Source organism: Euphorbia lathyris, chromosome 5 (genome assembly GCF_963576675.1).
Source record: "Euphorbia lathyris chromosome 5, ddEupLath1.1, whole genome shotgun sequence".
Taxonomy (NCBI): domain Eukaryota; kingdom Viridiplantae; phylum Streptophyta; class Magnoliopsida; order Malpighiales; family Euphorbiaceae; genus Euphorbia; species Euphorbia lathyris.
The window spans coordinates 46,985,116-47,057,204 of NC_088914.1; the positions used below are offsets into that span (position 1 = coordinate 46,985,116).

Sequence of the window (72,089 nt, forward strand, 5' to 3'; positions counted from 1 at the left end):
ATTTAAACCATTTACTCAACCTACTACATATCTAGACTGATTTTGTGTGACTTTCCCATAATACCCTCAATATTTACGCGCGTTTGTCTCCATCCCGTCTGACTTCGCATATTCGACCATATGCGAAGCCTGCGAAGCTAATGTTTGGATTTACTTAATGAATTTAGTTCGCATATGCGAAGCCTGCGAAGCTGAAATTTGTTTTGCTTGATGAATTTAGTTCGCATATGCGAATGCTGGATATGTTTTGAAGCTAATTCGCGAAGTGGTATATAACAAAAAATGGCAAACAACAACGAATTCTAACATTATCAAAATTTACAACAAGATTGCCACAATAACAACATTCAAATCATAACATTATCAAAATTTATAACAAGATTGCCACAATGAACTCTACTAACTAATCATTTCAAAGTGAACCTAACTAATCCGGTACCAATCTTGAAACGAATGAGTAATCTTGGTGTGCACCATGTGACACATCCATCCCAAAAGGTCTGGACTTCCATTTCTCATCCAAGAAGGTCTGGACTTCCAGACCTTTTGGGATGGACGTGTCCCACGGTGCACACCAAGATTACTCATCCGATTTAAAATTGGTACCGGATTAGTTAGGTTCACTTTGAAGATTGGCACCATGGGATGGACGTGTCCCATGGTGCACCCCAAGATTGACACAACCTCTCCTAACGAACCACTTTAGGAGTGAATGTGTCAATCTTGGGGAAGTTCATCCCTATACAGGAAGGAAAATCATCTCCCCTGCAGCCCAGTACGCCGCCTTCCAAAAAGGGATGTTACGTATTCAACCATCTACAAAAAAAATTAATCGTGTTAGGTAGGGAAAAAGACGATTTTGGCTTCACGAAATGAAGATTAGCGAAGCATGCGAATGTAAATGTGCAGGGAAAGAGGTGATTTTACTTCGAATATCGATGCTTTCGCGAAGTCTGCGAGGTCTGAAACGTGAGGATCTATTCGCAGACTTCGCGGACTAATCGATTCGCGAGGTAGATCCATACGTTTCAGACTCTTTCTCTTCGCATATCTTCGCGAAATCATCGATTAACGAAGTAGATCGTTACTTTTCAGGCTCTTTCTCTTCGCAAAGCTTCGCGAAACCATCGATTGCGTAGTGAATTCATGAAAAACGCAGAAAAAAACAGATACTTACATTTTTCGCCCCTTTCACCCCCAAAAGCGACAATAACAATATGATAACATGGGAAGAACGAATGAAATAACGTAGAAAAACCATTTCTTTGATGGTAACAAGAAGAAAGAAACCAAGCAACGAACAGGAAGATGAAAAACCATGGCTTCGTTTTCTAGGGTTGGGAAGTTGCAGAATCAAGAGATGAAGAGAGGAAAAAGAGAAATTCATTGTGATTTTGACTAAATGGTGCAGATTTCGTGCAGTTTAAAGGAAGAAAGGAAGATCAAAAGTCTTGAAATCATTAATGCAGGAGCAACTTTTCGCATAACCAAGGAGATAGGGGGAGTGGCGGTTCGCGAGTGGTGGAAGTGGGAATGTTAGGGGTATTATGGGAAAGTCACACAAAATCAGTCTAGATATGTAGTAAGATGAGTAAATGGGTTAAATATGTAAATGCGTCTCCCATTTGATCCAGTTTTATAATTTTCTCTATCCACAATACCCAATTAATCGAACTGTCTTAAAACGATACTAATATAACCTAAGTTTCAGGGTATAATAGTGAAAAAATCAAGAATACGGACGTGATATAACGTTTTTGAGGAATTACAGGTTTATCTTTAAATGGAATTGTGAAATTTTACCCAACAAAAATTTGAATGGACTGATTTACTCTTATTCGACTACTATTACATTAGATGTTAAGCATAACATTGCATAATTCCATGCATTAATGTTAAATCCACCATTTCTAAAAGAAAAAAAAACAAAAGGTTAGCGACGAATTTTCACCTTATCCCTGAAATTAATCAAACAGCATTACTGTGTTTGAAAGTGTAGTGCAGAAGTGAGGAGGCAGCAGCAAGGAGCGGATAATATAACAAAACCAGGAGCCGAGCCTCAGCAAATATGGAGGCGCTCAAAGTCTGCACTCTTTCTTCTAAGCCATTTAGGCACCTTCTCCAATGGGCTTCTTCTTCCTCCGCCACCAAAACAACCCGTTCTGCTCTGTCCCTACGCTGCTCCTCCTTCTCCGCCACCTCAAGGATCGCTGGCCGCAATCGTAGGTCTTCTTCTCCTCCTTCTTCATCCACCTCTGACCGTGATGCTATTCGCGCTATTCGGGTTAAAAAGGTTTCAACATTCTTATACTTGTAATTTTTTGATCAAATTTTGTTCTCACTCAATTACTTTTATTACTTCAACTCTGAACTTAATATGAAGTTTAGGGTAAAGAAAACTAGTTTCTCATTTATGCTTCTTGGAATAACTCTTCAATGGCGTCTCTAGTCAGTCTCTATTTGGTTACCGAGAAATTGAGGAACAAAAATGAAAGCTCCGTTTTTTGCTTAGCAACGGCGTGTATGCCTGCGAGTGTTTTCTTATTTTCTTTTATATATCAAATTCACTTAATTCCTGTTGGACTACTACTTGTTTTTGAGGGTTTAGTGCATTATAGGCGTAAATAAGGAATGTGCCTTGAAACTTAAATTTACCTGTATTGGAGAAGCAGAGTCTTTTTTTTTTTTTTTGATAAATTTGGGGCATTTTGCAACTTCTGGAGATTCTCCCACCTCCTTGTTGGAGTGTGGTAGCCACCAAGGCAAATGCCTTGCTGGCTGCGAAGCAGAGTCATTTGTGGTTGGTATAAGTATTTGTAATTTATGCTTAATTTGGTTGCTGAAATAAACAATAAATGGAATTATTTTTAATTTCAAAAAAATCTCCTTGTTTCGGACTGAAGCCTATGAGTTTGGTCTCCCAAACTGTGGTTTTGCTAACTTTTATATTACGTTATTCTTATTCTTATTGTTCTTCTTCTCATTATTATTATTATTATTATTCTGTGTGTGTGTGTCTCTATGTATAGGTTGAAGAACTGAGGAGCAAAGGGCTGGAGCCCTATGCGTATAAGTGGGAAAGGACACATACTGCTAATCAGTTACAAGAGATATACAAGGGTCTAGACAATGGTGAAGAGTCAAAAGATCAGGGAGATTACGTGTCAATAGCTGGAAGAATTGTTGCTCGCAGAGCATTTGGAAAGCTTGCCTTTCTGACGTTGAGAGATGATTCAGGGACGATTCAGGTTTTTCTCTTATGCAGAATATCTGCAATTTGAATTTATGGATTTTATCATCTTGAGGTGCCTTAATTTTGTAGAGTGTGGTTAATGTTCTTTGTAGAGGTGTGGCTAATGTTCATGTTAAGGGGTGTATTTGCAGATAGTCTAAGTTGGTTTTTCTTGTACATATATTGAAATTTTATTTTGGTTTCTGGACTTTTAACTTTTGACTTGCTTTGCAGTTTATTTGTTTGCATGTATATCCATAAATATTGAGAAATTCTTAAATAAGAAAAGCGCATGAAAACATAATAATTTCATCAGGAAATAGTTTATAGTAACGAAGATGAAGCATGAAAGTAATAGACTCTCTTTTAGTTTTAGATTCCTACATAGTATGCTTGTGTTGTTGCAAAAGAATGAGAAGTTCTTTTACTTAAAGGCTACATTATGGAACAAAGACTATTATTATCTTAATGGAAACAATTAAGCATCTGAAGAAGAAGCAATATGGCGGAAAGTAAAAGTACGTCTCTTCTCATGTAAAGCAACTTTTTTTGTTCTGTTACTTAACAGCTTAGTGTTGGATTAGTTTGTTCTATTATCAGCTAGTTCTCTACTCTATATTGTTACCATATTTTTTTTATACGATGGAGAAAAGTCATATTCAATAGTGAATATATGTTAAGGCTGTTTGCAAGTAAAGACAACTTGAGTTTGATAGGTACTAATTCTTTGTTTATCTTCCTTTATTCTTCCAGTTCTGCTACCAGAATGGATTAATATGTTCATGGTGTTAAACTTAAACCATATTCTGAACTACTGACTGCTTGTAGTTTCCTTTGGTTTGCTGAGCATCTTCTTTGATCTTCATATTTCTTTTTATGAACTCTAGTGTTTTTACAAACATAACATTTTTCTTATTTTTAATTTATGTTTCTTGCAGCTCTACTGCGAGAAGGAACGGCTTTTAAATGATGAGTTTGAGAAGTTGAAGACACTAGTTGATATTGGTGATATATTGGGAGCTACTGGTTCGATGAAACGCACAGAGAAAGGTAAATTCCCAACATATAATTAATTTGTGGGGCTGATAGATCTTTCTATTATAATAGTAAGATCTGCCCATCTCATATATAAATGATGTGTTTCCTTGGGGTTTTCTGGCTTGGAGGAAGTGGCAAGTTAGTAATTCTTCTAGAAACTATCATTACCTACTTGGAATGTGGGGTCAAACATCAATCTTTTTCTTGTTTATTCTTCAGGCGAGCTTTCAGTTTGTGTGAATTCTTTCAGTATTCTTACAAAATCTCTTCTTCCTCTACCGGACAAATATCATGGTTTAACTGATGTAGATAAGCGTTACCGCCAACGGTGAGTTAGTTTCATATTATTTAGTTCTATTAAATGCTGATCTGTTTGTACGGTAATATAGTGACACGGTGAAAGTGTCATCTATCAATGGGTAAAATTCTTTGACGATATATTTCACATGGTAATATAGACCAATGATGAAAACCTCAAACGTGGCTCACCCAAAAACAACAAATAAACACACAGACGTAGTAGACTTGTATTGATGAACTAGAAAGTAGTGGAAAACATAAATCTATGCCAAAGCACAGCCCAGAGAATGATCCTTTTCTCCTAGCGGAAACCTAAGAGACCCAAAATACCCAAAATGAAATATCCAAAAAGCTCGCTCTCTCCTTTCATAAAGCAACTATATATACTTTCTCACCCAATACTCACACACTAATTCCTAATATCTTTTATTCCTTTACTGCCCTTAATTCCCATGAAGTATTATCTGTCACATTCTCTATCATAATATATACAACAACAACAACAACAAAGCCTTAGTCCCGAAATGATTCGGGGTCGGCTAACATGAACCATCATATAAAACCGTGAAATCAAGTCGTGTCAGCAACACAAATTCGCTCCCTCCACTCCGTCCTATCCACTACCATATTTTCCTCAATTCCCAGTAAACTCATATCACTCTCGATCACCCTCCTCCAAGTTTGCTTAGGTCTTTCCCTACCCCTCACCACTACATCCCTTTGCCACTCTTCGGTCCTCCTAACCGGCGCATCAAGCGCTCTACGTCTCATATGGCCAAACCACCTTAGTCGGTTTTCTCTCATTTTATTCTCAATAGATGTAACCCCTCTATCATAATATATATATATATAATTTTTTTAATTCATCTAATGTAGTTAGACCTTAGCTTTGAACACAGAAACCTATTTGATATTCTGAAAGACTTTGATTTAATTGTTCTTATCTTCTGGAGTGGTTATTGTAATATGTAGGTATGTTGATATGATTGCAAATCCTGAAGTAGCTGATGTGTTTCGTAAAAGAGCCAAGGTGGATTGTCTTCACTGCTGCATAATCTTAAGCTGTATTCTTTTGTCTTCTCAATTTGCATTTTTTGTTGCACTTAAAGCTATTTAACTTTCAGTTTTCAGTATTTATCTGTTCAGTTAATTCTTTTGTTTTGATTTCTTGATCACCATATTGAGCTTTATTCTCTGTTGAAGATTTTTATGACGAGTTTCGATGAATTTATTAGGATATGGTGAATTTACCTTTATGAAAATGTAGCACTAAACTGTTTAAAGGAAAGATCCATCTCCAATTTAAATGGGATTGAATCTTTGATTAGTTCAGTTCATCATATTGAGTTGTTTCTACAGTGAAAAGTTTTTGGACACGTTCTTTACATTACAGTGTTGTATCAGTTATGATCTACAGAAACCAGGACTATTATGAGATAAAAACTGTGGTCAGTTTTAAATCTCAGGCTCTTTTGCAAAGAAGCCTCAAACGTCCAAAGGTTCCTGCCTCTTGAAAAACCTTGAAAGGTCTTGATTTTGAGCAACTTTGTTGTATGTTTTAGATTATTATAGCCTCATGAATTGCTGTCAATATGTTTATCCTGTTGTTTGTGATGGTTTAGCTACATGAACTGACAATTACCTTTGGCAGATCATTTCAGAGATTCGCAAGACAGTGGAATCATTAGGTTTTCTTGAAGTAGATACCCCAGTTCTACAGGTTTTTTACTTTGTTCACATTGCTTTTATGCTTTCATATCTTTCCTTGTATCTGTTATCATATGGAAGTACACAAAAAGTATCTGTCATTTATTTTGTAGATTTGAAGTTTGATGCTGTTTATAGTTGACACATTTGATTTGAGTGATAACTGTGGAATGAATGAAAGTTTTTCATTAGGAGGTCTTTTCAATTGTATTTGCTAATATCCTATAATCCGGTTATTTAAACTGGAGTAGCTGGAAATGTTAGTTAACAGCTTGACTAGACATTTGGAAGAATAAAGTTGGTTTTGAGCTTATAGGCTGCATAATTAGAATTCAAATTAGAATGGAAATGAAATAGAAATATAAAATATACATAGAATTCTATAATATATAATAAAACAAAAGAATACTAGACTTCTTTCACACTTCCCCCAAAGAGATAGTTCGCGATAGACAATGGGATAAGTAATTTGAGTCATTCAAATCCAGATCATGAATGTTGGAATGAATAGGATACTATCCTAATCAAAATCCATACATTTGTCTCATACACTGGGTTTTATATTTCTAATTTTTGTGTTTCTAATTTTTCTTTTACATTTCATTTCTATTTACTATTTAAAATTTTGGGTTTCAAATTCATTTATTTATATTAATATTAATATTAATATTTCTATTTAATATTTGTTTTTTTTTCTAATCCAAAAGTCAGAAGCTTTAATATATATATATGTTATATGTTAATTACTTTTTAAACAACTTCATGGTTTCGCTTGCTATTTTAGTTGGTCATGATGTCATTTTTGAGTGAAAGAGTTTTTTGGATAGTTGAACTATTTTCTGCTTTTTTCCCCCATACATGATGATGCACTTGTGCTAATGATGCATTTGTGTTAATGAACAAGTCCAAATGATAGGTTATTTAATCGAAGATGAGATATGCTCTCTATTTCTTTGCGAGAAACAATTTGTAGATGTTTCAGTCTCTATAAACGAAGTTGATTGTATTTTGTAATTTTCGTAAATTATCATGCTTTTTAGTTGGATTGTACTGAATGACAATAACGTCTTGTATTATCTAGACATCAAAATTTTCTCTCTTTCGATTGTATTTTGTAATTTTCGTGAACTCTCATGCTTTTTTGTTGGATTATACTGAAGGACAATAACATCTTGTATTATCTAGACATCAAATTTTCTTTGTTTTAGCTTTTCCAAATCAATCTTTGCACTACCTAGATATCATACTCTATGAAGCACATATATATTGTGTATGTCAAACACACAACTTTTAATTGATTTTATTTTCTAGGGAGCAGCTGGTGGAGCAGAAGCTAGGCCATTTGTGACGTATCATAATTCACTTGGAAGAAATCTGTATCTAAGAATTGCCACAGAGCTTCACTTAAAGAGAATGCTGGTGAGGTTTTAATTTTAGTTTCTTTCTCCCATCTTTCTTCTTTACCAGAAAATGTTACTTGACAAGGTGCTAACTGTACTTTTTTTGGTTTTTGAGCATTAATATTTTAGGTAGATTTTTTAAGTTTTAACTGAAATTTATAGTGTAAACTCCATCCTTCATGTCCCTTTATTATGTTTTGCATTATGCACTTTGTGCTATTCTTCCAAGATCCAATTTAGAACAAGTTTATTCAACTTAGACAAGTTACAACAAATAATATCAGCTAATATCCCTGTAGTGCCTGGATCATACTGGAAAAATGGCCAGCAGATGCTGGACATTATGAGACAGGATGAAGAGTGTCAAAATCTCAGTGTCTTAGCTTGTGACAGCGTGTTTTGTCCATTACGGATGATACACTGCTTTTCCGATGTGTTAAAGCAGCATCACACTGCAGAATTGCAGACAATAAAAGAAAGAAGATGATAATGATAACAGGAACAAAGGGAAAACAGGGGATAAACATATGCAGGCTGGGCTATATCGTTATTTAATTTAGTCTAATGGGACTTCTTTTAACTTCTTATTTGATTATAGGTGTACAATAAATTTCATATTTTTAACATATAAAATCAATCTGAAGCTTATTAATTTGATTTTAATAATGAACATTGAGCACTTTGTGGTCTTCTATTAATTCTTCTGGCTCTTAGCCATATATAAACTAACAAATCCTTTAATTGACTTATTTAAATCAATTTTAATGTTTTAGATTTGTAAGATAGTTAAGCACAATTTTAATTCTATGAACTGTTGTTACAATGCTACCTTAGAAAACATTACTACAACAACAACAACAACAAAGCCTTAGTCCCGAAATGATTCGGGGTCGGCTAACATGAACCATCATATAAAACTGTGAAATCAAGTCGTGTCAGCGACACAAATTCGCTCCCTCCACTCCGTCCTATCCACTACCATATTTTCCTCAATTCCCAATAAACTCATATCACTCTCGATCACCCTCCAAGTTTGCTTAGGTCTTCCCCTACCCCTCACCACTACATCCCTTTGCCACTCTTCGGTTCTCCTAACCAGCGCATCAAGCGCTCTACGTCTCACATGGCCAAACCACCTTAGTTGGTTTTCTCTCATTTTATTCTCAATAGATGTGACCCCTACTTTTGTCCTAATTATTTCATTACTCACCCGATCCTTTCTCGTATGACCACAGATCCATCTCAACATACGCATCTCCGCCACTGACATCTTATGGATGTGGCAGTGTTTCACTGCCCAACACTCCATACCATATAACAATGCTGGTCTAATTGCCGTCCGGTAGAATTTCCCCTTCAATCTATTAGGCATGCCGGGGTCACAAAGGAAACCCGTAGCACTCTTCCACTTCGACCAACCAGCTTTAATCCTATGAGCAACATCCCCATCTACTTCTCCATCCGTTTGGATAATAGATCCTAAATACCGGAAGCAATCTGAGGCCTGAACAACTCTCCCATCTAGGGTGATTGTCCCTGCCTCCCTACTCCTATGGCCGCTAAACTTACACTCCAAATATTCTGTCTTACTTCGGCTCAACTTAAAGCCTCTAGATTCTAGAGTTTGTCTCCATAGTTCCAACTTACTCTCCACTCCTACTTTCGTCTCATCCACCAACACAATATCATCTGCAAACAGCATGCACCATGGTATACCATCTTGAAGTGAACTTGTTAGTTCATCCATAACGATGGCAAAAAGAAATGGGCTTAGTGCGGAACCTTGATGCACTCCAATCGTAATAGGAAACTCTTCAGTCTTCCCAACACTAGTACGTACACTCGTGCATGCTCCCTCATACATGTCCTTTATGATGTCAATATATTTCCGCGAAATTCCTTTCCTTATCAAGGCCCACCAAAGTACTTCCCTTGGTACCTTATCATATGCTTTCTCCAAGTCAATGAAAACCATATGCAAGTCTTTCTTCTTATTTCGATAGTGCTCCATTAATTGTCTCATTAGATGGATGTCTTCCATAGTTGATCTTCCCGGCATAAAGCCAAACTGGTTTTCCGAGATCTTCACCGTCCTCCTTAGCCTTTGTTCGATCACTCGCTCCCAAAGTTTCATAGTGTGACTCATTAATTTGATTCCCCGATAGTTGGCACAATCTTGGACATCGCCTTTGTTCTTATACAAAGGGATTAAAATACTTTTCCTCCATTCTGATGGCATCTTATTGTTTCTCCAAATTTTGTTGAAGAACGTCGTCAACCATTCGATTCCTCTTTCTCCCAAACATCTCCAAATCTCAATAGGGATGCCATCAGGTCCTACTGCTTTCTCCAACTTCATCTTACTTAATGCCATTTTGACTTCACCCTTTTGAATTCTCCGTAGGCATTCATGATTTATCATATCGTGATGGATACTTATATCTCCAACATCTTGTCTGCGATCTCCATTGAATAAGTCATCAAAATAGGACCTCCATCGTTCCTTGATATCCTTATCTCCAACTAGGACTTTCTGGTCCACATCCTTCACACATTTAACTTTTCCGAGATCTCGCGTCTTCCTATCTCTCATCCGAGCAATTCTATATATGTCTCTTTCCCCTTCTTTCGTATCCAATCTGGTATACAGCCCGATTCACCTTTGCTCTAGCATCTCGTATGACCTTCTTTACTTCCCTTTTAGCCTCTTTGTATTTTTCGTAGTTCTCGTCACTCCTACATTTCCCCAATATTTTATAGGATTCTCGCTTACTCTTTACTGCTTGTCGTACCTCTTCTGTCCACCAAGATGTGTCCTTACCCGGTGGCATGCTACCTTTAGATTCCCCTAGAACTTCCTTCGCTACTTCCCTTATACTATGCTCCATCTTAGTCCATATCGAATCTATATCTAAATCCATATTACAAGTCCAAACATCTTTTTTGGTCATCTCATCCACAAATTTTTGTTGATTCTCTCCTTGCAATTTCCACCACTTAATCTTAGTCTCTACTTGTGGTGTTTGTTTTCTTATACATTTCCTACTTCGAAAATCAAGCACCACTACTCTATGTTGGGTTGTCGTACTCTCACCAGGGATCACCTTACAATCAATATAACTCTTTCTCCAAGCACTCCTTACTAAGAAGAAGTCAATTTGGCTCGCATTACCACCACTCCGATAAGTCACTAAGTGGGATGTTCTCTTCATAAACCATGTGTTCATGATACTCAAGTCATAGGCTGATGCGAATTCCAAAATATCATTTCCTGCTTCATTCTTATCTCCAAAACCATACCCTCCATGAACACTCTCAAACCCATCTCGCCTGGAACCCACGTGTCCATTGAGATCACCCCAGTACCATTTTTTCATCCCTAGGAACCTGTTGCACCACTTCCTCTAAGTCCTCCCAAAAAGCTTGTCTTATAGAGACATCTAATCCTATTTGTGGCGCATATGCACTAATGACATTCACAACCTCATCCCCTATCACTAGCTTGACACTCATAATTCTATCGCTCTTCCTAGACACCGCTACTACATCATCAATATACTCCCTATCAATAAGAATACCTACTCCATTTCTACCCTTATCCTTTCCTGAGTATCAAAGCTTATAACCCCAAGGAGCTATCTCTCTAGCCTTGGCTCCAACCCACTTGGTTTCTTGTAGGTACATTATATTTATTCTCCTCCTCTTCATAACTTCTACAATTTCAGCTAATCTTCCTGTCAAAGAACCTATGTTCCATGTCCCAAAGCGTAACCTACTACCCTTACCCCTACCCCTACCATTACCGTGGACTAGCTTATTTACCCGCAACCCTTGCATAGTTGACACCACCCCCGGGTCCTGGGGTGGCGCGCCGCTTCGGGGCGACGACCTAGCAACCCTTGCACATTTATCACTTACACCCGGGTCTAGGAAGTGCAGCGCGTCGCTGAGTAGGGAATGCCCCAACGGTATTTATAGTATGGTTCATGTCATAAGATGTGGCACATTGAACTTGGTAAAATGAAATGGTTGAATAATTGAAAAATGAGATTATTCAGGAATACAAATTGAATAGTTTTACGCTGGCCGCCACAAACCTACCACAACCCTCCTCCTTTGTCCGGGCTTGGGACCGGCTGTAAAGGCCACCAAGTGACCCTCACAGGCGGAGTTTACCTTAGAAAACATTATGATGATAAATTCATACAATAATATAGCTATAAGATCATAAATTATTGCTAAAAAGTTAATTCATACAATGTTTTGTATTTTGTCAAAGGGCAAAGAACAAAAATAAACCTTGCGCTTTTACGCATTTGCAAGGACGTCCTTGTGGTTTAAAAGTTTATAAACACAGGTCTAAGGTTTCGTCCATTTACAAAGACTTCTTCACTAAAACCATCCAAATTTGCCTACGTGACAAAGGTTCAAAACAAAAATTCCAGCGATATTTCAATTTCATTGCACCCCTTGTAACATGTAAGAACATTAGAAAGTAGAAAAAAAGTATTAAATGACTTAAATTCCTTTTGTTTACTTACCTTTTTAGTGAAAAAGTCTATCTTTGCAAATGGAGGAAATCCTAACCCGCTTTTACAAACTTTTAAACCATAGGGGCGTCTGTAAAGCCACAAGGTTTATTTTTGTACTTATCCTTTTTTCAAATCTAGCTGATTTCTTAGTTTTTTTTAAACAAATTCATGTTGTTTTGATGGTAGAGTCTTATATGATGGCGTTGATACCAAAACAATTACCAACACTTGAATTTGCAAACAAAAAGTTGTAAACTTGAGGCTCTGGAGTCTAGGGCAGCCCTTCATGCAGAAATTATTTGCAAGTGTTTCCATTCTTGCGAGGACCTTGCTCTGGTTTGGTATTGGTATCATGTAATTCAATTTTTGAAGAGTCAAACCATTTGAAGACATAGAACAGAAAAAAAGTACTGTTCTTTTTCCAACCTTAATATTTTTAACTCTGATGTGATCAAAATACTTTAACCAGTTCATAATATGTTTTGCTTTCTCATATGTTATTTATTAGTGAACAAGGTATTCTCTATACAACTCTTCTCATGTAGTTACTATCTTTTGTTTTGCTCTTTTAGTTTGCCCTCTACAATATGTGCATTATCTTATGATAGGTTGGGGGTTTTGAGAAAGTATACGAAATTGGAAGAATATTCAGAAATGAAGGCATTTCAACTCGTCATAATCCAGAATTTACTACTATAGAGGTAATACCTTAGTACGCTTGTTCATGTTAGTCTGGTATTAGACTTAATATTCAAGATATTTCCTTTTGTTTTATTTAGATGGGCCCTAGTTAATATTGTTATCGTTTTCTTAGATTTATGAAGCATATTCAGACTACCAAAGCATGATGAACATGGCCGAGGAAATTGTCACTCGCTGTGCTCTGTCTATTCATGGGAAGCTTTCCATTGATTACCAGGTAAATGTTTATCATCCCTTCGAGTCTATCGATGTTTCAAAAGTATAAAGATGATCTCTTTTCTGCTCTTTGTATCTCTAAGAGCAACATGTTATTTATATCTGTTAAAGGATTTTGTAATACGAAAATGCAGGGGGTACAGATTTGTCTAGAGAGCCCCTGGAGGAGGGAAACCATGCATAATCTTGTCAGAGAGGCCACTGGGATTTCTTTCAGCGAGCTGAATAATGATCTTAACCTTGCTAAGGATGTTACTTTGAAGACACTTGGGCAGGTGCTCGAGGTAAAGGACAAGTTCACTATTCAAGCATGTCCTTCTGTTGGTCACCTCCTGAATGAGGTAAGGAGGTAGTCTATTATCAGTCATAATATATACTTGAATGTTAGTTTCTCTTGGAGGTTTTCTGTTTTCTGTATTGTTGATACTGTAGGCTAGTTTATTGATGCTTGCACATTTGTAAAACCTATAATATAGTCTAAATTCTCCAGGTTTTTGAAATTTTCGTAGAACCAAAGCTTTTGCAACCGACATTTGTTTTGGACTATCCAGTTGAAATCTCTCCACTTGCCAAACCACACCGGAGGTAGAACAATCCAACCAAAAAAATTTATTTTGTTTTTCAACTGCTGAAATACATCAGAGTCCTTTTGCTCATCTTTAACATTTGATACTACTGTTTTTGGTACCCTGTTGCAAGTTTTGTCTCCGTTCATAATTTTCTTCCCTGTGCTTTTCAATTCTCCGTTGTGTTCTTGATGTGGAGACAATGAGAATGGAGATGTATGAACATGCAGTGCTCGTTTTCATTTCATTCCCATGCTTGATAACACAAACGCTGTGCCTGCAGGTTCTGTTTTACCAACACAGAGAGTTACCTTTATAATTCAAATGCCATGTTTTTGTTTTGGTATAAAAGTAAATTTGACATTGGTAAAATCTATTTGAAGATAAGATGTTGAGATGGAATTAGAAATGATTAATTTGCATCTCTGCAGAGCAGTGCAATCATGTTGTCTCCTTTGATGAGTTTCTTTTCTAACTTTTGTTTAAAACAGAAAGGCAGGCTTGACAGAGAGATTTGAACTCTTCATCTGTGGTCGAGAATTAGCCAATGCATTTTCTGAATTGACTGATCCTATGGATCAGGTAAGTTCCTACGTCATTTTTGGATATGCTTGTTTATGCAAATTTCTAAATTTAGTGCAACAATTATGTGTGCCGTTTTAACGACTACCAAATGGTAAGGCTTTTTTTTTTTGTTTTTTTTTTTTTAAAAATGATGAAACTATGGTGAACTTATTTTAATTTTGTTTCATAACTAATCCTATAAAATGGTACTGAACTTCATAATATTTTGAAATGCTCTGTCCTGAATAATAAAAGTGAGAAATCAACTTATCCTAATATTTATTATTCAAGCCATGGTGCTGTTGCTGGTGTGGAAGGTGGAGCATTGCTCCAAACTTACTTTCCAACGAACGGAGTAGAAGAGTTACAGAATGACTAGTTTGCGAGACAGTTGACTCAAGCATAATGGCTTGAAATTCTTCTGCTTTCTTCCAAACGATGACGATGACGACAACAATAAATAATAATAAATAAATAAATAAAGAAAGAAAGAAAACACTCTTCAAGAAGGGAAGGGCACCTCTGACTTGGTTGACAGTTTTTAAAAAGCACCTCAATGTGCTAAAGCTCTAAAAGATCGTACTTTTAACAGGGCTGATTGTGTTAGGAACCTTGGCGTAGGATCTAGTCAAATGTCTAGACTCAAAAGAATTCATCTTCAAATCTATATTGAATTGACAAAGGCAGACTCATCCTTGACAACCCCTTTGTAATTCTGAATTTGAGAGAATGAAAATTGATATATTATTGAATAGAAAGCTGTTATATAGGCTGCAGATACAAGAGAATTCTAGATCCTAAATTATAGGAATAATTATATCACCCCCTAAATTATATGAATCAAGACTAACAATTAAAGGAAACAAAATAATGTTTGAAATAACAAAAGGAAATAAATTTAAATTCTGGAATAGGAAAGTATTTAACAGGAAAGTAATTAGGCCGAAGATTTCTTCTTTCTTTGATAATCCCTTCCAATAAAAGCGTCCATATCATCACTCCCTAACTCGATTTTGAGCTTGTCCTCAAGCTCAAACCCTGGATACGCTTCTTGAAAGTGTTCTAATGGCTCCCATGTTGCATCTTCAGGATTCTCCTGCCCATTGTACGAGCAGCTCGCTTTGACCTCGATTGAGCACTTGCTGCGGAGGATAGAATGTGGGGCTGGCAAAGCTTTTCCATCACAAGTAGGTGGTAGGTTCCCCACAATAGTTGGCGGAGGCCTTTTATATGCCTTGAGCAAAGACACGTGAAACACATCGTGAAGTTCAAGCTTGTAAGCAACCGACCCCACTTTGGCTAGGATTCTAAAAGGCCAAAATATTTTGGAAGAAGCTTATGATACTTTTGTCTTGATATCGTTAGCTGGCGGTAAGGTTGAAGCCGCAACCGGACCCAATCCCCAATTGCAAAAGTCGCAACCAGACTCAATTGAATGAAATGTGTACATGATCAATTTCTCCCTCTACCTTCGCGTGAAAAACTGTGTAAACTGTTTTTATTATTTTAAAAACAAAAATAAAAATTAAATTATAAAAGAAATAAATATAAAGACAAAAATACCCCTTTGACCATTGACTTTGATGGCCATTTTGACTTTTTTTTTAACACTGTTAATCAATTTAGAATGTCTTTGCTAATAGAATTAACCTCAAGGTGCCTGTTTGTCAACTTTTAAACCACATATGTATTTGAAAATAACCCAGGGTTTATTTTTGTACTTTTCGACCCAGCGGTAAAAGGATCCACTTGATGGAAAGGAAGAAGTCCTGAAGTCCTAGCCAATAATGATTGGAATTGTCGTTGATACTCTTCGACTGAACCAAACTGCTTGAAGTTGGTTTGTTCTCCCAAGGGATTATTACTCATAGCTAACCCAAATCTCACGTGACAACACTCCTTAAATCGCCCCCAATTTAGTTCTACCTCCTCTTGCTCAATTTGATCAAACCATAGTTGGGCCTCACCCAATAGATGGAATGCAGCTAGGCCCACCTTATCTCCTTCAGCAGTTTTTGGATTGATGAAAAATTTCTCGTACCTTTTCAGTCACCCTAAAGGGTCATGAGTGGCGTCATAGGTCGGAAATTCCATCTTGAAATAACGGGCTACCATAGATCCTCGCGTCTGTGGTTCAGGTCTGCCACCTAAACCCGAGTTTCTGCTGCTGCCAGGAATTCCATTGTTTTGTCCATCTATATTATTGCCGGCGGATCCCTTCTCTTTTTCACGAACTGAAACTGATAATTATGCAATTTGTTCCTCTAGTGCACGTTGACGAGACGACATTTGTTCCATAAAAGCATCCAGCTTCGACGCCAAATTTTGCGTGTCACCCGTGACGCCAAGCTCTGATACCAAGTTGTTATGAACCTTGGTGTAGGATCCAGTCATAGGTCTAGACATAAAAGAATTCTTTTTCGAATCTATATTGAATTGACAAAGGCAGACTCGTCCTTGACGGAGCCCCTTTTGAGAGAATGAAAATTGATATATTATTGAATAGAAAAGCCTTTATATATAGGCTGCAGATACAAGAGAATTCTAGATCCTAAATTATAGTGATAATCATATCACCCCCTAAATTATAGGAATCAAGACTAACAATTAAAGGAAACAAAATAATGTCTGAAATAACAAAAGGAAATAAATTTAAATTCTGGAATAGGAAAGTAATTAGGCTGAAGATTTCTTTTTTCTTTGGTAATGCCTTCCAATAAAGGCGTCCGTGTCAGATTGATGAACATATCCTTGTAGCCAACCCAACGAATTGGTATTAAGACTAGGTTTTTGCAGTAAAAATATTTTATTTTTACTAAATTATTATTAAAGTGATGCATCCACATGTTGTTTAGTTAAAGTATTTGATGCTCTTTTAGTCTTCTTCAGTAACCAGAAAAGGGTGCCTAACAGAAAAGCATGTTTATTGCATGGTCTTGATGTGTCTTGTAGTTCTCTTTTACAAACTTGGACATGCATTTTATCAAAGATTGTGGTTGCTTTTCCTTAAATATTTATGTTGGCGTGCTGCTTGTCACCCATATTTGAAGCATGTACTTGTGGTTTTTGCATGTTCTTCTCGATTTTTTTTTCTTGCGGATATATCACAAGCATGAAATTATGTTTTAAAAGTGTCCACAATTTAATATGTTGGTAGAGAGGACGCTTGGAAGAACAAGTGAGGCAGCACAATGAGAAAAAGCTAGCTATATCAGATACTGATGGTGCAGACGAGAAAAATGATGAACAAGAGGATGATTCATATGAAGTGAAACTTGATGATGACTTTTTAACAGCTCTGGAATATGGAATGCCTCCTGCTTCAGGAATGGTAATCATCCTCTTTGCAAAATTTTTTCCCCTTGGACCGAAGTTTTTGCTGTCCAACTAAAATGCTGCCGCATGAGGATTGACAACGTTATCCCTTAATGTATCTAAAAAATGTGAGAAATAGTAAATTTATTAGGTGAATTACACGGGTCCTCTTGGAGTTGGTTGAGTAGCTTTTACATTGTTATAGTGTTGACCCTGAACTTCAAAAACTATTTTAAATTAAAAATATCAAAAATTCATCTCATTAACTCATCTGAGTATTATGATTCTTATTTATTATTTATGTTGCACAAGTTTGTAGTGTGATCATGCACAAAATCTATATAAAGAATTAGTGTCCTTTAGCTTAAGTTCCTTGATTTTCAATAGCCTATAATTCACCTTATTTTCTGGCCGTATCCTTTGATTGATCAATGTTTTTGGGCATGAAACATAATGGAAAGGAGCTGTCTTGTGTTGTGTAGGGACTTGGAATTGACAGGCTAGTGATGCTATTGACGAACTCTGCTAGCATCCGAGATGTTATTGCTTTTCCTGTACTCAAGATTCAGCAGCAGTAGGTTTGCATTGCAACAAACTGCTAGGCTTTCTGTGTCATACATACGTTTTGATAATAATATTTCAAAGATTATTAGTACCTCTCCCTCCAATGTGGGACTCAGGTAGGCAGCATTAGATCCGGTATGCTTGAAATTCTTGTACCAAGAAATCTTTTGGCCTCAGTTTGGCATTTTCTATACATTGTACTTCTTAGTGATTCAGCTCTCCATGTTTTATTTATATTTTTTATCTGGTGGACTTTTTCCCCCCTTGAATCAAGCACAGAAACAATTGTGTATTTTACTGTACAATACAGCATTACGCATTTCTGAATTTTCTTTTATAATAATTGAAAAGCAGCTCAACATTTTTTTTTGGGGGAAATTACACATTTTGCCACTTTTAGAGGTGGTATTTCAATCCGTAATTTCACTTTGTTTCTATGCATGTCGTATTTTTTTAGTTTCAGAGCCAACAGCCCAACCCTTGGAACATACTACAGCCCCAAGTGGCGAAGAGCCGACATCAAGGTGCCAAACCTTCCGGCGAGAGTACACCCGACCCCAAGTCTCAGAGGTCGTCAGCACAGTGAACCAGATGATGGTTAGAAGACATGTTGGAATCGAAGTGGACCTTCAGGGTAAACATCTAATGGCCTGATATTTATCTAGACGAGAACAGCTGCACCGGCTAACTGCAACTTCATTCCCTCTTGCCCGGAAGTGAAAACTAGTAACTTCCACAAGCTTCTTTCCTCTCCCCGGTCTTTAGAGAAGCTTCAAAAGAGCCAGTAACAAGCAGAACAAAGACGCGCCGCTACGCGGGCGGGCAGAGCTAAGGGAAGAGAACAGCTACTACAGTTGGGAATCGTCCTAACCTTAGCGAAAGCACTTGATTTCGCCCTTCCTGAGCTTTTGGGGAAGATCAGCCTGTTATCCCTAGAGTAACTTTTATCCGTTGAGCGACGGCCCTTCCACTCGGCACCGTCGGATCACTAAGGCCGACTTTCGTCCCTGCTCGATGGGTGGGGTGTTGTTATATCTAGCCTCAAATTCCCACCACTAGCCCCGTGAAATGACGAAAATGCCATTTCATGGGTTTTGGATGGAAAAAGGCAATTTTTTTCCTTCCCGACACTCGGGCGTGTGGCTATCACGCCCGACCACACGGTGTGGCGTGATAGCCACACGCCCGCATGTCGGGAATAAAAAAAATTAGTATGTTATCCCATTAAACCCGTAAATACCTGTTACCTGTTCAAACTACACAATTTTACTTAAAACCTATAATTACCATACAATTTTAACTAAAATCAGTAACAATAATATAAGTTCATGAATAAATATTATTAATAAAAACACATAAACTAATATACATCAGTCAATGTTATCTAGTCCAAGCCGCTCTCCTTTCAGCATATATATTGTCCAAGTGACGGACACTCGGATCACGAAATGTATGCCATTGGGTGGTAATGGGAGACACTGGAAATCCAGGTCTTAAATAAAGACGTATGTAGTGTTCATAACTCCCCAAATGACAAATGACAATCTCTTGCTCCGGTGGTCTTCCATCGACCGAACGCATCGGAAGTATAGTACAACATCCTAACTGTGGCGCAGTAAAAAGGAATATCACTGCATTCAACACAGATGCATCAGCATATAAGTCATCCGTGTTGGTCCCTTATAACGTGACAAGTTAGTTCCAAGGGGGGGGATATGAACTATTTAAAATTTTGTCCGTTAAGGCTGACTTCTTTTCTTATGAAAAGGTTTACACATCGTGACTAAGCAGTTTGAAGATACAACTTAGTCAATTTGTGACTAAGTCTATTTCTTTCCTTGAGTCAGGAAATAGCACTTAGAGTCTATTCCTGAACTCAGCTTCTTAGTATACTTAACTCAGCGTGAGTTCATTACTTAGTCAGTTTTATAGCAAGCAATATGTAAAGGAGTTTAAGGGTTAGAAAGATATTACTCAGCAGACTTATCCTGGTTCGGCCTCTCCGCCTACGTCCAGTCCCCGGAACTCATTCTGAGCTTTTCGAATTCTCTACTGAGCTCTTTAAAGGTAGAGCACGAAACATTTTACAATAGAAGCTGAGTATACAAGAGTTCCTTCCTCTATACCTCTACTCACTCCTATATCTACCGCTGAGTACTATAACCGAGTACTCAGCCTCTCCTTTCTATTCTTCTAGAAATGATAAAGTGTTTGTCCTAAACAACAATTGCTAAGACACTTTAGATGATTGAAATCACTCTAGACTTTTACACAATAATATGGAAATTGGTGTAAGGTTTTTGCTTTGCTTTGTTCACAGAACTTCGTGTATGAATTTGGACAGCGTTTCGGCTAATTGAAGATCTGCATCGAATGAAGCAAATGAGAGACCTTTATATAGTGACACTTGAGGCACCGGTCATTTCGAATTTCGAAATAACCGTTGGAGGGAAACGGCTTCCTGTCGTTGTCACTCAGTACACGCTCAGTGTCGTTGGCCAATGAGATTCTTGCATCTTCTGTCCATGGCAGTGCTCGGCAGCTTTTCTTCCGGTAAACAGAATGTTTCGACATTTTTGGCAAAGTCTTCCAGACAGGTTCCTGCGCCTTCTGAACTTTACCCAAAGTAGAAATACTTTGTCTAGAAGTTGATTCTTGTCTGCCGCTGTCCAGACTGCTTGTCGCTTAACTCAGCAGCTTCCTCTTGAAGCTTTTGCTAGAAGGCTTCTCGATCCTTCTTCATGCTGAGCCGTCGTTTTGCTTGAAACGGCTACGTTTCATCTTCTTGGGTCGTGAGGTCTTGATTATGTTGACTTGGGCTTGACTTCCACTCATGGGCTTTTTAGACTTTATATCTTAATGTCTTATAGATAAATAAACTCAACATTGAACAAACACATTAGTATAAATAAATCAAAGCATTTAAATTTAATGTGTTAGAATATTTTTTATCAATTACTTAAATAATTTTGTCAAAACAAAATCATGTGGAAATGTGTTTCAACAAACTCCCCCATTTTGATGTTGACAAAAATATTCAGTCAAGAACTCAGTGTTGAGCTCCCCCATGATAGTTGACCTTATATTACTCAGTATACTCCCCCGTAAAGGTCGAGCGGCTGACTTAGATTTACTTTAAACATTTCAAGGTTTAATCAGGTAAGTCTAAGGTCAGTTTTCAGAATTAGGTCAGCTCATGGAACATATTCTATTTAACTCAGTTTATGCGGAAGATTTAGATATCAGAGAGCGCTGAGTATTTCTTTGTTCAATGTGTTTAAGAAGACATGTAAAAGCGGTCAACATATTGATCAACACAGCATACATTCATAAAGCAATGTAGATAAATAACACAGTTGATTTAGTGAAGATGCGTTTAACTTTTCAATACAAAACATAAGTAAGCATCACACAAGATTGGTCAAATTTTGGAAAAGATAGATGCATGCGTAGTTTTGTATTCAGGTGATCAACACAACAAAAATGCATAAGGGAAAGACTACAAGTTTTAACAAAATGAAATCTAGTCAATCCTAGTCAAGCTATTTCTTCTTGTAGTTGAGTTGGGCTTCATGCTCTTTAGCTTTACCCTTTCCCTTTTGTTTTTGCTGACTACCTGAAGCTTCTTTTGAATGTTGGGTTCTTTGAGCTTGTACTTTCTCCCCCGTTTTGCCACCATCAGCAGGAGGAGAAATGAAAGTGTCTTCAATGGCAGCTAGAGTTAGGCGTTTAGAGAATGCCTTTAGCTTTCGTGTGCTGGTATTTATGTCGTAAAAAATGGGAACACCATCATCCAAAATAGCTCGTGGAATCCTGACATCTGCAGCACTCAGCATACTCAGAACATATGCTTGAGACTTTCCAACCCAGTGTATGCTGTCAGTGAGCATTGCAAAAGCTTGATGAAACATCTTTAGCAAAGACGAATCAAAATACCGACGCTGAGCGTTGGTGTGTCGCACGTGGTTGAAAGTAACTCGAGTGTACTTCAGTATTTCGTTTGTTTTGAGCTGGTCAGTTTCCATCTCTTCCTTGCTTAAGTTTAGCAGACGCACAACCTCACTAATTTGCTCAATGGAGCATTGGGAGGAGGAAGAGAGTTGGTGATTGGTTTTCTCTTGCTCAGTATGAAGCTGGTTGAATAGTTGATGAACTTCGGCAGAAGTTGCATACGTTGTGTTCGCAGCTGACAATTGATGAAGTTGACCCTGTAGAGAGTTCATGTGATCAACCATGGTCAGCTGGAGTTCGGCCAGCTTTGTTATAGAGTCCTGTTTGGGCTGTTGAGATTGTAATGAAGTCATGACACTCAGAAGATCCTTCAGACCTTTGATCTCAGTAAGAAGCTGAGTGACAGACGAAAGCTGAGTTGGCTCAACATTAATAGACCCAGCGGCATCGGCGTTTGTTTGATGAAGGTTCTGGAGAAGGGCTTGAGCTGAGTCAATGATTCTTCGACCAGACTCATAGGCAGTAAGATAACTGAAGGATCCATCATTTGTTGGCCCAAATGCCGGAGGAGGAGTAGAACCGAATAGAGGCGGTGTTTGGTTCTGCCCAACATTAGAAGTTCCAGCATGATCAGCGGCTGGTCTTGAATTAAGATTTCTAGTAGAAGCTGACTGGATTAGATTCTGCACTTGGATTTGTGGAAGAGGAGGATCGGCAGAATGTATTACTTGCTTAGAGTCGGGCTGAAGCTGACTAGGTGTTGGAAGTTGAGGAAGTTCAGTGTTCACCTGAGCAGGTAATTCCTTAGCTTGCTCAACATGTTGAGGAGCATGATCTTCGAGCACTTGTTCGGCATGATTTTGGCTGGGGGAAGTAGTTAAGTCGGCATGTTCCTTCGGCTGAGAAACAGAGGCTTGATTTTCTTGTTTCTCTAGTTGAGGCTCAGGAGGATTAGAGAAGAACTTAAGGTGTACTTCTGTTAGGCCAGTGATCTCATCCCTTAGCGGTGAGTCACCCATGAGGTCAATGACGGGGGCTCGATATGCCTTCTTCTTCTTAAGTCTTCTTAGTCTCTTTAGCTTTGGAGGAGTAGGATCAGCAGGAATGGACTCAATGGAGTCAGTGGATGAAGTTTCCCTTTGAACAGCGGGATGATTTGTCGTTGGCTCATCGTCTTCTTCTTCAACCAGCTCAGTGTTGATTGGTTCAAATTTCTCATCATCAGCTGTCTCCTCAGAGTCAACCTGACCACCCAGTTCTTCTTCTTCTTCAAACTGACCACCCAATTGGTCTTGTTCTTCCTCTTCTTCTTCTGACTATTGTTCAGTGTCAATGTCTTGACTTTGTACATAATGTGAGTTGGGAGGAATGACGACGTCAGTTGGAAGGGCATCGATGGGTCTTAACTCAAAAGAGAGTTTCTTTTTCTTCCTCAGAGGTTGCTCATCATTGTCCTCTCTTTCTTCTACCTCAGGCTCAGCTTGCCTTGGTCTTTTCTCAGCTGACCTAGGTCCATCCTGACCTTGCTGAATTTAAGGCTTAGTTCCTCTGGACACAAATTTCAGCTTCTTTGGTGGAGAAGCAACTTCTTTAGAGGTGCTTTGAACAACTTTCCTCTTTCTTTGCGTCCTTCCCTTTCAAGTCACCATTACCTCAGTTTCCTGGTCAGCGGCTGCTTTCCCTTTCTTGGGCACTATTGGTTGATCGTAGAATAGACCAAACAGTGCCGCAGCTGTGATCTCTGTCCCTATTGTGTGGATTTCTTCAACTAAGCTCACCCTGTGATCCTTAAGGATTTTGGTGATGATGGACCCCAGCCTAAGGGTTCCAGTGCTCCTTTGAAACCCACCGATTAAGAAGACAGACATGTTTATCGGTGTATAGGTCAGCATGTGCCAGATGAAGCACTGTTCGAAGTTTGTCGCTGAGTTGGTGCAGTTGATTTTGGGGAAGATGAAATTGGTCAGTATGTAGTGGGCCATCTTCTGATTCCGACCCATGGAGGTACTTGAAATTTCCCCTACATGACCAGGAGGTTTGCAGAACTCAACGACGTAGTTGGTTTTGTCTTGGTCACCAGATTTACGAAGAATCGCTCCTTCATTTTTCAGTTGGAGTAGTGAGGCAAGATAAATAGGGTTGATGAAGATGTCCTTCCCTTTAACCTTGGTAACCATGTAGTCCCGATCATCATCTGCGACCTTTAGGTTAGCATAAAATTCCTTAACTAACTCTGGGTAGGTATCTTCACGAACTGAGAATAGCTCGGTCCAGCTGTTGTTCTTGATCCAGTCACAAAAGGGTTGCTCAGCTTCCACAAAACCCCTTGAGAACCATCCGGAATGGTCTACCTTATACCCCCTCACACTCTCGTAAACTTGAGTGTAGGTGCGTTCCACATGCTTCTTTGCCTTATCCTTCTGTTGTTTGCCTTTTGAGGAGGCAGCTTGGTCAGCTTTGGTTTGCTTGCTCGACGTAGTGACCTTTGAGTGGTCACACTGGGCAGGGGATGCAGGATTTTCATCGGAGCGATTAACGGCACCGGAGACATTCTGAGAATCTTTCGTCATGATTCTTAGAGAAGTTTGGGAGATTTTAGAGAGAATATGAGAATACTAGAAATTTCTAAGCGTAAAGAGATAAAAGTGGGAAATCATCCACTATTTATAGAGGTGTCGAATTGATCCTAAGCGTTGAGGTGGCCGTTTGACCTCGAGATACTCAATCGACAAATATTCTGGCATTTATGACACATTCGGCGCATGAGTTTTCTAAGCATCGCGCTTACGTCATCCTAGGTGGCTATTTAATTCGCATGTTGTGCATTAAAGTTTGCAACGGATCTTTACTCAGTGTTTAAGAATTTCAAACGTTTAAAGTACTGAGTAGTCAGTGTTACGCAAAGGAATAATTCTCATGCTTAGTTGCTCAGCTTAAGATAAACACTCAGCATGTGAAAGTTATTGATTTAGCATAAATCATTCAGCATGGTAATTCACTCAGGATGCATACATTCTATACTTGGAATTTATTGAAGAGGATTAAACATACCAATGGCTTCTCTAAGTATGTTGAATTGCTCACGAGCCAGTGGCTTTGTGAAGATATCAGCAAGCTGCTCATCCGTTGGGACATAGATCAACTTGATCTCTCCCTTGAGTACATGATCTCTAATGAAGTGATGTCTTATTCTGACATGCTTCATCCTGCTGTGCTGGATTGGGTTCTTTGATAAGTCAATGGCACTCTTGTTGTCACATTTGACTTTAATTGTTTTAGTCCGAACGCCATAATCTTCAAGCTGTTGCTTAATCCATAGGACTTGAGCAACACAGCTTCCAGCAGCAACGTACTCAGCTTCAGTGGTTGATAGGGCTACTGACGCCTGCTTCTTACTGAACCAAGACACAAGACAGCTCCCAAGGAAGTGGCATCCTCTTGAGGTGCTTTTTCGTTCAAGCTTGTCTCGTCCGTAGTCAGCGTCAGTGTATCCAATGAGTGTGAAATCATGAGTATTGGGATACCACAAACCTGCATTCACTGAGCCTTGCAAATATTTAAGGATTCTTTTTACAGCTATGTAATGAGATTCCTTAGGATTAGATTGATATCTAGCACAATAACATACCGAGAACTGAATGTCCGGCCTACTAGCAGTTAAGTAGAGTAGAGAACCAATCATACCTCGGTACAATCTGCTGTCTACTGACTTACCATTTTCATCAGCGCAGAGGATAGTGTCAGTGCCCATTGGGGTAGATATTGACTTACAATTCTCAAGTTCATACTTCTTCAATATCTCCTTAGCATACTTAGTTTGACTGATGAAGATGCCATTTTTCCCTTGTTTGATTTGAAGTCCAAGGAAGAAATTGAGTTCTCCCATCATTGACATTTCAAACTCAGTCTGCATCTGCTTACTAAATTTCTTGCACATTGACTCGTTAGTTGCACCAAAAATAATGTCATCAACATATATTTGAGCCAGCAGGGTATCTTTACCCTTCCTCTTAATGAATAAGGTTGTATCAGCTTTACCTCTAACATAATTTTTAGTCAGCAGGAAACTGGTCAGCCTCTCATACCAAGCACGTGGTGCTTGCTTGAGACCATACAGAGCCTTTTTGAGCTTATAAACGTGGTTTGGGAATTTAGGATCCTCAAACCCTGGAGGCTGATTAACATAAACTTCCTCGTTTATAACTCCATTAAGGAATGCACTCTTAACATCCATTTGAAACAATTTAAAGTTCATATAACTTGCATATGCACACAAAATTCTAATAGCCTCTAGCCTTGCCACTGGGGCAAAGGTCTCACCGTAGTCAATACCTTCTTGCTGACTGTAGCCTTGAGCTACAAGTCTTGTTTTGTTTCTGACCACGTTCCCTTGTTCATCCAGCTTGTTGCGGAAGACCCATCTTGTTCCTATGGTCTTCTGGCTTCTTGGTTTTGGCACTAAGTCTCATACTTCATTTCTTCTGAACTGATCAAGTTCTTCTTGCATTGCATTCATCCAGAATTCATCATACTCAGCTTCAGTGAAATTCTTTGGTTCCTGGACTGAGACGAATGCTACGTTGCTGAGGTATCTCCTGAGTTGATTTCTCGTCATCAGGGTGTTCTCAACGGCATCAAGAATGGCACTCTCTGAGTGTCCTCTTGGTATTCTGATCTCTTTTGGTAGATTGATGTCTTGTGCTAGTTGTGTTTCAACAATCTCTGCAGGAGTAGATTGGTCAGTGAAAATAATTTGAGTTTCACTTTTACCTTTGGTCAGCCCTTGAGGCAATGACTCAGCGGCTGTTTCTTGGTCAGCGGGAGCTGAGTGTGGATCATCCTCAGTCAGCTGCATGTCTCTTCCTGCAGGGTTAGTTTCATCGAACTCAACGTGTACTGACTCTTCTAAGACCTGAGTTCGTTTATTGAAAACTCTGTATGCTTTGCTGTTTGTTGAGTAGCCTAAAAAGATAGCTTCATCAGCTTTTGAGTCAAACTTAGCTAGACTGTCTTTGGTATTCAAGATAAAACATTTACAACCAAAGGCACGAAAGTATCCAATGTTGGGCTTTTGTCCTTTCCAAAGTTCATAGGGGGTCTTCTTTAATATAGGTCTAACTAGAGCCCTATTAAGAATGTAGCACGCTGTGTTAACAGCTTCTCCCCAAAAGTACTTTGGAAGCATATGCTTACTCATCATTGTCCTGGCTATTTCAACCAAGGTTCTGTTTTTCCTTTCAACAACCCCATTTTTTTGAGGCGTTCAGGAGCAGAAAAATTATGGTCAATGCTGTTGGCTTCACAGAATTCAACAAACTGTTGGTTCTTGAATTCTCCACCATTATCACTACGGATGTGAGCTAACTTAAGGTCTTTATCATTTTCAAGTTTTCTTACTAAATTTGAAAACGTCTCAAAGGTTTCATCCTTGCTACTCAGCAAGATGATCCAAGTGTACCGAGAAAAGTCATCTACAATGACCAAAGAAAATCTTCTTCCACCCAAGCTCAGCGGCTGGACTGGACCGAAGAGATCCAAGTGTAGCAACTCTAATGGACGCTTAGTTGAGACAATTTTTTTACTATGAAAAGATTGTTTGGTTTGTTTTCCAGCTTGACAAGCGTGGCATAATTGATCTTTTTCAAACTTAAGTTCTGGCAGTCACTCAACCAATTGCTTTCTTGCTAATTTGGCCAGGAGGTCCATGCTTACATGACCAAGTCTCCTGTGCCATAGCCAGGAATTTTCTTCCTTTGACACTAAGCATACAGTTTTTGAAAACTTCTTTTCTAAGTTCAACATAAAGACATTATCAATACGAGGGGCAGTTAAAATTAACTCATTTGTTTTACCCTCGAATATTTTACATCCAATGTCATCAAATATAACTTTTCTCCCATTGTCACATAGCTGAGCTACGCCGAGTAAGTTATATTTGAGTCCGCTGACTAGGGAGACAGACTCAATAGTAGGATTACCACCAATGGTTCCTGACCCTACTATCTTACCCTTTTTGTTGTCTCCAAAACTTACACTTCCTCCTCGTTTACGCACAAATGTGATGAACTGAGTTTCATCACCAGTCATATGCCTCGAGCATGCGATGTCAATGTACCACATCTTTGACTTCTCAGCACACATCAGGCTTACCTGCAATATAGCTAGTTGCTTTTAGGTACCCAATTCTTTTTGGGTCCTGGTTTGTTAGGTTCAACAGGTAAAGCATCATATTTCATTTTATGACGACATACTTGGACAGTGTGTCCATTCTTTCCACAGAAGTCACAGCTGACCTTCCGTTTAGGATGTCTCACTTACTGGTCAGCACCCCAGTGCTGAGCGTGCCAGCACACCTTTGTGGTGTGTCCTTTCTTGCCACAGAAGTCACACTGGACATTCCGCTGAGGATTCCATCTCTGCTGACTGGTACTTCGATACTGAGTGTTCAGAGGAATATTTCTTTTATTCGGAACCTTAAGTTGGTTCTGAATAGATGTGACATCCTTTTTCAGTTTCTTAGAATCTGATTGGACCTCAGAGACAAACTTTTGCATAATTTCTACATTACTATGCAAAGTTGAGTTGTCCTGGAGAAGATATCGAAGGTCACTCAGTTTGAACTCCTCAATCTCGTCACATCGCCTGCTGAGTGCTCTAACCTTTTTATTACACTTTTTGACAAGTGTGTAGAGGTCACTCAGGGCATTTACCATTTCATTTCTGAGCAAGGGTAATGATATTACCTCAGTTGAGTGTATCTCATCGTCAGATGCGATGGAGGGGTCAACATGCTCAGAGACACATGGCTCAGCAAGTTCATCAGCCATGAAACAAATCTTTGCTGACTCAGTGGCATCAGCTTCCGATGATGAAGACTCATCACTGTCGCTCCAGGTTGCCACCATTGCCTTCTTGATGTTCTTTCTTTCTTTCCTCAACATGGGACAGCTTGACTTGATATGGCCAGTTTGATGACATTCAAAGCATGTAATGGGCTTTGAGCTGTCCTTTTTTAGTTTCAGAGCCAACAGCCCAACACTTGGAACATACTACAGCCCCAAGTGGCGAAGAGCCGACATCAAGGTGCCAAACCTTCCGGCGAGAGTACACTCGACCCCAAGTCTCAGAGGTCGTCAGCACAGTGAACCAGATGATGGTTAGAAGACATGTTGGAATCGAAGTGGACCTTCAGGGTAAACATCTAATGGCCTGATATTTATCTAGACGAGAACAGCTGCACCGGCTAACTGCAACTTCATTCCCTCTTGCCCGGAAGTGAAAACTAGTAACTTCCACAAGCTTCTTTCCTCTCCCCGGTCTTTAGAGAAGCTTCAAAAGAGCCAGTAACAAGCAGAACAAAAACGCGCCGCCACGCGGGCGGGCAGAGCTAAGGGAAGAGAACAGCTACTACAGCTGGGAATCGTCCTAACCTTAGCGAAAGCACTTGACTTCGCCCTTCCTGAGCTCTTGGGGAAGATCAGCCTGTTATCCCTAGAGTAACTTTTATCCGTTGAGCGACGGCCCTTCCACTCGGCACCGTCGGATCACTAAGGCCGACTTTCGTCCCTGCTCGACGGGTGGGGTGTTGTTATATCCAGCCTCAAATTCCCACCCCTAGCCCCGTGAAATGACGAAAATACCATTTCATGGGTTTTGGATGGAAAAAGGAAATTTTTTTCCTTCCCGACACTCGGGCGTGTGGCTATCACGCCCGACTGGTAATTATAGGTTTTAAGTAAAATTGTGTAGTTTGAACAGGTAACAGGTATTTACGGGTTTAATGGGATAACAGACTAATTTTTTTTATTCCTGACATGCGGGCGTGTGGCTATCACGCCCGACCACACGGTGTGGCGTGATAGCCACACGCCCGCATGTCAGGAATAAAAAAAATTAGTCTGTTATCCCATTAAACCCGTAAATACCTGTTACCTGTTCAAACTACACAATTTTACTTAAAACCTATAATTACCATACAATTTTAACTAAAATCAGTAACAATAATATAAGTTCATGAATAAATATTATTAATAAAAACACATAAACTACTATACATCAGTCAATGTAATCTAGTCCAAGCCGCTCTCCTTTCAGCATATATATTGTCCAAGTGACGGACACTCGGATCACGAAATGTATGCCATTGGGTGGTAATGGGAGACACTGGAAATCCAGGTCTTAAATAAAGACGTATGTAGTGTTCATAACTCCCCAAATGACAAATGACAATCTCTCGCTCCGGTGGTCTTCCATCGACCGAACGCATCGGCAGTATAGTACAACATCCTAACTGTGGCGCAGTAAAAAGGAATATCACTACATTCAACACAGATGCATCAGCATATAAGTCATCCGTGTTGGTCCCTTATAACGTGACAAGTTAGTTCCAATGGGGGATAGGAACTATTTAAAATTTTGTCCGTTAAGGCTGACTTCTTTTCTTATGAAAAGGTTTACACAGCGTGACTAAGCAGTTTGAAGACACAAGCTTAGTCAACTTGTGACTAAGTCTGTTTCTTTCCTTGAGTCAGGAAATAACACTTAGAGTCTATTCCTGAACTCAGCTTCTTAGTATACTTAACTCAGCGTGAGTTCGTTACTTAGTCAGTTTTATAGCAAACAATATGTAAAGGAGTTTAAGGGTTAGAAAGATATTACTCAGCAGACTTATCCTGGTTCGGCCTCTCTGCCTACGTCCAGTCCTCGGAACTCGTTCCGAGCTTTTCGAATTCTCTACTGAGCTCTTTAAAGGTAGAGCACGAAACCTTTTACAATAGAAGCTGAGTATACAAGAGTTCCTTCCTCTATACCTCTACTCACTCCTATATCTACCGCTAAGTACTATAACCGAGTACTCAGTCTCTCCTTTCTATTCTTCTAGAAATGATAAAGTGTTTGTCCTAAACAACAATTGCTAAGACACTTTAGATGATTGAAATCACTCTAGACTTTTACACAATAATATGGAAATTGGTGTAAGGTTTTTGCTTTGCTTTTCTCACAGAACTTCGTGTATGAATTTGGACAGCGTTTCGGCTAATTGAAGATCTGCATCGAATGAAGCAAATGAGAGGCCTTTATATAGTAACACTTGAGGCACCGGTCATTTCGAATTTCGAAATAACCCGTTGGAGGGAAACGGCTTCATATCGTTGTCACTCAGTACGCGCTCAGTGTCGTTGGACAATAAGATTCTTGCATCTTCTGTCCATGGCAGTGCTCGGCAGCTTTTCTTCCGATAAACAGAATGTTTCGACATTTTTGGCAAAGTCTTCCAGACAGCTTCCTGCGCCTTCTGAACTTTACCCAAAGTAGAAATACTTTGTCTAGAAGTTGATTCTTATCTGCCGCTGTCCAGACTGCTTGTCGCTTAACTCAGCAGCTTCCTCTTGAAGCTTTTGCTAGAAGGCTTCTCGATCCTTCTTCATGCTGAGTCGTCGTTTTGCTTGAAACAGCTACGTTTCATCTTCTTGGGCCGTGAGGTCTTGATTATGTTGACTTGGGCTTGACTTCCACTCATGGGCTTTTTAGACTTTATATCTTAATGTCTTATAGATAAATAAACTCAACATTGAACAAACACATTAGTATAAATAAATCAAAGCATTTAAATTTAATGTGGTAGAATATTTTTTATCAATTACTTAAATAATTTTGTCAAATCAAAATCATGTGGAAAGGTGTTTCAACAATCCGGACTCACCATCCAGTGTGACTGACCACACCCCGCTCCTGCCCATCTAATACGCGTGAGGGCAGCATCTACTCCGTTCCAGAACACTGGCGCATATAGAGCACGGTGTGCTCGCACCTCATTTTCTATAAGCACTCTCATCAGCTTCCACTCCTCCTTATTATTTGTGATGACGTCGGCTAAAACACGAAATCCACAGTTACCATCTGCTACAACATCTAGGTATCTAGTAATAAATGATACGATGAGTCCCTGAACCCTATGTAAATGTTGGTATCCGCCGATATCCGCATCAAATCCAGCTGAAAATATGAATATATGAAGTTTGTGAGTGATAATATATTTACTTTAACATTAACTTATATATTACGAAAATAAAATATACCCGGCATCTCATTGCTATGTACAGATGACGATGAGGTTCGGCCTCGACTACGACTACTCCTCGAAGTAGAAGACCGTGCACGACCTCGTGGTCCCTGACTGTACTCCTATGCACTCGGATTCCACTTCGTTGATGAATTTCCCTTTGGTCTACCCCTAACTGTGTCTTTGACCTCGGGTTCTTTGTAGCTACTTTGATCCAGGTTAATTTGATCATGAATGTAGATCGATATGCTACGCACCATTGCAGGATCTAATTTTTCAACCTTTTCCACAAGAGAGTGAAAAAATCGGTGATCCTCAAACCCTTCACCATATACGGGAGCATTAACTGGTATGTCACTCAAACCATCAAACACAAGAGATTTTCAAAAAGAATGGATGCGCTCCACACTAACCGATATACCCATATCAATATAGTTTTTAAGTTCACATGCACAAGGAATGCCATGAGTCATGGGCAACACACATCCGCATTCGTTTAACACATCCATACTCAATCCGCGCATACGCACTATCTCATCATTCACTACACGCAAACAATGATGTGAAACTTGTAAGTCGAGGTAAGTGAAAGGAGCTTTACAGTGAGCCACCGCAAATCTTCTTCTCGATTCCTCAAGTGAGTATCTGGTTATATACAGTAAAGGATTACAAAACTAATTTATTAAAATTTAAAAGATTAAATTAAATAACAGAATAAATGTCTTACTTGATCGCATCGATCTGAGCCTCAATGTCCTTGTGCACCTTTGCCCATATTGTATCGAGTGCACTAGTAGATGAATTCAACCACTGCTTCAACTGTGCATGTGAACTCTCCACTCGACAGGTTGTGGTGTTTTCTAAGTGCAACACTTTGTTCATCCACGCTCGACAGAACTTCTCCTTATGCACTAGCCATGTGGTCTCCACGTACTCTATCACACGAGGCCATTTGGAAAAAGTATTCTTCATGGTTACCACTGCCTCTTCATATTCGGCTACTGTCGGCGCTTCAATAATATTTTTCCATTTGGAATTCTTAAAAATTTCACCAAAAACCTTCAATCCACACAACTTGCCTACTCTATCCTCCACATCTTTATTAATATACCATGTACACAATAAATGATGAGTATCAGGAAATACCTCACGAACCGGTCTCGTCAACCCTAACTCCCGGTCCGTTGCAATGGTTGTTGGATGCACATCAGCTCCAAGCAAAAGCTTCAATTTTTCTAAAACCCACATATAACTTCCCTCAGTTTCATCCTTCATAATTGCGTAGGCAATCAAGAAGTTCTTGTTTGAAGGCGTCATTCCAATGATCTCAAAGAATTGCATTTTATACTTGTTTGTTTTATATGTTGAATCCATACCAACAAACAAGTAATATGATCGGAACAGTGTGATCAATGTAGGATAAAGAGGTGAGTCACAATATTGCTGCCCGCGCAGCTTGCGTCTAATGTATGTATTCCTTATCTATAGCAAGCCGATAAAACTGACTGATTACATCCCGACCCTCAAAGCTCTCAGTCCTTATTTTTTCCCGGAGTTATAAACATGTCTTTGTGCCAGACAATCCTCCGGGTGTTTTTCTTTAATTGCTGCAAAAATAGTACAAGGCTTGGCTTGAGCTGCACTCATTTGACGAACAATTTTTTTTGAACCGGGAGTTAGTCCGCTCATCTGTCTATAGCCCTGAAGATATACAACCAAGCCATGATTGTGTTGTCCTCTCTCTCTAGCAACCCCATTCACCACGCAACCCCCTAATTCACCGATTTCCATGACCTTTATCTGGAATTTGCAACCACAGTACTTTGTTTTTGTATTCCTCCGTACTACTTCCTCCATATCCATATCCTTTTTCTTTCGAGTATTTTTAATACCACGGGCACATTTAACCAATATCCATTTTAACTTACCCTCTGTCTTGTGCGACGTTGTGGTTAACTCGAAGCCAAGCCCAATTGCCCTCTGTTTTGCCCGGTTAACAGCTTCAGGGTAAGTTTCAAACGTTTGTTCGGGAAAAAATTCTGCACTGTAATCAACACTGTTCCCGCCAAAATCTTCTAACGGAACCTACAAATGATAAATAACGAACATTAGATTTCATTACGATCGATTTCATCAATTTTTCGGTACCTAAAACCTTAAAATCCAAATTTCAGAGTAGTCGGGCGTATGGATATTATGCCCCACCATGTGGTGGGGCGTGTGAGCATTACGCCCCACCACATGGTGGGGCGTAATAGCCATACGCCCCACCATATGGTCGGGCATGATGTTCAAAAGCCTCACCATGTGGTGGGGCGTAATGCTCACACGCCCGACATCAGAATTCTGAATTTTTTCAAAATATTTAACAAAAATCATTGTATGTTGAATCGAAAAAATACCTCGACTTCAGCGACTTGGTCATTCTCATCTCTTCCCGGTGATAACGGATTGCTCGCCACGAAACGTGTAATCTTTGATTTCGGAAAAGAAATGCATTCGAGAGAGTTTAGGGATTTCAATTTTTGGCTAAGGGGTGGTAACGTCTTTTTCCGGGGCTGGAGGTGGGAAAATAGGACTGGGTATAGTAATCCACTTTCTAAAAAGATTGATAGCATAGTACCATTTTTCGAATTATTTTAAAAATCAACGTGTAACTTTTGTGGGAAATGGCTTTAAGATTAAGCTTTTGAAACATGTGTGTACATGTAAAGTGTCTCTTTCTCTTAAAGGAGCTTTTCTATCCCACATGGGAACCTTATAAAAGTGTAAAAATGTTTATATTGGTATGTGCCTTTTGAGCTTTTAAATTGTGCTTAGTGGATTTTCGCAAATATACCACACGCGCGCACTCGCTTGTTTGTTCGCGCGACGCCTGTCTCAACTGGGCCCGAATTTTATTTTTTCTCACAAATTTATTTTACTCTTTGATTATTTCTTCAACTACTTAGTTCTATTCAAAATTAGATCTTGATTCTTGTCCACTACTCGGAGATTTATTCTCCTATTTTTTTTTATCTTTATGAAGATACAATTTTTCTATTCATTTCTCTCCAAACTTTTCTGGGCAATCAAATTATTTTGTTGTTCCACAGCTTTCCAACTTTGAGTGCACAAGTTTGGAATCCTTCTATATTAACCTTAGGGAGCGAACAGATTCCAGATTGCCATGACACAATTCGATTTCTTGATATGTTTTTAGTAACCTAATTATGTTTCTTACAACTTTAGTTATGCAATCTCAACTAAATAAGCATTCTAAATGTTTCTAAGATTAACAATTTAGCTTGAAAAAAAAATCTTGAAATCTTTATTTGTTCATTTTGAAATTTTGGTTGTGCTAATTTGCATCTAACTTGGCCTAAGTGAAATGGAAGTGAAAATTATTCAAAGGATGCCTTTGAACATCAAACTTGGTCACATGGAGTTTGAGAGAGTTAGAAGTGAAAATTGAAGAAAATACTATTATTTTCTAGGAATTAGAAGCTTTAGAAAAGTCCTTTTTATTGCCTATAAATCCTCCAAAGCACCTTTCACATGAGATATTGTTGAAAGAGAGGGGAGAGAAGGTGAAAGGGATTTGTCTCAAAGGTGAGTGGAATAATTTGTTTTACTTACCTAATACATATACTTGTTGGAAAGAGAGATTTTGAAATTTGAGATAAATCGTTGCTGGCTATACAATATTTTAAAGGAGATATGGTGATTTTAATTTTTCTGTTAATCTGGTCTCAGGATTTTGATACGCCTTTAAATTTAACCACATAGAATGGATTATCTTACTTATCAAAAGTCGAATGTCAATGATAATTTAACAGAGCATATTGTTTGAAATTAGCATTTTAATTTTCATTCACTGCCTCATCATAAATTTTAAAAAGTCATATTCCTTTGGAAAAATCAACCCTTTGACCGATATGCGTTGTTTTTTCTGGGTAAGTGAGGGCGTGATGTTCACACGCCCGATAATCTGACAGCCCCAATTTTTGCAAAAATTAAACCGAAAACAGATATGCTCAAACGGAAAAATACCTCAACTTCAGCAGCTTTGTCGTTTTCATCTCTCCTGGGGATGACGGATTGCTTGCCATTATACGTGTAATCTCTGATTTCAGAAAGAAATGAGTTTGAGAGAGTTTGAGGGTTTTCAAATTTTTGCTAAGGGGCGGTATCGTCTTTTTTCGAGACTGAGGGTGGAAAATTGGGGCTGGGTATAGTAATCCACTTAAAAAAAAAAAAAAACAAAAAAACAAAAACAATAGTAAATGATTTAATGTTTGTTTGGAAATTAGAAGCAGAAATAATTGTAATATTATATTAGAGTGATTTAGAAAGAAATTGTCTCTTGCAAGAATCTCCTGTTTGGCCTAATAACTGTCATCCCTTACATAATCTGAAATTCAGATAGGGAAGGGAGTTAGTTTGTATCTTAGTGGTGGACATAAGAGAAATTCATAGCATAACTTGAAAAAAAGCAACATATCATCAGTCTTTCCCTGATAATAAACAGATGGTATTAGAAAATAGAATCATAACTTGGATCGCTTGATGTAGAGCAGCAGTCCAATGCCTGTTAAAACAACTGCACCTGCCAAGATTCCGGATTTGTAAGAATTGGACCATCCTCTGCTACTACTACTCTTCTTTGTCCCTGCTTCTTCTTCTGCTTTCATTTCCTCACTTGATCCAGCCAACTCAACATGCAGTCTTAATACCTGTCAATTCCATACCAACTAACATTACAACCTTTTTAAACTCTTATATCTCCCTCATTTTCCACTACGCAAACACTTCATCCACTACACTAAAATATCAAGGCTCACCAATCAATTTTAAGTTCCAGCTCTATATCTATTTATACATCACGTTTCATATACCCCTGCTCAAACAATTCTCAATTTTCCCCTTATTTACACAAAACTGAGAGATTTAGAATTAATGAAGACAATCCTATTACATGCTATCAGATGTGCCCTGGTCACCACTTTCTTTTTCTATTAAAACTCTTTTTTTTTTTTTCTAGGGTTCCAGCGTTCATCTTCTCACCGCCCCCTCCCAGAGCCAGCCCCTAAAATCCCGCATCCAACAGAGATAATAATAATAATAATAAAAAACCTATTCTTGAATTTTGTTCATCTAATACACCAGTTCTATGGTGTGACAATCTTGGAGCCACTTATCTTACAGCTAATCCAATCTTCTATGATCGGTCCAAGCACTTGGAAATTAATTTTCATTTTGTTCGTGACCAGATGGCTCATAAAGAACTGTATTTGCTATATTTCCATGTTGGATTAAACAGCAGATATCTTGACAAAACTGCTAAGTCTCATTCTCCACTTACAGGACAAGTTGAGGTTTGTCCGCCGTTAACTTGAGGGAGAGTGATAAGAGTAATACTGTAATTGTACATATAATTTGTTTGTTAGAGATAGGCTTGGACTTAGTCTCTGTACATTTGACTTCCAGATCCAATTTCGTTGTAACAACCGATTTTGTAAAGCTTATTTAAAAACTCTGCATCTCAATCAAATGCAATCGGATGAGAGGTTAAAATATTACATAGTATCAAAGCCTTTTAGACCAAGTGACCAAGGGTTTGGCAACTCATTTGTTGATTTAATTTCAGAATATGGTAAGATGGACCTGCGTTGTACACGCTTCAAGCCCAGTGGGCATTTGCGTGCGGCCGTGTGTTGGATATTGATATGAATTAGGTCTTAAATATCACCTTAAATTTTTAGTTCAAATAATTTTTGACATAGTATTAAAGCCTCTTAGACCAAACAATCAAGGGTTCGAATCCTGACAACCCAAATTAATGATGGAATTTCAACTCATGGTAGGATGAGTTTGTGTTGTACACGCTTCAAGCCCAGAGGACATTCACGTGAGGAGGTGTCGCAGATAATAATAAAAAGCATACTTCTAGTGGTCAATTTAGATGATATTGTCAGTATCCAGAAAACTGAACTATCTCGCATTAACTAGATCAGATATAGCATACCTTGTCACCTAAACAAGGATTACTTTGCAAGAATTGTGGTCATACTGAAATTGAATGATTTTCCAATTTGAGTGTTTCTCGCCGATTGCACAAGATCCAAAGATGATAGGAGATGTGCTTGTTGGAGGGAATCTAGTCTCCCGATGGAGTAAGAAATAACAAGTATCTCGCTCAAGTGCAGAATCTGAGTAACGCGTTATGACTTAATTTGTTTATGAAATTGTGGATTCGTCATCTTTTGAATGAACTTGGGTTCAGAATCATCACTTCGGCAAAATTGTGGTATGATGATCAAGTAACACTTCGTATTGTATCTAATCATGTGTTTCATAAATGAAGCAAACATATTGAAATTGATTGTAATTTTGTTCATGAGAAGTTAGACCGCAATCTAATTTCTACAAAGTATGTCAGAACAGACAAGCAACTTGGATACATTTTCACTAAAGCCTTGGGGTTCAGATTAACTATATTGTAACATGTTGGGCATAATTATTATCTATCCTCCAGCTTAAAAGAGAGTATTAGATAATGTATAGCTACAATATGGAGGAATTATAGGAGTAAATAAAGGGACTTGATTTTATTTCCTTAATTAGATTTTTCTACTTGTATTATATACACAATGAAGTCATCAATCAATCTAGATATAATACTTTTTCTCCTCAATCTTTATGTTACAAGCATAGTTTTAAAAGGCGATCGCCTCTGTTGCCTCAGGCGAGAGGCGACAGAGGCGATCACCCCACCGCCTTCCGGAATGGAAGGCGGTTGACCTGCAAGAGGCGATCGCCTCACCGGCTCAGGCGAGAAGCGGTCTGAGGCGAGAGGCGATCGCCTCTTGCAGGTAAGGCGTTAAGGCAGCCTTTTCTTTAAAAAAACAAAAAAAAAAAAAACCTAACCTATTTAAAAACTTTAAAAAAGAACAGACAACAGCTCGATAAAAATAAACAGAGAAACTCGCAGACACCCCCAAAACTCCAACGGCTATCTCTTCTTCTCCTCCACCACCACCAAGTCTCTGCTTCCCAGCTCGCCGGCGGCCGGTCATCAATCACCGGTATGTTTTTTCTCTCCTTTCCTCTTTAATTATCTTTATTTTATCTTTCTTTTTCTGTTTAGGGGTTAGGGTTTCTGATTCTTCCCTCTTGATTTCTCCTTATATTTTCTTTCTTTCCATGTAATTGTGCCCTTATGCTACCGAATTTTTGTGGGAATTTCTAGTTTTGAGATATGCTTTGAATTTATGCTTTAAATTGATTACATTTTTTCTGTTTTGTAGGTGTTTGGAAATGAGGAGTTGGATTTGGAGGATGAAGATGTTGATATTATGTTATTTTGATTTAAGAATTAGCACTTTATCATTAGACTTTAAGTTATTTTGGTTTACAAGTTTAGAAATTAAATTATCCTCAAGTACTACTAGTTTTTATTGAGTTAATTTAATTTAATTTTATTTTTTGTCGCCTCACTGTGCGAGAGGTCGTCGCCTCGCCTCAAGGCGATATTTTGCCCTTGTCGCCTTGAGCTTTTTAAAACTATGGTTACAAGGGTAAAGTAGCCATTTAAATAGCCTAATTAATATTTTTTTGGTGTTGATGAAAAACCTTAAAACCGCATATAAAACAAAATGTAGGAAGTAGTTTATAGTAGAATCTTTAGAGATGACCATTAATTCATTATGCTCTTTTTATACTCGTACCTGGCTCTACAATGCAAATTTATGTTCAACTTTACTCTCTAACTCGAGAACAAATCCCAAGTTGAGTGAGCAAAAAAATTTCCAAATGTATCGAGTGAACTTCATATCATCATACTCGGCTAAATCAATCCTATCATACAAGTAAAATATTACTGTCATGGAACCAATTGAACTAAAAGCTCAAGCTGATAGTTAAAGGTCCACTTTCATATTAATATCTGACAATTACCTTTAATCCTGCTGATCTAGCATGGGCTATAGCACTCAAGAGATCACTATCAGTTGTGATTAAGACCTTGTCACCTTCATCATCTTCATACTGCACAAAGACATGAATGGTTAAAAATGCCGACAAGTAACACCAATAAGCAGAAGAAAAGAAAAATTCAAAGATGTAACTCTCACCAAAAGTTGCGGTTGATCTCCATCACTACTGATACCAATCCTTTGCAAGATAACAGAAATAAGCTCATCTAAATTTTCAGTGCCTGAAAAATGTTGGGGTGCACTGAAATTTTTATTTTGACCTTTAACTGGATAACATTACTGAAATATATATTGTAGAGCCCTAAGGCAAACAAACTTTTTTATAACCAATATTATAGCATACCAGCAAGATGATGACCTCAATTACTTTCCTTTTTTGCTATACTTTTCTATATTAAAAAAATAAACTCAATTTCGAAATAGACTCAATAAGATACCCAAGAAAATACCCCCGAATACCAGGTAGCCTCAAATTCTGTTAACTATCAATATACAAACACCTAATAATTCAGGTAACAAGGGAGTTTAGATTTGCTTTAATCACATTATGCTAACACAAGCTTCAGGGAAGGTAATCAAGCTGCGGATCGTCTTGCCTGTTTTGGCAAATCTGCATCAGCGCTCCACTGGTGGCACTCTGCGCCTTATTTTTGCCAATTTCATGTTTTCGATGACCTTTGTAATGTTACTCATATTCGTTTCCTTTAATTTTCTCCCCCTTTTGTAATTTTCATTTTTTTTTATTAATAATATTCAGGGTTGGTTAAGTGCGTTAGGGGTGCCAACCTAGTTGGGATGTCTAACCTCTTAATCGCGTCCCAATCTTTCATTAAAAAATTTCCCCACAAAATAACACAGCCATACAATGGCTAACATTCCAAACCTAAAACTAACGCATAGTATATTTGGAAGTAGTGTCATTATGCCTATACTGAATACCAATATTATAAAAACCGGATCGGACCGGTCGAACCGGGAACCGGCCATGAGTCCGGTCATAGGTAGTCCGGTTTGTTGAATCTTCAACAAACCGAATCTTCAACAAACCGGATCGGACCGGAAACCGGTGCAACCCCGGTTTTTTGAAGATTTATTTTTAAAAAAATTATTAAATAAAAAAATAGAAATTTGGTAAGCAGAAACTGAAAGGCGGGCCAAAAAGAAAGAAATGAGAAGACGGAGATGAAGAAAGCAAAGAGAAATCAAATACTGCTAAACCAAAATACTGCTGATAAACCAAATGATATATGGCTTCTTTTGCTCCTTTGCTGTTATGAACTTTTTTCTCAGCAGAAAAATGAAAAAATGGAATTGTTAGAGAAGAGAGGAAGAAGGAAAGGGATGGGTTTTCTGTATGGATTTTGGAGACGTGTGAACTGAATTATATCTAAATGACAGCTCAAAACCTAGTAGTCTACGTCTCTTTCTCTGTATTACTGTATTACTAAATTTATTTTTTATTTTGAATTATAATAAATTCAAATTCATATGGCATTCCTTTAGAATTTTTAAAAGTGAAACTAAATAACAACAATCCTAATAATACAGCACCTTAATAAAAAATGAAAAAAATAAATTAGGTATCCTCAAAAAAAAAAAAAAAAATTGGGCGTATTTTGTATTAAAAAAAAATTCTGTTATATATTTAAGGATGTTAGCAAAAAAAAATATTAACAAATTTTTTTGGATATATATAATTTACAAAAATAATTTTAAATTAATTATATATATTTAATATATAAATATTATTTATTTATTTATTACGTCATCCGGTTTGACCAAGCCAAGCCATCCGGTCAGACCAAATGACCTGTGACCCATTTATAAATCCGGTTCGATGTCCCGTCCGGTTCTGATAACATTGCTGAATACAACATTTAAGTCAGGTATTTGTAGAATTAAATAGTGGGAAATTTAAAAGGACTGCAGAAAAGTAAAGAGAATAGAATAGTTGTATATAATTGTATATTCTGTTTTCTATTGAATAGCTACTTAAGGTAATACATAACTAATAAAAAAGAAGTTGCATTACCTCAACACAGTGTGAGAGTTCAGGCAATAAAGTTCAACAATTAAGCGATAATAGAGTGTGGCCTACATATGCTAGTTAAATCCTTGTTCTAAGCTGAAAAATATTCCTAATTAATTAGCATATATTTGGTAGATTATTAGGGTCCTTTCAACAACAGAAACAGTGAATGTCTAAGACCAACAACTAGAGATTTGAATGTGTTTCCTTTTATGAATATACAGTAAACATTTTCAATCTAAAACGTTGACCTGAATGTTGAGGTAGAAAAAGCATGAAATTTTACAAATGTAATCCATTTAAGCTGTTTAAAAGATGGATAAATAATTATTAGTCCCCATCTTTTTACGTAATACACTGTTTAGTCCGCTTATTTTGAAAAACACATTATAAGGTCCCTATCTTCTGTCAATATTAACTCTTTGGTCCTTTTGTCTATTTTTTTTCGATTTTTAACCGAACATATCTCAGCTTTCAGGACAGCCATAGCACAATACAAATGATCATGTTACTCTGTTATGTTTTGTCTATCTGTTTATGCCAAATATAGCAGTTAAAAATTTAAAGAAATAGACAGAATGACCAAAGAGTTAATATTGACAAAAGATAGGGACCTTATAATGTGTTTTTCATAATAGGGGGACTAAACAGTGTGTTACATAACAAGATGGGGACTAATAAATTATTTACCCTTAAAAAATGGATTCTGCACTTACTAATCCAGGAATTATGGCAAAAAATGATACTCTGAGATTCATGACTATCAAAATAAATACTATCATACCAATTTTCAACACAACATGAACTATAACACAAATTGCCAAAAGTATTGCATCCAATAACAACATACCACAATTGAAACGGTGTACTCGACCCTTGTGATCCACAAATTTGAAGGAAAATGAATTTCCAAGACCAAGAGATGGATAACCATACTTCCCAAGCTCAGTCCCGTCACATGTCATTACTGCAGACATTTCACTGAAATGAACAACCTAAACAATTAGTTGCAGAACCAAGTCAAAAGAAATCATCTTTGTGTAACAGTAATAACCTATGAGAATCATAATCATCTGGTGGCTCCAAAGCTAGGGCAGAATCCCAGAATTTTTGCATCATCGTGCTTGTAACATCATTAACAGCCCCGGAGCCATTTTCAACCTTTTCAATGTTCAATATACTGCAGTTACTACCTCATATAATAGCCTAAATTATTTGGAAAAAAAAAAGAACAGAGGTAAACATAAAGAATCCAAACAAAACTCGCCACTCATGGTTGGTTAATCAATCCACCAAACAATATTCAATCCCTTAAACAATTGTCATCGGTTTTCAAAGAGTAGAAAAACTAAACCTAGTGCATTAGAATCAGTTAACCTATTTTTTCTAAACATTAACAATTTTTCAAAAAAGATAAGGAGTCTTTAACTAAATTATGTTGATAACAGGGTATCAAATTCTGTCAATTGAGAGATCCGGATGTTGGTCAGGAATGGATTCAGATACTCGTGTTTTGTAGTGATGTAAGGAAGCAATCGTCGAGGCTTTGAGTCAGTGTGGTAAAGGTTCATGTGAGACAAAAAATACTTGGCCGGGTCCCAGCAAGGGATACTCCAACGCTCAAATCAGTTATGGTCTAGAGAGAGAAAGCAAGAAAGCTTAGAAAGCAGGAGAGCCGTAGTTAATAAGAGATTAATCAATACCTTTATACAAGGGAGTTGGACCCCTTTATATAGGAGTAAAGACACCTAGTCTAATTAGGAGTAAACTGATTTTGTGTTTGATTAGGAGAAGAAACCGAGATTGTAGGCTTTCCTAATCTGTTGGCGCTATCTACGCACACTAAGGGTTCCTGATTAGGGAAGGATTCCTTGAACCAACGTTATCGGAGAGGAAGCTTCTGGATGTACAGGGTGTCCGGCCGTCTTGAGGAGAGGATCCAGGTCTGCTCAAGACCGAATCTCGAATATTCACTTATATTATCAGAAGCCCCCATAAGCCGAATCTAGCTTTTTATGGCTAGATCAGACACTTCATATTCCCTAGGCAACAAGCCTTTGTTTTTAGGGTCTTTACCACAATAAGAATGTGAGACGTGCCCAATGAAGGTTCGAGAATGCGAAACGTTGCCCCTTTCTTTTATTGCTAGTAGATGAGATGTCATTTCACCATATTCTTGAGAGTTTCTTTGCCAGCCTTCATCTCATGCGAAATTTAGGTAATTTCTTCTTCCCTGGCTCCAAAGGCTTCTTGTTCCAAGGCTATGAAGAAAAACACCCAGGGTTGACCAGATGACCTCCACCATTAATCCGGCCAGAATCACCGAACTGCAAGGGTAGCATCCTTGGTTGAAAGATTGTGAGTGTCTGGCTACAACAGCCAATGATAGGGTGCACCGCCCGCCGAACTACTTTGCCATCTTTCTCAACGATCTGGTTAATGGCTTCTCATAACATGGAATGGTGCCCAAATAATTACATCTCAAAACGACTTAAAATCGTAGTATGCTCGCTGTATCTATAAGATTGCAGTGTCAGAAATAAAATCTTACCATAGAAATTGCAGCATGAGTTATGTGCAATACATCCACACAGGCAGCCACAGATCCATCTGCAGAACAGATGTCAATCATTTTGATATAATGAAGCTTTTAACACTTAAAAGGGAGAAAAACTCACCCTTGTCCACTACAGGAAGATGTAAAAATTTCCCATCATGCATTATGTGCAATGCATCAAGAACTGTTGTCTCCATTGTTGCACATTCAGGGTTTAAAGTCATTACCTAGACAAAGACCAACAATAATAAGAACATGAAAAGCAAAAACAAGATTATTGAATGTAGACTTCAACATCTAGTGTAAGTTACAAACCCTAGCAACATCATTACACAAACTATCATCTATAATATATTGAAAAACCAAAGGACTACATAAAAGAATTAACTTCCTAAACAATGTTAAGCTATTTCACACAGGTAAGAAGTTAGCACAAAGAAATCCATCACATCAACAAAAAGCTAGAAGTAGTGGAAAGGGAGATCTGAATTCAGTTCTTCACTTAACTAGAAAAGCTTTTACTACATAGGGATAATTTTTTTTTTTTTAAAATAAAAAAAACTATAATTTAGTAACAGTATGTTTTATTCTCTCCTTGGAAATTATAGGATTTTCTTGAAATATATGAACTCAAGCCAACTATGTTTTCCAAACCCAAGACGATCCAGGAAAAAAAGAAAACATAAAGAAATTAATAATTACAATTGCATACAACGATACCATAACAAACCTTCAGTAGAAAAAAGAATAGAGTTGCACTTTTACTTCATTGAGAAACCAATATCTGGAAGCCCTACTAATTGATAACCAGTTCTGATGTATCAACAAGCACACAAAAACATACATATACAACAGATTACTTTTCACGGGCGAAACCTATTTAAAAGCCACTGCACTTATCTTCGATTGCAGCATCAACAAGACTGCACCATATTGCAAATTAAACTTAAGTAACTAGAAGGAAAGATTTAATAACTATCATACAAAGGTTACAGGTTTAAAAAAGCTCATGGAAAAAAGACTAGTTTCAGCTGCAATGGACAACAAATGGTTAAATTACATCATTTTGGTAATACAATAACAACAATAAAGCCTTAGTCCCGAAATGATTCGGGGTCGGCTAACATGAACCATCATATAAAACCGTGAAATCAAGTCGTGTCAGCGACACAAATTCGCTCCCTCCACTCCGTCCTATCCACTACCATATTTTCCTCAATTCCCAGTAAACTCATATCACTCTCGATCAACCTCCTCCAAGTTTGCTTAGGTCTTCCCCTACCCCTCACCACTACATCCCTTTGCCACTCTTCGGTCCTCCTAACCGGCACATCAAGCGCTCTACGTCTCACATGGCCAAACCACCTTAGTCGGTTTTCTCTCATTTTATTCTCAATATGACAATTTAATCATCTATCAGAATTGAACATTTAATACCACAAAACTTTTATCTAAAATACAAATCATCAACAATGAATTTCTTTTCCTACACCTTTTCCACAAGGGTTAACTCCGGAGAAAGATTTTGTGCCACAACTCGCATAAGAATATCCTTTGATCTGCAAAGGAAGCAGCATTATAAATAACATCAATCAGAAGCAACAATGAATCTCCTCTTAACAAAGTGTAGTGGCATAGAACATTGAGGAAATTACTTAAGAAAAGCCTGTCAAGGAAAGAATAGTACGTGAGTATCCCCTGAGTTCTGTTTCCTGTCACAATGATAACTGAATTAACCCGTAAATCACGCATCCTTTTCGCAGCAACATACACAGAATCTGATGGTGAAGCAATCGCAACCCTAAAAACATACTACAAAATATTGGTAACATAGATGCAACTAACCACTGTTGTGCACATAAACATTTCTTTCAAAACAAAATAATGGCAAGCTGAGATGAGAAGTTACTTGGTCTGTTCACCAATGATAGTAGACAAAGAAGGCTTAAACATCCGCTCCCTCAATGTATCTATGAAGGTAGAAGCTGAAATGAATGTAATTAAAAAATTAAAAAAAAAATAAAAAAAAAAAAATATATATATATATATATATGCTTAAAGAGATGTCTTGCTCCCTTTCATTCTCTTTAGAAAATGAAAGGACAAAAGAATGTAGAATTAGTTACTTCCACTCAGGAGCCACATTTATAATTTTAACCTATTTACAGCATTACCAATGTTGAGGAATTTTCATAAAGAGAAAATAATTGTAAGGTTAAATATCATAACATGGGAAAACAATTAAACCAAAAGGTTATATGATGTCTTTCAATTTGTGATATTTCCTCAAGTTATTTTTTTTCCCCAAATAATTTATGATCCTACAATTAAAATTCCATAGACATATGAAGAATGAGAGCAAGTCTTGGCAGAATTGTAGGGCTACATATTTGTGACAAGGATATACTGGGTGGTTCCGTACGTAGAGATAACCTCTCTCCAACAGTAGACAAGGCAAAAACAAATGAATAAATCAAAAGAAAAGAAAAGAAATCCACACAAATTGTCGAATGCTTAAGAATGCCCTTCCATAAGTATACACGTACTTAGTAAAATGAAGCAAATCAAAATAAAACAGTAACTTCATATTTGGATTTTGATTTGTATCTCTGCTTGAGGAAATAAAACAGTAACTTCATATGTTTCTGCTCATGCATGTTTCGCATAACTTTCATTTGGACTTGTTTGAATTAGTGGCTTCAGTTAGCAGTAAAGAATTGGCAAGAGTTACTTGGTGAGCTTCAACTAGTGGTTCACAGCTAGTAATAAAAATATGGCAGCTGGTAATTGGTTATTTATGATTAGCCATTGTCTTATGATTTCAATTATTTTAATTTATCAACTGGTTCAAGTTACTAATACTCCAAGTACAAAATCAGAACAGATTTTAACTTCAAAAAAGTTTTATCTCAAATTATAATACTTATATGCAAACAGATCAACGATCAATTTTTTAAGAGAGAGAGGTAACGATGTTCTCCCATAACATACACTTATTTGAGCCAGAATTTTTAACAGATCAATGATCAATTTTTTAAGAGGGGGAGGTAATGATGATTCCAAAGAATGAGATGTTAAAATGCCATAATTTCATCTCTGGTAAAATAAGTGAAAACAATAGAGAAAACTGTATGAGCCAGAATAAAAATATAAAATAGTATGTAATAGATGTTTCAGATATCTAATTCCTTTTTGTCAAGCATCGTTTCTAAATCGATGTGGCAAAAGATTAAACAAGATGTATAAAGGAGTAAATTTTCAAAACAGAAGCTCAAATCATATAGCTTAGCTACCAGACACGATATGTAGAAGCAGTTCAATATCCTACATAGCAAAAGAACCAAGTCAGTCACCAGAAAAATTGCTTCCCCATTGGCGTTCCACCCCTTCAACCGCAGCAGCAATTGCACTTCCCTGCTCCGCGGCCTTCTCCATTCTAGATATGGCATCATAAAGACACTTAGTGATGTCCAGAATAGCAATAACTTCACCATTTTCAACAACAGGGAGGTGCCTGAATTTTCCTGTTCAGTAACACATCCTCAAATGAGATGCTACCAAGAAGAGCAAATTGATAATTGATTGAAAGGAGAATGTGCTTAATGTTCAACATCAACAATCTACACCAACAACAACTGCATGCCACTTTTCAGACCATATTTTAACAAGTATATTCAATGCCTTGTGTCTCACATTCAAAAATATTCTATATTAGAAATTCCTTGAGCACATTCAATAAAATTATACTTCCAGAACTAATCAATCACCCCAACCACCTCCGCCTTTGGTGCAACAGCAATAACAGTGGCACATTTGCAGATGGCAAGCTGGTCAAAGCTACAAATTGTGAATGGTAGCATAAATATTCCAAGAACTATACTATCAACAAAATCACATTTCTATCAATTGTTCCATGATGCCATCTCCGCTTTCTCCAAAAGGAAGAATATTGCTTATTTATTATCTTTATGCCAACTGTATTGAACTCAGTCATCACATTATGGTTACACCACACCATTTGAGAGACTCTATTTAAAAGCCTTTCTTTCCTTTGCGGCCCAAAAAGTCCTTCCTGCTTTTATACTTTGTCTAGCCCTGATTTCCTTTTCTTTTCCTCCCACCATTCTCAAACTAAAATGTAAAGACAACTATTTTCCTTGTTTGTACTGAAAAAGTCGAACACTTGGAATAGAATTACAGTCAATACAATTTCCATGAAATCAATAAAGCACATAAACAACCTAACATTAACCAAAAATTAATAACTTCAGACATTTCTTGTTTGTCTCCAAAAATTAACTGAGCATTAGAAGAAATGCTAACCCTGGACCATCTTCTGAAGAGCATCAATGGCTAATGAATCCGAGGTGACAAATATAGGATTTCTTGTCATGATCTTTGATACTATTGTCTGCTCAGGTTTCAATCCCTCGGCTATTACTCTAGCAGCAATGTCCTAATAACCAAATACCCCCAAAGCAAAGAAGTAAAAATACAAACAGTGAAATCAATCAGCCAAAAATACACAATGATAGAATAAAAAAGGCATCCATTCAAACCTTGTCGGTAACTATCCCAGAAAGCAAAGCATTGGCATCAGTTAATAAAACAGAATCCACACGTCTAGCTGCCATCCTTCGACAAGCATCAGATACAGAGGTACCCTCAGGAATGGTGAGAGCTTTGGACAACCTCAACTTCTTCACCGTCCGCTCTCCGACAATGGACCTCCATAAATTCCAATAGCAAAAGTGAAATTTAATCGTCTTATTATAACAAAGGAACCAGTTGTAATCAATTGTAGTAAATAAATATTCATCTTAGACAATCAGATAGTATACAAACGAACAAAAGACGAATACTTAACGGAAAAAAAAACATTTATAATTTGCAGACAAAGAGTTGAAGTCGGATTTACGATTGGGGAGGAGGAGAGGATGGTTTGGAGAAAGTTCCATGGGAGCCATTCTCCGAGGCGGCCGCGGAAGAGGAAGATTTTCTGGAGGAGGAGGAAGCTCTTTTCTGGGTGGAACTGCTCCCCTTCGCACCTGGAGGAGGAGGAGGAGGAGCCATCTGATTGCTCATCTTTTCTTCGTTTCTCCCAACTCAGATTAAAGGAAAAAGAAAATTTGCAATTTGGCAATTAAAAAGGACTATTTGAAATCAGAGTAAGTTTTCCCAGCTCAGGTCAGAATTCAAAATCAAATACTTTTATAGTTTTCATGCTCCCATCAAATTTTAAAGAAAAACGCTTTTTGGAGCCCTAAAACTCTGGATAATAAGACTAAGCCTTTGTTTGGGAGTTTGGAGGTTAACGGAGGTGAGAGTTAAAGAAGGTAATGGAAATGAAAGGGAAGTGATGGAATGGAAAGTTAAAAGTTAACATTTTATAGGATGTAAAATGATGTTAAATGTTTAACCTTGTTTGGGAGTTTAAATATGGAGGGGAATGAAGGTTAAATTTACATTTTAAAAAAGTTTACGTTACTCCCGTTAACCCCCAATTTGGAGGTTAGAGGAAGTAAAGATTTAACCTCCATTTACTCTCAAAAAATAACTCCCAAACAAGGTTAACTTAATACTTAACCTTCCATTACTCCCATTTACTCTCATTAACCTCCTCCCAAACAATGGCTAAAGACTTTCTTTTATTTATTTATTTAAGGGAAGGGTCAAACCCCAAATAAATAAATAAATAAATAAAACTCAACGGAACAAGACAAGATAAGAAAAAACTAACTATGAACCATACGACGACCACACATATCAACAAAAATAATGTCATGGATGTCTATAAGCGGTGTATCACACACGTAATCATCTAAGGAAAGAGTTTCCACGAAATTATCATCTAGAGTGTTGTCCTATTTCCTTTCCAATGATAATGGATAATGCTCTGCTCTTTATCTCAATCCCGAAACCTACGACACTCATTAAGCTCTCTGAATAACCTAATAGGAGAAGAATCGTCATGGTTGAAAAATCGAACCACAAATAAGAAATCAAGTTCAATAATCACACACATAAACTCAACCAGCCACGCCAACTCCATCCTAAAATATAACTCACATCTTAGCAAGGACCGTAGTATAAATGTCCAAGTGAACCGCAAAGGCACTTAAAAATCTCATTACCATCTCATTCTTGTTGGTGGGGTGAGGACAGTGGCCTCTACCTCACCTCACGAGAATCATCATCCTTATTCCCACCATATATCCACGGGGGTTTCCAGTGGATATTCTTAAAATAAGGTACCAAGGGAAGTACTTTGGTGGGCCTTGACAAGGAAAGGCATTTCGCGGAAATATATTGACATCATAAAGGACATGTATGAGGGAGTATGCACGAGTGTACGTACTAGTGTTGGGAAGACTGAAGAGTTTCCTATTACGATTGGAGTGCATCAAGGTTCCGCACTAAGCCCATTTCTTTTTGCCATCGTTATGGATGAACTAACAAGTTCACTTCAAGATGGTATACCATGGTGCATGCTGTTTGCAGATGATATTGTGTTGGTTGATGAGACGAAAGAAGGAGTGGAGATGAAGTTGGAACTATGGAGGCAAACTCTAGAATCTAGAGGCTTTAAGTTGAGTCGAAGTAAGACAGAATATTTGGAGTGTAAGTTTAGCGGCCGTAGGAGTAGGGAGGTAGGGACAATCACCCTAGATGGGAGAGTTGTTCAGGCCTCGGATTGCTTCCGGTATTTAGGATCTATTATCCAAACGGATGGAGAAGTAGATGGAGATGTTGCTCATAGGATTAAAGCTGGTTGGTCGAAGTGGAAGAGTGCTACGGGTTTCCTTTGTGATCCCGGCATGCCTAATAGATTGAAGGGAAAATTCTACCGGACGGCAATTAGACCAGCATTGTTATATGGTACGGAGTGTTGGGCAGTGAAACACTGCCACATCCATAAGATGTCGGTGGCGGAGATGCGTATGTTGAGATGGATGTGTGGTCACACGAGAAAGGACCGGGTGCGTAATGAAATAATTAGGACAAAAGTAGGGGTCACATCTATTGAGAATAAAATGAGAGAAAACCGACTAAGGTGGTTTGGCCATGTGAGACGTAGAGCGCTTGATGCGCCGGTTAGGAGAACCGAAGAGTGGCAAAGGGATGTAGTGGTGAGGGGTAGGGGAAGACCTAAGCAAACTTGGAGGAGGGTGATCGAGAGTGATATGAGTTTATTGGGAATTGAGGAAAATATGGTAGTGGATAGGACGGAGTGGAGGGAGCGAATCTGTGTCGCTGACACGACTTGATTTTCACGGTTTTATATGATGGTTCATGTTAGCCGACCCCGAATCATTTCGGGACTAAGGCTTTGTTGTTGTTGTGTTGTTGTTGTATATAAATTTTAGATGTTCATTTATTTTTATATAGATAGACATATTACTTTTAAATTACTAGGAGATATTTGTGTTGCTTCGTGAATTAGGAACATAGATTATGAAATAATAATAGTATTATATGGAAACTAACAAATTGTAATAAAGGAGAAAAAATTATTAATATTTTCTTATTTTCATTAAAGGGTATTAAGGAAATAAATAGTTCAGAAAATACAAAGAGCATACATTGATGCGGAATAATAAGCTATGATATAATATAACTCGTTCATGTAGTGTCGAAGTTATTGATTGTGAATGGATCAATAGTAATACGATCAGGGGCGGATCTAGGGGGGGTAGGGGAGGGTCTCCCGACCCTCCGACCCTCCGGAACACCCTTGACGAACAATGGTTCAGTCCCGAGCAGCCCCTCCAAAATAATTAAAATTAGTACTTATAATGTAGAATGTGATTATATGACATAAAACTAAGTTTGCACAGTTGGTTGTAGTGATAACCAAATGAATCTCTACATCCAATTGGTCCTATGTTTGAATCTCACTCTCTTCACTTTTTTATTTTTATCTCATTTTAATTTTTTCCCTTAAACCTCGTTCTCCTTTAAAAATATCAAAGTATCATTTTTAATCATTATTAACCTTATTCTCCTTTATTATTTTTACTTGTATTTTTTTAGTTACAAAATTAATGACCGAAAAGACAATTTGATGAATAATTTCTCCAATTGACCAAACTTGTCGAGGTTACGGATAAAATTGCTCTTCGCTGCCAATGTTAGGGTAAAATTGCACCATTTTAGACGTTAGGGGTAAAATTGTTCTTAGGTGTAAACATTAGAGTATTTTTACACATTATCCTTACTCTATATTGAATCTCAGTTGTTTTGTATCTTAATGTTTCCAACTATGATCAAATTTACCCTTATATTATCAAAAATTTGAAAATTTTGATTTGACTACTATTAATCGAAGCCTTAAGTCGTTATTAAGAAAAAAAATGTTCATGCAATGGAGCCCCTCCGAACTTTAAGCTCTGGCTCCGCCACTGAATACGATTGGTCTTAGATAATTGAAGATGAGTTGCAGCTATAAAATAAAGATATATGTGAGATTTAGTATATAGTGTAATTATTTATTGTAAAATAAGAAAGGTATATAAATGCTTAATGTAGATGGCTTTTTTTGCTTAAGTGTACGTCTTTAGAATTCGATACAAAAACATGTACATCTGGCTCTTCAGTTTGCATTTTGTTGCCGCTTTCATTTGATGTTGAGCTTGCGCAATTTTCACCGAATTATAGTGATTTTCGCTAAATTTGATGAAGTACAGTGGACAAACAAATGCGGAGCAAGGAAAATGGTGGGACTCGGAGTTTCTTTTTTGGGAGTTGGGAATTCGTCTTTGAAAATGTGTCTTTGAATATATATTAAATGGATCGTCAACACGTCTACTAACTTGAACTTGGAGTATTTGTTCTAGTCCACACAATTTCAGAAGCATAAGTGGGGGTTGCACTATGATCTTAGGATTTGGAAAATAAATTGCTAGCTGACATTCCAATAAGATCAGTAGCAACATGCCCAAATATGATAAATGAGGTCTCATGAGCTATAATTGTAATTTTGTACCTAGGAATTTATGAACATTAAATTTAAAATTATTGTAAGTATTTGAAAAAATAAAGTAATTATGTAATAAAAAGATTTACCATGGGATAGGAAGATTATCAATGTAACTGCATTTTTTACACCATATCTTGTCCTCGTTATTTTTACACTATATCTTGTCCTCATTATTTTTACACTTGTTTTATAGTTGGGGCATACTTTGTACCACCAACCATCAGTGCTATCTATATATTTTAATCTTGCTTGACACGTAAACTTGATATCCTAATATATAAAATAAATTCCTTATCAATGAAATAGCTTAGAAAACACACTAATCACTTACATGAAATTGTACGAAATGCCTTATTTGTATGAATGTCTACGTCCAATATATAGTTCTGAAACTGTTTTTCTGCTCAACATTTTTTCAGACTTAATATCAGCAACTTGCTTAAAACCAGATTCAATTTTTTGTGAGGAATGTGCATGGTTTCGGTAATCTAAAAAGAAAATATGTGGACCTCTGTAAAAAGCTTGAGATATATGCTATCAGCGAGTTAATGTATAACTTTATAGTATACGAGTTGTTCACTGTGTAGAAATTTGTTAAAAATATATTATATTTGTTTTATGTATATCGATAGATATAGATATCTTAAAACAAAAGAAACCAAGGTAGCTAATTACCATTATAAAGTTTAACTATCATACCAATAAAGACCATAATAACCAGTTTTTGAACTGCGATCGAGAATATATCATCACTGCAAAAAGTAATGGCAGATTGTTCCACAGAGCAAATTCAACCTCAAATTCGTTGTGTAGTATTACAAATTATTTTAATTTGTGCCTTATATATATATATATATATATATATATATATATATATATATATATATGGGGTTGGTTTCAATGGTGAGCACTAAATTATCTCCATGGGTGGTGAGCGATTAATATCCATTAAATCAAGATCTAATGGTCCATAATTTAAGTTGGCATTTAATATTAAAAAGGTTTTACCTGCTGACATGTAGGTTGTAATTTAAAACCTTGTGCATTTTAAAAACCAAATTCTCTCTCATCAATTAATATCATCTTCTCTTCTCTTTCCAAATTAATGCATAACGTTGAATTGTGCAACCAAAGGAATACGGTTTCTCTCTCATGGCAGCCATTGACGATGCTAAATCAACCTCAGGCAGACTTTTTTCGACCGGAATCAATCTCAGGCAGTGTCAAAGTGATCGGAATTAATCTCAAGCCGTCTCAAAGTGATCGGAATTAATCTCAGGCGGCCTCTATTCGACCAGAATTAATACTTAACCTTCCATTACTCCCATTTACTCCCCTTAACCTCCTCCCAAATATAACGTTATATTTAATGCCTTCAAATTACAAATTATTCGGGATTAGCATTTCATATTAAAAAATAACAATTCAAATATCTTGTTATCAAAAAATGTATTTTTTTAATTGGTTTTAAAAATTATTTTAAATGCATTTTTTTAATGTTTGGGAGTTTCGAGGTTAATTCTGGTCGAATAGAGGCTGCCTGAGATTAATTCCGATCACTTTGAGACGACTTGAGATTAATTCCGATCACTTTGACACTGCCTGAGATTGATTCCGGTCGAAAAAAGTCTATCTGAGGTTGATTTAGCGTCGTCAATGGCTGCCATGAGAGAGAAATCATATTCCTTTGGTTGCACAATTCAACGTTATGCATAATTTGGAAAGAGAAAGAGAAGATGATATTAATTGATGAGAGATAATTCGATTTTTAAAATGCACAAGGTTTTAAATTACAACCTACATCTCAGCAGGTAAAACCTTTTTAATATTAAATGCCAACTTAAATTATGGACCATTAGATCTTGATCCAATGGATATTAATCGCTCACCACCCATGGAGATAATTTAGTGCTCACCATTGAAACCAACCCTATATATATATATATATATATATATATAGGAGAGGGCTCTTGTGAGAACCCTTTCCTAGGTGAGAACTCACCTTAGGTGAGAACCACCCAAAACTACGTAGTTTTGGGGGTTTTTCATTAACCAAAACGTTGTGTTTTGGTAATTCATTGCGCGCGTTTCTGAAGTTGAAGAGTTGAGTCTCTTCGTTCCTCGACTTCGTTCCTCGACTTATTGCTCTTCGTTCCTCGACTTCCTCATTTCTATCTTCTGTCATTTCTTTTCTAATCTAGCGTCGATCAACTTTGGTTTTTATAGAAGATTTGCGCTGTGTATTTCATCGATTCTACCGTGTATTTGTTCCTCTTAAATCTGGTTAGTTGCTTATCTTTTTCGTTTTTTCTGTGTATTGTTTTTGTTTGCATTTTTTCATTTTTTGGTTTTTTTCTGTGAATTTGTTCTTCTGAACGAGGTTTCTTGCTTTATGTGTTTCGTTTATTTTGTTGTTTTATATTCTTTGTTGATTTTGAGTTCAATTTTGTACAGTTTTTTTATTTTCTAGGTTTTCGTTTGTTTGATGTTTATAAAGAAATTTCTGTATGTTTTTCTTTGATTTTTGTATTCAAATGTATTCAGTTTGAGAATGTTTTTATGTTGTTCTGTTATTGTTCTAACTTTTGTATTTGTTGTTCTAAAATTATGAACGTATGTTCTGTTAATGAGATATTGTTTTGTTTTATGTTTGTTCTCTATTTTTAAGTTTTGAGACCTAATTTTTGTAGCTTTTTGTCTTTTAAGTTTTTCATTTGTGTTAATTTTGATATTTTGTTGTGGTTTTATTTTCCAATTTAATGAGTTTAAAAATGATTTTATTTTTGTTCTATGTTTGTTCTATATTTGCATGTGTTTTGTTCTAGAATATTGAACAATTGTTCTGTTAAAACAATATTGGTTTGTTTCGTGTTTTCGCTTGTTTGAACTTTCAAAGTTTGTTGCGGTATGATTTTGTATGTTTTTTTTAATTCAAATGTAGTTAGTTTTAGAACGTTTTTGAGTTTGTTCTATTTTTGTTTTATGTTTTTGCATTTTTTGTTCTAAAATATTGATCATATGTTCTGTTGTTGAGTTATTGCTTTGTTAAATTACTTTATGTTTGGTTGATGAGTTATTCCATTTGTTTTATGTTTCGTTGTATATTTGTTTTATATTTGCATTTGTTTGTTCTAAAATGTTGAGTATATGTTCTGTTTTTTTAGAAAATGGGCGGCAATGGAGAAGAGATTTTTCCAAAGAATGTTGTTGATCAGAATTTGCTGGATGATATTATTGAAGAATATTGTTCTGATGAAGATAAGAAAAATAAGAAGAAAGGTGAAACTATTGTTCCTGTTGAAGTTAGAACTGAAAAAACACATTCTTCTAGAAGATTTAAAAGGACTTCTAAAAGACCTTCAATTTCGAAAAGACCTTTAATGCCAGCCATTCCTGTTGACAATGATTTGTTGTCTAGTTACGTCGTTCCGTCTAATAGTTTGTTGAGGCGGCAAACCAGGAGTGAATCTATGAAAGGTGAGTTGATTCGGCAAACTAGTAGTCAATCTAGGAAAGGTACATTTAGGCGGCAAACAAGGAGTCTATCTAGTAAAGGTGTTGATTCTTCTCAAGTTTCTGAAGGTTTGGTTGATGCGTTAAAGGAAGATGTTGATGCTTCAAAGGAAGATGTTGATGCTTCAAAGGAAGATGTTGATGCTAAGAAGGTAAAGAAAGTGAAGTTTGCCAGAAACTTGTCTGTTGCTTCTAGTTTTTTAAAGAAGAGGAAGAAGGTTGTTAGTGTAGGTGACGATGAAAATGTTTTTAAACGGAATAAGGTTGCTCTTGGTCAAAGAATACCTCCTAAACAGTTTATGGGTATTCTTCATGATATTCCGGAGACTCATAAGGATGCAATTAAGCGGATTGGATTTGGTGGGTTTTTGCATCTAAGTTTAGATGTTCATAATGCTACTTTTTGTGAAAAACTTGTGAATAGTTTTAATGTTGATAGGTGTAGCCTTATGCTGGATAATAGTGAAGAATTGAAGTTTGTTAAGGATGATTTTAAGGCTGTTTATGGCTTGCTTTGTGGAGGTGTAGAGATTGAGGAGCCACAAGATGTTGGGGAAGATGAGTCTTCAGATTTTTTTGCTCAATGGAGGTCGTATTTTGGACTTGAGATTGGAAGTCCAATTAATAGTACTGTGATTGCTAAGCTGAATGATCTGAAGACGAAACCATTGTGTGATGAGTTTTTGTTGCATTTTGTATTCTGTGCTGTGAATTGTTGTATTCGTTCTACCAAGAACCAGACTATGAACTATAAGTTTCTTTATAGTTGTAGGAATGTTAAGGAAATTGCAAATATGGATTTGTGTTCTTTTGCATATAAGCATTTGTTGGATTCTGTCAGTGAATGGAAAAGGAGTCCTACTTTTTTTACAGGTCCCCTTCCTTTCTTGTTGGTAAGCGTAATTTTCTTTTTTTGATTATGTGTTTGATAATATTTGTTTGTTGTTTATTTTTTAATTTGTGTATAACTTGTCATTTTTGTTATTTTTTTGTAGATAAGTTATTTTGATAGGCTTCAACGAGCTAATGTTGTTAATCCAAGAGATTTTCCACTGATATCTGTTTGGAATAAAGAACGAATACAAAAGATGATGGTTTTGGAAAAGATGAGGGGATTTGGAAGTGGGATTGTGTTAGACAGAATAGTGGTGGGAGAAAATTTGGTAAGAGAAAATATGGATATGGATGAAGGAAATGTGCCAAGAGAAGATAATCAAGATGCTGAAGGAGCCAATAGGAAGGAATGTGGAGAAGCTTCTTCGAGTGGACCTGCTCAAATTTTTGTATGTTATTACATCTTTATCTTTGTTTTTAAATTTTAGAACATGCTTATTAGATTTGAGAACATGCTTATTAAAATTTAGAACATGCTTAATATTATTTATAACATGCCCTGTTTTTTTATTATGGATTTGTATATGCAGGAATTTCTTGCTAAGTTCCAATCATTAGCTAAAGAATTGGGTTCTAAAGTTAATGAAATGTACTGTATGTTGAAAGAAGCTAATGTTGTTTTTGGTGAAGATGGTACAAGTGTTGAGATGTCTAATCTGATCAACAGCTTGTGGAGTAAATATACTCGAGTCAATGAAGATCCGGTTTCTCAAAGTGAAGGAGGGAAAGAAGAAGTAGTTAATGAGAACAAAGCGGAAAGTAAAAAAGATTCAGGAATGACTGGAGATGTTGATTGTGATTTGTCTAGTCAAGATAGTCATCCTTATTTTAATTCTGAATTTTTTGATGAGATAGATGCGTTGGTTGAAAGAATTAAAAGAGAGAAGAAAGATCAGAGAGAGAGTAAAACTCCAATGAAGAAATCTGAAGAAAAATATTCTTGTCCGAATTTTAATTTGTTGAGTCAAGAGTTGCCTGATTTTGTTGGAACTGAAGGTGGATCTACACAAGCAAAAAATTTTGTTGAGAAATCGGATGGTGCAGATATGAAGAATAATTCTGATCCTGAAGTAATGTATGTGAAAATAATTATTTTATATTTTGTTTATGTTTTTTAATGTTTGTTATATTTTAGAACATATGCTTTATTGTTTAGAACATATGCTTTATTGTTCAGAACATACGTTTTATGCTTCTTATTATGTTATTCCTATTTGATTTTTTAAGTTTTTTGTTTTGTCAACAGGTTTGTTGTTGATGATGAAGTTGATAACGTGGTGATAGAAGATGCGGTGGATGTAGATTTACAAGCTTTGCCTAGAAATATTCCAGATAAGTTACGGATGTTGTCCAAATGGGCAAATGCGGAGTTGGTGAAAGGGAATTTTGTTAGCTATGTTGTTGGTGAAGAGTTGTTTGGACATTCTGCTAAAGCATTATTGTTGAGGCAGGATATATATTCTATGGTTCATATGGAAGAGATAACTTTATAATTTTCTATATAAGGTATTTTGTTTTTGAAATGTTATAGTTTTATTTATATTAGTTGTAGTTGATTCTTACTATGTTCTTTTTTGTTTTTATGTAGCTACTTATTTAATTTGTTGAAGAAAAGAGGAATGGAGAATTTGTTTTATTTTGTTGATCCTCATTACACTTATTCCATTGGAAGTTCTAAAACAGTAAGCCCGCGCTCATCTGAGTTGATGAATCGATTGAAGATGTGTACGATGGATAAGTCTATCTTTTTGTGTCCATATAATACATGGTATGATTGTTTTAGTTATTTTATTTAATATTTTTTTAAGTAATTTTCTGTAATTTTCTTGTAATAATAATAGTATTATTTTCAGTGGACATTGGACGTTGTCAATTATCGATTTGAAGAATTTTAGAGCTTATTGGTTGGATCCCTTGAGAAGACGTTTGCCAAAGGGAGATGTATGGATTGATGTTGTGAATGAGTATGTTTTTTTGTTTGTATTTTGTTTTATAGTTTATTTGATATATAACTATGTTTGAAGATTAAGATGATGTAACTGATTTTAATGATTTTTATTTTAACAGCGTTGTTAAATTATTCTCTAAGAATGATGAAGTTAAAGTCAAATGGACTGCACTTTTGGTGAGTTCTCACTTGTATATTTGTTTTGTACATATGTGAAATTTTTTAGATAGTAAAGGTTAGGTTGATGTACATTATTTTAATTTTATGCTTGTTGTGTTGTAGGGTGTGCCAGAGCAAAAAGATCACAAAACATGTGGTTTTTTTGTAATGCGGTTCATGAGAGATATTGTGATGGACAAGGATTTGAAGTTTGCTGAAAAGGTATAGTGCATTTATAATAAAGGTTTTGTTGCATTATTTGAAATTATAGTTTGTTTTATGGTTTTATTTTTTTATATTTTATAGTGGAAAAGTAGGTGTGGTATGAAATATAGTCAATTTGATTTGGATGAAGTTCGGGAAGAGTTTGTTGAAGAAGTGTTGAGAGTAGGAGTTGCTGGGCTTGATGAATGTTTTGCTGATGATGTTTCTGATAGTAATGCAATGTAAGTGATTTCTGTTTTTGGAACATGTGGTTTATATTTTAGAACATGAGAATGGAATTTAAGATTATGTGGTTTCTGTTTTTGAACCTGGTTAATTTTGTCCCCTTTTGTTATTTTCTTTTCTGTTGTTAATAGGAGAGTACGCAAAGATGTAGTTGAGGAAGTGCAAGAAGTTGGTGTTGGAAATCGTTCAAAAAGGATTTCAAAGTTGCCTGGATATTTACAGTCTCCATTTTTGCTTGAGTCTCAGCATTTACTAAATAATATGCTTAGTTCGCGGAGAATGTTGGTTGAATATGCTTTTTGTAATGAAGACCCACAGTAAGATCTTAATTGAATGTTGTTTGTGTTAATTTGAATTTTCTTTAAGATATACTGATTGTTTTTATTTTATTCTGTTTATTATTTTTTTGAAGTGAGTTGTTGTATAGTGATTGTTTGTCCACAATCAATAGAGAGGAGATTATGAGTTTGTCAGGAAGCAATCATTTGGTTAGTAATGTGGTTGATGCGTGGTCTCGAATATTGAATTCTGAAGAGAAGAGCAAGGGTCCAACTTCTGTGCATAGATTATTATTCTCTACTGTACCATTTGTATGTGTTTTTACATTTTGATATTTTTTTTGTTAGAAAGAAATTGGATTATATTAATATGAATGTTGTATTTTTGTATAGGTGATACTGTGTACTGATAAGGGAGTTCCTAGAAGTATTAAGTACAGCGACAGACACAATGCTTTTTTTGAGAGGGTTAGTTATGAACTTCGTCAGGCTAAAGTAGATAGTTTACAGAATTATCACTTGGTAATTATATTAAAAGTAAATTGTGTTTTACTTTAATTGTTGTTTGTAATTATTATGATTGCTAATGGTTTATTTTTGTAGGTGTTCTTTCCGGTTGTTTATGCTGCACATTTCTATCTTTTCGTTATCAACCATTTTACTGGAAAGATAGACGTTATTGATAACAAGACTCTTGATAAAGGTGTAAAAGTTCATAGTAAATATAAGGGTTTTGCAAAGGCTTTGGTAAGATTACTCAACTGTTTTTTAGTTTTGTCATTGTGTTCTATATATTTACTGTCACGTTCATTAAATCTCAGTGTATGTTCTGAGTAGTTGATGATATGTTTTAATATTGATAAGATGTTGTTCTATGTTTTTCAGGTGAAAGCATATTATCTTTATATGAAAAGAGAAAGCCCTAATTGCTTGAATGATATCAGTGCTTATGCTTCAAGACATTTGAAGTTGAAGTGGAAAGACTCAACCAACAATGATGATTGTGGTGTTTTCCTTTTGAAACATATGGAATCCTATTTTGGACAAGATGAGGCTAAATGGGATATTGGAGTTCGAAAGAAGAATGTGAGTTTTTTTTAAATCTTTTTTTATTATAGGCTGTTATTATTTTGTTAATGTTAGTAATAATGAATGGGATATTGCAGGTTGATCAGTTGAAGAATTTTAGAATTGAGTATTGTTGGAAGATTCTGTCAAATTCTGGAAACAATGAAGTTGCTGTTGTAAATGAGAAGGCATTAAAATGGAAGAATGAACAATTAAAATAATTGTATATTCTGTAATTGCTGTAATTATATATGTTAGAACGTAAGACATATTATTTTGGAACATGAAACATATTTTTTGGAACATACACGATTTTGATAACAGTAATGAAGTGTTTGAAACACATATTTTGAATTGGATTGGATGAAATAGTGGTTTCTTTTTCTGGATGTGATATGTCAGTGTTGAGAAGGAAGGATATAATGAGAACCAAATGAGAGCAGTAAAATTGATTAGGTTGATAATTATGAAGATTGGAAATGGGTACAGGGTGATGAATATTGTAATTTTCAGAGAATGTTGAAATGGAAGTTAGATATTTAATGGGGGAATCGGGTCTATTGAGCCAAACCTTGAATTGTGATTTTGTTCAAAAACTGAATGTGTAGGATTTGGGAATTTCCTGAGTAGATTGTATATATCTGTTTAAAGTGGAAAGGTCTGTAGGTTAGTGGCTTGTTTAACAAAATATGTGTAATCATATGTAAATTAATCAGAATAGCATTAGAAGCTTGAAGTTAAATTTTAGTGCTATTCATGTTTAGATCCAATATAAACATGTTAGATCCACTTTGTCATCAAAATAGTGTACGGTATAAGAAAATATTTATGTTTCAGCTTCTTACATAGGAAAAAAATTATTGTATGTTCTAAAAAAATATTGTATGTTCTAAAACATGTATCATATGTTCTAAACCTTATTTCATATGTTCTAAACCTTATATGAGATCAGTTGTTCTCTTTTTCTGGACAGTTTCTGCTATCATGGTTAGCAAGCTGGTTACAGACTCTGCATAACCTCTTTTTTTCTGGTTTTCCTCAATAACTTTCTCTCTTTCACCCTTCAATCTTTTATCACTGTTTCCTTTTGGAATATGTACACCTGTACCTTTGTTCTTTGATATTTTCGGTGCTTTGACATTAATTTCAGTTGGTACACTAGTTCTAATCAATATTTCAATGTCTTGATTTTTTGAAAGAGTTCTGTTTTTCTCAGTGTCTTTTTGAGTGTTTTTAGCTTCTAAATCCATTCTGATTCCTTGAAACTTCTTCACAAGATCCTTTATATTTTCCTCACTACCTTGAGCTAAATAGACATAAACATTAATCTCTGACCATAGTTGATTCAGCAATGTTTTCTTATCAATCGTAGCAGCACATTCTTCCATAAGATTTCCTTGCAGATTTATATTTTTTTGACTTGTTGCTAATGTAGTCCATCTGTTAAGCACATACCTGTTAGGAATTGATTCAAGCATTTTTGCCTTCCAAACCCACACCATGTGTCTACATGGTAAGCCCTGTCTCTCAAACTTCTTGCACGAACATTTTGTTTCATCTTCAATGTTGTTGTACATAACCTGAAAGTTTTTTGATGTCCTTTGCTCTTTGATAGTGTAAATTTCGAAAGGATGTTGTTTATAGAATCCGTCTATTCCACACAAAAAAAGAATCATTATAAACCTCTTCCTGAAACTCATAAAAGACAGTGGTTGTATAAACATCAGCTCCATGTGTTTCAATATCCATTGGTGTTTTACATACAGGTCTTTTATGTTTGGCATCATTGTCATTGTGAGCTTGGTTATGCCTTTGTGCATCCATTGCACTATCAAATCTCATATAAAATTCTACAAGACTTAGATGAGAATTTGTAAAAGCAGTGAAAAAGTTGTTCTCACTCTCTGACCTTGATGTAGTTCTCATAATTCCTCCTAGGAATAAGTCCCTGAAATACGCTGGAATCCACATTTTTCTGATTTCAAATATTTGACATAGCCATTCATGTTTCTCCAAATTAAACTCTGAAATGATTGCTTTCCATTTTTCATCAAATTCTGTAGGTTCAATCTCAACACTCCAAACAATTGGTTGAATCCTTTTTAAGAAATTGGTTTCTTGCATAATTGCATGACCTATTAAAAAAAGGAGTTAGTATCTTCATAATATACAAATATTTTGAACATGCCAATAATATATTGGAACATACAATGTAATACCTTATCAAAACATATATTAGAACAGTCAAGCATTAAAAAATTTAATTGTAAACAAAGTTTTAGAAGGCTTACCTAATTTATCATTCATCTTTTTCATAATGTGCCACATGCAGAATCTATGTTCTGTTTTTTTGAAAACCTTTTTTATTGCAATCTTCATTGCTGGGTCTTGATCTGTTATTAAGCACGTAGGTTCATTGCTTCCCATTGCGTTAAGAAACGTTTTGAAAACCCACTCAAATGATGCAATATCTTCTTTAGCAATGAAACAAGCAGCGAACGTAACACATTTTTTGTGGTGGTCTACTCCAGTAAAGGGGCCAAAGATCATGTTATATCTGTGGAAATAATATACAAATATTTGTAAATAAGACGACGTTTTAAGGATATAAGAATAAGATTTTAGAACATGCAAATAAGATATTAGAACATGCCAAAAAATAATTAGAACATTGCAATAAGAAATTGGTACTTGTAATATAATACCTATTTGTTTGGTATGTTGTGTCAAAAGATACCATATCACCAAATAGAGCATAATTCTTTCTACAAATGGGGTCTGCCCATAAAGCTCTGTAGAGATGATCGTCTTCATCCATATCAAAGTCGAAAAAGAATGCAGACCATAGAAGTTTTTTCTTGTTAAAAATGTCAATAAACATTTGGGCATCTGACTCATAAATGTAAGCCTTTAAATCTCTATGGAAGTTTTTAAAATCCTGATTAGATGCACCTACATTGTTGTATCCTCCAACATTTTCTTTTATTTGTCTGTATGTTCTTACGGGTCCAACATTCATCTACACAAAACACATTAAGAGATTTTATAAAGAAAGTAAATACAATTTGAAAAATTGTAGATGTTATGTTCTATGTTTCACTATGAACTGTTAGAAATGTACAAGTAAAGATGTTTGTAAACATTTTAAATTTAGAATATGACTCACCTTAGAATTATCGACAATCATCTTCTTGTGTAGTATTGTCAGATTTCTTCCCTGTTTTTGAAATTTCATACAGCGTGGACTGTAAAGTGGGTGTGTATGTTCCTCTTTTAAACGAAAGACAATATATTTTCCATCATTGCAGTACTTTAAAACAATTTGTGCTTGACATCCAACATGTGTGATTAATCTTCTTCTTGGTGTTTGTCCTTCAGTATGTTCAACAATTTTTTTCTGCTTATGGCCTGCTTTATTGCACAAACAGTATTGAAAAATCACAACATTTGAGTTTTTTCTTTTTTTAACTGTAGATTTTCTAATATTAAATCATGCTTCAGTGGCATATGCTTTGTAAAATTCAATACCCTCATCAATAGTATTAAATTTTGTTCCTATAGTAGGTATTTTTTCTAGAGAGCAACATGGCTTCCATTCTTTTGTTCCTTCAGGAGTCAGCCCAAATTCTACTTGTTGAGTGTAGGATATAATTGCAGTAGAAGAATCATTAGGCTGCTCTTCATTTGACACTGCATTTAAGTGGAATTTTTGAACATATGTGATAATATATAGAACATATGAACAAATGTTTAGAACATTAGGTACAGTTTGAAGAATGTATTGAACTATATATTTCAATATACTCAATTTTATTTTTTCAACAATTTTTAGAACTAATTATAAATAAGAAACGAATAATATGTACTATTATCTATAGAATACATGAACAATTATTTAGAACTAGCTTTTTTAGATTCTGAAGAAAGTTAATTGTGAATGTACCTCTTTCAATAGTTGAAGACAGAGAAATTTCATGGTGATCATCATTCTCCTGTAGATCATTGTCTATTATTTCATGCAATTCCATTGTTTCCATCTGAATAGAATCTGAATTATTTCCAATTTGTTTCAGATTTAACCAATTTCTGAATAATTATAAACATAAAAAACAGAACAGAAATTAATATTCATTTATAGTTGTTGGATATTACATTACCTGATTGATGCAATTGAGATCAATTATTTTGAATCTTTTTCTTTGATTGTAGATCGTCTTTGTTAATCTGATTTGCGATCTGTATTTTTGAATGACAGAGCCATGAGGATGGATGAACGATGATGAGGAAGGAGGCTGATCTAATTAAGGAAGGAGGAACGATGATGAGGAAGATCTGAGGTTGAATGACAGAAGAATGATGAAGATCGAACGGATGGAGGGTCTGCGATTGTTGATCGTGATTTTGCGATTGTTGAATGATGAAGAATGATTTGCGATTTTTGATGGTGATTTTGCAAGAGTGAATGGCGTGATTGTGTAATTGGAATAGCTGTTGGTTTTTTAATAACCAAAACTACGTAGTTTTGGTTGGTTCTCACCTAAGGTGAGTTCTCATCTAGGGGAGGGTTCTCACTTGTTCCATCCCCTATATATATATATATATATATAAAATTTAACACTACTTAAAGAATTAAATACATATATATATATAAACCAACATCTAATTTAAAACTATTTAAAGAATTAAATACATGTATATAAATTAATGTCTCATACCACAAAAAAGCAAAAAAGGTTAAAAAGAGGTATTTTTAAAGTTCCAACAGATTTAGGATGGAAAATCCGTCACTAAACTGCTTTTAGTGACAAAAGTGGAAAATAACAGAAATAGCCCCTCAATGTTCTAGATTTAGTAAAAATATTAGATCTACTCTATTTCATCATTTTAATCCCCGAACTACCCAAATCGGATCATAGTTCATAACAGGGAGTTCTAAAACGAAGTTTTATTCAAAATAATAACTTAAAACATTTTTAAATAACGGATCTACAACGCTTTAATCCCGAACTACCCCTAAATCGGGTCATGGTTCGTATTAGGATTTAAAACAAAGTTTTTTATTTTAAATTCAAAATCAAATATTTATTAAATGCAAAACAAAAATTAAATAAATATTTACAAACAATAAAAAAGCAATAAATAAATAAATGGGTCTAGTTCCTCGGATTGTTACCTCTCGGTGGTAACGGAACTCCAAATCGAGTCGTTTGTAGCGTTTTGGAGTTGTTTTTTCACGTTTTCCAAGTTCGAGTATTTTTTTCATTTTTTGTTAAGTGTTCGGGGCTCAAAATTCGGGTCATTTGTGCATTGGGGTCCGTGCTATTTATAAACACGGAGCCCAAGGAGGATTTTGGCACTCCAGCTGCGGCTGGAGTGATAAAAGGGGCGGCTGGTGGGACTCCAGCCATAGCTAGAGTGCCAAACCACCCCCTGGCGGTCTAAGTGGGCTCGGGCGGCCCGAGCCCATTCCGCTATGGGCATGCTTGCAGGCCCATGGCACATATATATATATATATTTTAATTTCTAATAGATAAAAAAAATAAATGAATAAAAATTAAAATTAAAATAAAAACCGAAGTAAAACTAAATGAATTTTAATTTTCGACGAGAGAATAAATATGATCGGCTCGACTAAATCGTATTTTTTCAAAACTCCTTTTCATTTTTTTTATAATTTAAATAACAATTTTAAAAAAAGAAAAATTAAATACCCCGTAGCACTCGATCCCAAACATAGGATTTTTTATTTTCATTCGCGGAATCGTTTTAACCGTCGTCTCGATTTAATTTTTAGAATTTAATCGAGACAGTTTTAACGGTTTCAACCGAACAAAATTTTGTTATTATTATTTTTTGACTCGACGTTTATTTCAATCGACTGATTTGGATTCCTTTTGCTATGTTTTCTTCATCGGTCCTCCGACCCTAGTGTCTACAACAGTATATTAAAATTCTGCCATCTGAAAGCGTAAATGTAGGTCAGCTCAATTTACATGTGGCCTTTCGATGACAGAACTCTGTCATGTAAAGAAAGCGTGCGTTTAAGTCAAAATTTACTTAATCATCAGATGACATTTGTTATAAATGACTGTCATTGTATGCGGAAAACAAAAAAAGCGGCAATGAAATTTTCACTTACACGGCCAACGAAAACTAATATCAAATTTAAGGTGCTCAATACGGTTGACTGAAATTTCAGCTCATCTATAAACCCCTCTCTGATTCCAAATCCCTAACTAGGTTTCGCACAGCTCGTCCCTATCTCTCTCACCCCTCTCTTTGGCTATTTCTAGCCGGTTGCTTTCTACATGCAAATCACTGGGTCAAAACAAGATAATGGTAAGCCATATTTACTTCGTTCCTAGATGTATTAGAGTTTCATTGTTCCTTACTATATCTTTTCCTCATCTGATTTACTCTTGTGTATATTGATTTCAGCAACTAGAAAGGATATCTATTAATTTTCAGACCTATCGTTGAAAAGGTTAGATCTCTGGTCTTTATCTTTTTTAACCTAGGGCAATATATACTGCGTGGTGCTATTGTGGGTGATGCTGATATAGGTAGATATTGCTCTTTTTATTTGCAAATATTATTAAATTAGGGATTATGAACTCATCTAATTCCTTTTTATTTGAAACTAATATTTGCAAGGATAGTAAGAGTGCTTAAGTATATGGGACAGATGATGGAAGAGATGGTTTCATGCCTACAATATATGGGAAGATTTCTTTAACTTGTTGAGTACATATATTGTTATGTTGGTTGCATGTATGATGTTGTTGTATGCCTTAGTCAGAGTATGTGATAAAGGGTTGTGTATAGGAATTTTCATGAACTGAATTCATTTGTATACAATAGTTAGACATGAGTATGTGATAAATAAGGGTTGTGTATGTGTATTGCTATAAAGCATAGTCACCACATTGGAGCATAGTCATATGGTCAACTAAATCTCCATCACTATGTATCGTGTCACTTGGCTTATTATGCTTATGGAAAATGATTCTAACACCACAAGTTTATGACTAAGCTTGTGGCGACAGTATCATACACTTCATCACCATGCTCACTTTTCATGAACTATACAATCCAAGTGGCAGGTACATAGTAAAGGAGATTCAAGTTTATGGTTGATGTTTTGTTTAGGGAGCTAGAACTAACTATGAGTATGTTTATGAAGCATGATCCTGTTTATATGCTCTTATACCTACGAGTTATATTGTGATTGACCATACTCTTATGCATCTTATACTACATATATGGCTATGAGTTATATTCAGATTGGCCATACTCTTATTCTATGAATGTTCATTGAGCAAAATAATGATGCAAAGACTGATATCAGTATGTGTATGAACCTGCTTAGTGCTACTTGTATATAACTTAATTAGTGAAGTACAGTGATATAGTCAACTGATACTATCAGTTGTCTACTTGATATATAGCATGTTCTGTGTCACTTGGATATACATATAGTATGTTCTGTGTCACTTGAGTATTGTGATTGGCCATACTCTTATGCATCTTATACTACATATATGCCTACGAGTTATATTGTGATTAACCATACTCTTATGCTATGAATGTTCATTGAGTGAAATAATGATGCAAGGACTGATATCAGTATGTGTATGAACCTGCTTAGTGCTACTTGTATATAACTTAATCAGTGAAGTATAGTGATATAGTCAACTAATGCTATCAGTTGTCTATTTGATATATAACATGTTCTGTGTCACTTGGATATACATATAGCATGTTTTGTGTAACTTGAGTATTGTGATTAGCCATACTCGTATGCATCTTATACTACATATATGCCTATGAGTTATATTGTGATTGGCCATACTCTTATGCTATGAATGTTCATTGAGTGAAATACTGATGCAAGGCATATTAGTATGTGTATGAACATACTTAGTGCTACTTGTATATAACTTAATCAGTGAAGTATAATGATATAGTCAAATGATGCTATCGGTTGTCTACTTGATATATAACATGTTCTGTGTCCCTTGTATATACATATGGCATGTTTTGTGTCACTTGAGTATAGTTGGTGGCCATACTCTTATGCATCTTATACTACATATATGCTTTTATACTTACGAGTTATATTGTGATTGGCCATACTCTTATGCTATGAATGTACATATGTTTCGTGTCCCTTGTATATACATATAGCATGTTTTGTGTCACTTGAATATACATATGTTCATTGAACATGTTTGAAGCATGTAGCTTAGTGCTACTTGTATATACCTTAATCAGTGAAGTATAGTGATGAGTTTATGATGCTATCAGCACAAGTTTTATATCAATTTAGGAATAGACTTGTATACACGAGTAAGTTGTCTACTTGATATATAGCATGTTCTGTGTCACTTGAATATACATATGTCTACTTTGTATTACAAAAAAAGGAAATGATGCAAGGGGGCATGATGTGAGAATAACAACCAATGAGGTCTGGATGCTAAACAAACATTAGAGTTGGATGGTGTGGAGTACTGGAGAGGCATCAAAGGCAAATTGAAGATCAAATTGATTACCAAGTAGATTTGTAATCAGTAATCAGTCTGTTCTTCAATTTGGGCTCATGCCTCTCAAGTAGTCCACACTATCCAACTCAATGTTTGTCTAGCATGCACACCTCCTTGCACGCTATTCGCACATCATGCCCCCCTTGCATGCTATTCGCACATCATCATGCCCCCTGCATGCTTTTGAGTCCATCTCTTAGCAGTTGAAACATAACTTGCCCTATTACTGATGTATTGCTCAGAAATTTGCTCTTGGCAGGAAATGGCCCCTCAATGAAGGGCTCTATCAGCATTCCATAAATATACCACATCAACTAGAAAATGCATAGACAAGTTAGACCCCAAACATGTATAGATAAATTAGACCCCAAACATAGTAAAATGCATAGATTTGTAGCATCATCTTACCGTGGCAACACGATAGAAAGGGCGATCAAGTAACTAGGACATAGATACACTCCCAAAGGACTGATATTAGGATGATAAATCCTAGTCCTGAATATGAACTGAGAATAATAGTAATGTCATGAGTGTATATGCATGCATATATATGAACTCATTATTATGTATTAATAAGTTCATGTTCTTACAACTGAAGGTGTGGAGGGGAAATCGACATGGAAGTTGATATCGACTCTGTATACACCTCCATCACGAGGGGTGTTTGGAAGGCCCTTCATCATGACATACCATTGTCGATGCCATTCTCAGAACCTGCATATATAGCAGCAAGCGTACGTGCGTTAGCAGAAATAGAGAAGGAAGAACAATACATAACTTTTGGGTGAGTAAGATACATACTTGTAATATTGAGAAGCCACCTGAGTGACTCCTGCCGGAGTATGGTAAACTCTACCTCAATACGAAAATGGAGGCCCCTAAGATTATCCATGATCGGTATAACTAGGGTAAGTATACTTTTGGGTTATGGACTTTTGAGAATGTGGTAAAAGCTTCATATTTATACTGTGGGTGGGTAAGTGAAAGGTCTAGGAAGGGGAAGGGTAAATGGGTTATTGGGTCTCAATAGTCTCTGTAATACGTACGTAATTAATGAAATGCATTTGGTTTTGCAGATATCAAGACTTGAGAATTGTAAGCCTAATAATGACTTATAAGATATGCAGATCAAGTTGGATTTTGTTTCCAACACTACGCCAAATTGTCCAATTGGATATGTATTGCTTTTTTTACCTGATATTTATTACATTTAGAAATTTATCTGTACAAATGTAAACAGATTATGAACATTAGTCTCCAATAAATTTAAAATCATTGATATACAAAATTTCTTGTTCATCTAAACAAGAAATTTCATTATTTAGGTAAAAACCAGAAATTCATTCGAAGAAGAAGGCAAAGAGTGACATTTATGTTTAAAAAAATGTCATCTAAACAACAATAAAAAGACATTAAAATAAACGAATCTGTCATCTGAAAATAAATTCATTGACATGATTGATTAAGACCTATGCCATCTGAAATAAGCTACAATGACGGAAATTATTATAAAAACTATCATCGCGAATACCAATAAGCT

The 72,089-nt window shown here is 36.3% G+C and overlaps 2 protein-coding genes across 3 annotated transcripts; one reads left to right on the forward strand and one right to left on the reverse strand.

Annotated features, from left to right (window-relative positions):
- Nucleotides 1-1,908: 1,908 nt before the first annotated feature.
- On the forward strand, nucleotides 1,909-18,347 carry LOC136230049 (lysine--tRNA ligase, chloroplastic/mitochondrial). The gene is made up of 14 exons (XM_066018985.1): nucleotides 1,909-2,293; nucleotides 3,030-3,248; nucleotides 4,171-4,282; nucleotides 4,490-4,598; nucleotides 5,543-5,600; nucleotides 6,222-6,290; nucleotides 7,589-7,696; nucleotides 12,818-12,910; nucleotides 13,024-13,128; nucleotides 13,262-13,468; nucleotides 13,618-13,712; nucleotides 14,185-14,275; nucleotides 17,415-17,588; nucleotides 18,055-18,347. The coding sequence occupies exons 1-14, from the start codon at nucleotides 2,069-2,071 to the stop codon at nucleotides 18,148-18,150; spliced, it is 1,761 nt and encodes a 586-aa protein (XP_065875057.1). The 5' UTR covers nucleotides 1,909-2,068; the 3' UTR covers nucleotides 18,151-18,347.
- Nucleotides 18,348-36,443: 18,096 nt separating this feature from the next.
- Nucleotides 36,444-49,967, reverse strand: LOC136228854 (CBS domain-containing protein CBSCBSPB3). Of its 2 annotated transcripts, none has more exons than XM_066017344.1 (14): nucleotides 49,631-49,967; nucleotides 49,272-49,440; nucleotides 49,036-49,168; nucleotides 48,066-48,236; nucleotides 46,622-46,682; nucleotides 46,400-46,513; nucleotides 46,205-46,271; nucleotides 44,834-44,939; nucleotides 44,707-44,765; nucleotides 43,210-43,316; nucleotides 43,006-43,136; nucleotides 40,265-40,347; nucleotides 40,089-40,178; nucleotides 36,444-36,865 (listed from the first exon to the last, which is right to left on the reverse strand). In XM_066017344.1, the coding sequence occupies exons 1-14, from the start codon at nucleotides 49,795-49,797 to the stop codon at nucleotides 36,680-36,682; spliced, it is 1,644 nt and encodes a 547-aa protein (XP_065873416.1). In that variant the 5' UTR covers nucleotides 49,798-49,967; the 3' UTR covers nucleotides 36,444-36,679. The 2 variants fall into 2 exon arrangements, with proteins under 2 accessions (XP_065873416.1, XP_065873415.1); XM_066017343.1 differs by having other exon boundaries at nucleotides 46,622-46,697; nucleotides 49,631-49,966.
- Between the last annotated feature and the right edge of the window lie 22,122 nt (nucleotides 49,968-72,089).

What these genes read in the sequence shown, in the direction of transcription:
- LOC136230049 (XM_066018985.1), top strand. Translation starts at nt 2,069, where the DNA reads ATGGAGGCGCTCAAAGTCTGCACTCTTTCTTCTAAGCCATTTAGGCAC. An exon ending in GCGCTATTCGGGTTAAAAAG is followed by an intron (nt 2,294 to 3,029) that starts GTTTCAACATTC and finishes CTCTATGTATAG; the next exon opens with GTTGAAGAACTGAGGAGCAA. An exon ending in TTGGTCACCTCCTGAATGAG is followed by an intron (nt 13,469 to 13,617) that starts GTAAGGAGGTAG and finishes TAAATTCTCCAG; the next exon opens with GTTTTTGAAATTTTCGTAGA.
- LOC136228854 (XM_066017343.1), bottom strand. Translation starts at nt 49,797, where the DNA reads ATGAGCAATCAGATGGCTCCTCCTCCTCCTCCTCCAGGTGCGAAGGGG. An exon ending in TCTTCAGAAGATGGTCCAGG is followed by an intron (nt 48,237 to 49,035) that starts GTTAGCATTTCT and finishes GTTACTGAACAG; the next exon opens with GAAAATTCAGGCACCTCCCT. An exon ending in TCTTCCTGTAGTGGACAAGG is followed by an intron (nt 44,766 to 44,833) that starts GTGAGTTTTTCT and finishes TCTGTTCTGCAG; the next exon opens with ATGGATCTGTGGCTGCCTGT.